The sequence below is a fragment of the Cynocephalus volans genome, chromosome 6, assembly GCF_027409185.1.
Source record: "Cynocephalus volans isolate mCynVol1 chromosome 6, mCynVol1.pri, whole genome shotgun sequence".
NCBI classification, from domain to species: Eukaryota; Metazoa; Chordata; class Mammalia; order Dermoptera; family Cynocephalidae; genus Cynocephalus; species Cynocephalus volans.
Genome location: NC_084465.1, coordinates 92,397,340 through 92,469,428, shown reverse-complemented (window position 1 = coordinate 92,469,428; position 72,089 = coordinate 92,397,340). Strand labels below are relative to the sequence as shown.

Below are 72,089 nucleotides of genomic sequence, written 5' to 3'. Positions count from 1 at the left end.
GATAATTCCTACATATTTGCCATATCTGAACCTGGTTCTGATGCTTGCTTTGTCTCTTCAAACTGTGATTTTTTTTTTCTTGTAGTGTGCCTTGTAATTTTTTGTGGAAAGCCAGACACAAAGTACTGGGGAAAAGGAACTCCAGAAAATAAACCTTCAGTGATAGGGTGGTAAGATGTGGGGGGAGGGGACGTGTTCTACGGTCTTATGTTTAGGTTCAACCTTTTAGTGAGCCTGTGCCCCCTGGCTGTGAACTTCGCAACTGCTTCTCAGTTTTTCACCCCCACCTTAGGTGGGAAAGAATGTCAGGAGGGGGCTGGAGTTGGGTATTTACCTTCCCCCAGGTTGTTTAGGCTCTGGCAAAACCCCAGTAGGTCAGACTCTGACCTATACTCTTCAGAATAGGCCTTGTTAAGAACAGAATGCTATGGCATATTTCAGAGTGACTGCTTTTCTTCCCCTGCTAAAAGCATGTGGGGATTTTTCTCTGATCTTCACTGTGAGAATCTGATAGAGCTCCAGGAGATAAAACTCACAAATGGATTGGGTACCCAAAGGTTTTTAACTCATGGACTTGTCCACACTGAGCCTCCAGGAATTCATTAGTTATAATTCAGGTTTTCCTACCCCAGTACTGGTTCCCATGGAGGTTTCTGGTGTTGGTTTTCTGCTCTGGTAAGTTGTGATTCTCTGTATCTACCTGTCTGTCCCTCCAATTTTTACAACAGTGATTTACCTTGTGACCTCACTTCTCTGATAGATCAAAGAAGAGTTGTTGATTTTTTAAGTTTGTTCAGCTTTTTACTTGTTGGTAGGATGGTGGCTACTTCCAAACTCCTTACACACTGGACTGGAAACCTGTGTCTTTTAATTTTTGAAAAAAATTGCCAAACTATCCACGCCATTCACATTCCTGCCAGCAATGTATAAGCATTCCAGTTGCATCACATCCTTATCAATACTTTGTAACATCAGCATTTCAATTTGAGCCATTTTCAGTTACAAAATGAATACATTCTGAGGATTTAATGTACCACATGGTGGCTATGAGTTAATAATACAATATTGTGTACTTGAAATTTGCCGAGAGTAATTAAGTATCCTTACCCATCCCCCCCAACACACACACACACACACACATACACACACACACACAAAATGGTAACTATGTGAGGTGGGTGTGTTAATTAATTTGACTGTATTTGCTGAGAGTTATCATGAAGAAAAATAATTTGATTGTGGGCATCACTTCACAATGTATGCATATGTGAAATCATACCTTGAATGTATAAAATTTCTACTTGTCAATTTTACCTCAATAAAGCTGGAAAAAGAATTTTAACCATTTCGAATTTCTAATTTTAGCTAATGACTAATAATGTTGAGCATTTTTCATGGGCTAATTGGCCAGTTATGTGTCTTTTGTCAAGTGTCTGTTCAAATCTTTACCCATTTAAAAAAAATTGGGCCGATTATCTTTTTTTTAATTGAGTTGCAATCATTGTTTCTATTTTCTGTTTACAAGTCTTTCATCAGGTATATGTATTATGAATATGTTCTCCATCAAAAATACAAAGGTAAATTTTGATAGTCTAATTTATCATTTTTTTCTTTGTGTGTGTGTGTGTGTGTGTGTGTGTTTTAAGAAATCTTTTCCTGCCTCAAGATCACAAAGATTTTTTTCCTATGTTTTCTCCCAGATGTTTTAGTTTTAGCTTTTACATTTATATCTGTGGTCTATTTTGAGTTAATTTTTGTGTATGGTATGAGGTAAGGGTAATCAATGAGCTCCTGTAAATTTGTATTAGTATGACTTTGTCCACATAAAGAAATGGTAATTTAAAAAGAAATGAAGGATTTAAACTCACAGAGACGGCAAGTAGAATTGTGGTTGCCAGGGACTGGATGGGAAATACAAAGTTATTGTTTAATGGATACAGAGTCTCTGTTTGCAATGATGAAAAAGTTCTGGAAGTGGATAGTGGTGACGGTTACACAAAAATGTGAATGCACCTAATGCCATTGAACCCTTAAAAATGGCTAAAGTGGTAAATTTTATGTTTATGTGTACTTCACCACCAATGAATAAACAAGTAAATAAGAAATGAAGGAAGAAATGGAGAGAGGGCAAGAGAGAGAAAGAAGAAGGAAGGGAAAAAAGAAAGAAGGCAAACATCTGGGGATGTTCCTACTTTCCAACCCAGCAGCAAAACATGGTTTTAAAAAATCTATTTAAAAAATAAATCAGCCAGCCTTCAGCCTTAGGATTGTGAATTCTCAACTGAATAAGAAAGTGTTTCATTTTGTTTAATTTGCATATTAGTGTAATGCAAATACTGGAATGGTAGGAAGTGAATGGGGTGGGGGGGGAGGGAAATTCCACCAGCAGTAAACACTTGGTTAAAAAGTTGAACACAGTACATCAGTGTGAAGGGCATGAAGATGACCGATGAAGAGACATAAGGTTTGATAAAATTCAGAGTCAGTTTATTCCAAAGATCTAAGGACAGACAAAACGTGACAACAGACAGATGGCAGCAGGCTAAGTGGGCATAATGACGAGACATGTCTTTGTGTAAAGTTGGTTTGAGATTGGTGTCAGTAGAACAGTAGGGATAGGAAAGGGAGAAAATGTTGGCAGGGAAAGCACTGATGTAGCCGTCTGCATGCTACACAGAAAAGAGAACGGGAGTAAACACAGGTTTTCATACTATGCCATGGGTGATCCTGCAGCAAATTAAAACACATCCTTAAAACTCACACTACACGAACACTTTGTTTCTGCAGACAGCTTTGTTGAAGATTCAAGTGCTGTTTAGATTTCTTTTTTCCTCAAAGGAAAAATAGTTTTGTTTTTAATGGGCGGGCCAAGCAAGAACAAAGACTTCACTATTGGATAATTATGGCATTGTCATTAAATGCTGTCTAGCAAGGTCTTCTGATTCAAATTTTGGACAGAAAGGGTATTAAATGCTGTACTTTTCCTGGTTGTTTTGGCCTTCCCCTCTCCTAGCAACCATCTCCCACTTCTGGGGCTCCCACTACTTGTCCATCTCTTAGCCATGCAAGTTTTCTAGTGGTTCAATCTACCTGGTACTCACTAAAAACCAACAAAAACCCCAAACAATAGTGCTGTGAAAAAAACAAAGAAATCTGAAGGGGTGCACACTGGGTCATAGCCTACTATGAACTGAGCCTCAAACAATGAAAAGGGCTGTCCTGGAGACATGATTTGTTTTACAAAGGGAAAGTTGACTTCTGTGTCCTATAGTTTTGTTTTTTTCCATTTATTTCTCAGCAGTGTCCAGGCCAGGGGCTAATCCTTTGATAATGACCAATATGATCCTGATTATTATTGTACCTTTGGGATTTAGAAATTGGACCCTACCCTAGATAATACTCGGTGACATCCTTTCATTCTGGTGGGTGATTTATGGACCTATACTCCTACCTTTCTCTGCCTCTGGTATTTATCTAAGACTGTTCAAATCAAATAAGCATAACATTTCACCTTACTCTTCTACCCCCTTTTATAAAGTAGTGTGAAAAAAAGTCAACAAATACTTTGAAGACCTTGACTTCGTTTTGCATTTTTATATCTGCCTTTCACGAGCAGCGTAGATGAACAGCCTGAACACAGAGACTCAGAAGCTAAAAGTGTGCGGTGTGTTTTCTGAGGGAGAAGGGTGGTGCTGTCGCTCTGCTCACTGGTTCAATGAAGGCCGGGAAGAAGTCTCAGAAACAAAGCTCTCAGAGTGGATGGACAATCCCAGAAACGGGGCTCTGTAAATGACAGTGGATCACAAGTCGAATGTCAATGAACATAACCCAATGGCTCAAAAGTCAAGTGGGCCACCAGTAGGAATCATCAGGCAGCTCTGCCATTGTTCCAGCTTTACCTCCAAAATCCTGACTGCAGCCCTTGAATGAAGTTTTTTCCCTGTTCCAGAAACAGTTCCTCAGTGCTCAACATTCTTATCTCAGTCGTTCTCAAACTGGGGCCCAAGGATTCCAGAGGGACCAAGAATTCACTAGGAGACTTTAAACATTTTGTATTTTCATTTCAATAATAATCTTAAAACACCCTCACAGAAGTAGATTGGCCAGGGCACACTATAACTGAGGATTGCTCATCATTTTGGCAACTGTTTGCACTTGGGTTTCTCACTTTTTGTTGGTGTCTGGAAGTGCTATCTTAATTGTCACTTGCTGGTGAAGAAAAAAACAGATGTATGGAAAAAAAACAAACCACAAACTTCTTTTCCTCTGCCCTCACAGCACAACCATCACACAGGACTGACTTCTGACTTCTGTGGCCAAATCTGTGAGTTTTTCCCTGCACATCAAACAAGCCAGCAACTCTCCAGTGGACACTTATTCAATGTCAACAGTATTGTATTAGTCCATTTCTGTTGCTTGTAACAAAATACACAGAACTGGGTGATTTATAAAGAAAACAAAATGTATTGCTTACAGTTTGGGAGGCTGGGAAGTCCAAAGTCCAGGGAACACATTTGGTGAGGGTCTTAGTGGTGGTGACAGTGACCCAGGGGTCTCACATTGTAAGATGATGGAAACAGAGAAAGAGCAAGAGAGAGAGACAGACTCTCTTCTCTCTTCTTTTAAAGCCCCCAGAACCACACCCCTGACCACCATTTTTAATCCATTCACTACTGCACAGTCCTACAATCCAATCACCTCTTCAAGGATCCACCCTTCAATCACCATAAGAGGATTTTCCACCCTCTTAACAGTCACAGTGGGGGCTAAGTTTCTAATACATAAAACTTGGGGGACACAATTCAAGCTTCAGTGAGTTTTGGGGGGACATAATTAATCCACTACAACTATCTACTTAGAGACAGTGTCTGATCCCACAGTGGGGCTCAGTCCCCAAGACTGCCCCCACTTCAGATGCCAGATGCAAACTCCATGTTATTTTGCCTATGCTTCTGACCGACTGGCTATATAAACTGGGGTTCCCATGACCCCCTCCTTGGGTTTGATTAATTTACTAGTGCAGCCCCCCTCTTCTCCCCAGAGGTTGAGGGGTGGGACAGCCTTGGTCTTTCCCACGACCCACCCCCATCCTGAGGTTACCTAGCAGTTGCCAACCATTAGCCAACTTATTAGCATACAAAAAGACAGCACTTTGGAGAGTCTAAGGATTTTAACAGTTGTATAGCAGAAAAAGGGGATGAAGACCAAATATATATTTCACAGTATCACAAGAGGGTATTTTTAAAAGATCATGGAAATATTCATATTATATTTTAATTCTGTTTTTTCACAAACTTTTTAAAGTACCCTTGTAGAAAAGGGATCACAAATCCAAATACTACAGGGGCTGGCAGTTCACATGAATGAGTACAGCTGGAGGCATGGAGTCAGGCTGGCAGGGCCACAGCTCAACTGCAGACAATGTGGCCTCTCTGGAAAGTGGGTTCCGTGGGGCTAGATTTTCTACCTTTTCAAGATAAGCTAGAAAGGCAGATTTCATGTGAAATTTCTTAGTTCTTCTATAGTGACAACTAGTTTTAAAAAATTAATACCATGAGGATCAAGTAAAACACATCCGTGGGCTACACACAGCCTACAGTCTTCCAATTTACAACCTCTACACTAGAGAAAGGTTGTAGGGGAGTCGTATCACCCTTCAGCATATGGTGGGATAGGGATGCCAAGCTCAAGGGAACCATGTCCCAGCAGCCACTGAAAACTAACACTTCAAGAAGATGAATTAATTTCAGCAAGATAAAATCATCCATCTCACTATTCAATTTCAATTTTGTTGTTTTTGGTTTTTACTTATTTGTAAGCTTGCCTTTGGTTTTATTAGTTGTCTAAGAGTATATCTGTCAACATTAGAAGTGTTCTAAGTTTTTTTATTGACAGATAAAAATTGTATATATTTATGGTATACAACATGATGTTATAAAGAATGTATATATTGTGGAATGGCTAAATCAAGCTAATTAATACATGCATTATTTCACAAATTTATCAGTTATTTGTGGCCTATTTTAAATAATTCAAATCAACAGTGGGCATCTGTAAGATATAGTCAATCTCAGATCTAAGAAATGATGTCTTATCTCATCTAATCTTCACATAAATCCTTAGGAATATGTATTATTATCCCCATTTCATAGATGAGAAAATTGAGACCCAAAGAGGTTAAGTGATCTGCCCAAAGACAGCTAATGAAAGGCAGGGCTGAAATTTGAACCCAGGTCAGGAATGACTCCAAAGCCCATGATTTCAACTGACTCCCAAATTAGCAGCACTGGGCTTGTGGATGGTACCATGCCTCTCCCACCTGAGTCCTCTCACCCTGCTTTTGACCTTTCACTGCCATCTACCTAGCCAAATGTACAGAATTTAGAGGGGCCCAAGACAAGGGCAAGGCATCCTGGACATGGGATTTGGGTCTCAGAGAGACCCAGAATTCAGAAGAACTTAGGAAGAACCCAGAATTCAGAACTGTTATCAACAATTTCTGGGGTTTGTTCCCTGTACCATCCAGCTCCCAAAAACAAATAGAAAAAAAAAAAAAAAAGAAATCTCCCAATGGTATAAGGCAGGAAAAAACAAAACAAAACTGGTCTCCAGGCTGGCTGGTTGGCTCACTTGGGAGAGCACGGTGCTGATGACACCAACATTAAGGGTTCAGATCCCCACACAGCGCAGTGATCAAAAAACAAACAAACAAACCACAAACAATTTTTTAAGTTCCATTGTTGGTTACCTTCATTTTTGTGAGATGGCCTGGGAATCTAAGGGCCATTTACAATCTGCTCTTTTTTAAAAAAATTTCTGTTTATTACTATTGAGGTTGTTCATTTTTCATAAGCTTACCTATTATTTGTATTCGTTTTGAGACTTTCTAACAATCCTGTTTTTATAGATAAATATTATATAAGTTCCAATAAACTTTTGGAACCAGTTCAATATTATCTAAACTTCCTGTATCAGGATTAGGTGTAGAGATTGTCTTAATCTGTTCTCTGTTGCTAAAACAGAATACCTGAGACTGGGTAAATTATAATGAACAGAAATGTATTTAGCTGTCATTCTGGAGGCTGGGCAGTCCAAGATCATGTGACTAGCATCAGACGAGGGCCTTTGTGGTCCATCATCCCCTAATGGAAGGCAGAAGGGCAAGAGAGCACATAAGAGAGAGAAGACACCAGGTGCTAGGCTCACTCTGTAACAATCCACTCCCGAGATAACTAACCTGCTCCCACGAAAACCACATTAATCTATTCATGAGGGCCGAGCCCCCATGACCCTCTCCCCTCTTACTGTATGACGAGTGCCCGCGGAACATGAAAAGTTTAATTCAGGTTCATCAGGACACCTGGGCCAGGGGGACCTGAAAGAGGAACCTGGCTGAAGACAGATAAAACAATGCACGGGGAACACTGGGAAGGAAATACACTAAAATATTAACAGCCATCGTCTCAGTGATTATAGCCTTACAGGGGATTTTAATTTCCTTTTCATATTTTTCTACATTATCAAAACAATACATTGCTTTTGATATAAAGAAAAATCATTTTGTGCTGAAAGAAAAAGGAGTTTTTAAAAAACCACCCTGCCTGTGGGGAAGGAGCACTATTGCCACACACAGCCATCTGTCGCTTTTTCTTAAGCGTCCCAGAGTGTGAAAGACAATAGAAGCCACAGATTGGATGCCGGGTAAAATATGTATAATGGGGAGAGCTGGGGAGGGTTCCAAGGCATTTATTAAAGGTGTGGGCAGTGGCGTCTTCTTTGTTTCTTCCAGTTGGCTCACATCCGACTCTGAACACTTACTCTTCCCTCTGCCTCTAAGCCCAGGCTCCCTCTCCTCATTCTGTGACTGGCACAAGAACAGGAAGCTTAGGTGGTTCTAAAAAATAAAGGTGGGGTCTGTTCCTCAGTCCATGGTGGTTGTCCTGGGTATGCTGGCTCTTTTGCCCCCTGCTGCTGCCACCGGTGTTGATTGGACACCCTTGGAGGGCATTTCTGCACGCTGGCTGACATAGTGTGCATGCATGGGGCACCTCCCTGCTGACCTTTGCTGCAGTCAGAGGCTCCTCCTCCTCCCAGGTATTATCATAACTCCCACTGGGGCCCCATAAAATCCACGAGCCCCCAACCCCTTCCTAGCACTGGGGCTGCAAACTCTGCCAGCCCTTCAAAGCCCCCATCTCAAATTCCTAGGCTCTACCTCCCTGCTCCAACCCCTCTTCCTTTTGGGCAACTCCTGACCCTCTCTAGAAGACCTGGGCGAATGGTTGTCTTTTCAGCGGCCTTTAAAACACTGAAAGGCTGGTTATTCTCCGTGGTACAAGAGAGCACAGAAATTAAGAACACAAAATCCTGGCTCTTTTCTGAGAAGTAAAAGGAGAAAATTACCATTTTATTCTTTTGCTCAGGCATCCAAAGCAGCAAAATAACTTGCTAAATGAGTGCTTATGTGCAAAGAAAATACGTAACTAAGTAAATGACTCCAATTGCAGACGTGTATCTGGGGGTCGGGGTGGAGCGAGGGAACCATTGCTTCTGCCCCAACACATTCTTCTAATGTTGTGCTTCTTGGACAAATTAAGTTGTGGTAAAATTCACACAACAAAGTTTATCATCAATCTTTTTTTTTTTTTTTTTTTTTTTTGGCGGCTGGCTAGTATGGGGATCTGAATCCTTGACCCTGGTGACCATCCACCATTTCTAAGTGTACAATTCAATGTACATTCACATCGTTGGGCTACCATCATCGCCACCTATGTCCCAAATGTTTTCATTTTCCCAAAATGAGACTCTGCACCCACTAAACAGTAGCCCCCAATTCCTTCTTTCCCCCAGCCCCTGGCAACCTCTGTTCTACTTTCTGTCTCTATGAATTTGACTACACTAAGTACCTCATATAAGTGGAATCATACATGGTGTAGCATGTGTCATTCTATCCTTTCTAAGGCCAAATAATATTCCATTGTATGTATATACCACATTTTGTTTATTCATTCATCTGTCAATGGACGTTTGGGTTGTTTCCACCTTTTGGCTATTGTTAATAATGCTGCTGTGAACATGGGTGTACAAATATCTCTCTGAGTCCCTGTTTTCAATTCTTTTGGGTGTCAACACTTTCCTGAAGGTACTATGTTGGCCTAATGGTCATTAAGTCTACGTCGGAGATCACAGGATAAAATTAAGGAAGCAGGATGAGGAGAAGCCATTCCAAGGGCAGATCCTTTCTTATGCTGGCTCCTTGGCTGGCGGCGGCAGTGCAGGGAGCTCACTCTGCTCCTGACAGTGAACTTCTCAGTGATTTGCCCAGATGCATCATTAAAGATATGCAAATAAGAACCCTGAGAAAAGATAAAGAGAACTAGGAGTTTTCAGCTGGGGGAGGAGCAGGCTTAGTACCTTCTCCCTGATCTAAAGGAATCTTGATGGATTCCTGTTGGAAGATCAAGGGTTGACTAGAGAACTCTCCAGGGTCCAGGCTGTGATTCTGGTTTGGTCTCACCCATCCAGGCAGTATGACTTCAGTCAGAGCTTGAGGTGTAAACAGAAGGCAGGAAAAAGACATAGCCATCGTCATACCTTGGCTGCCCCACCCCAAAAAGGACATGGCTTCAGTAAAAGTCTCTAGACTTTTTATTTCTTAATATGCTATCTCTTTCTATTTTTTTGGCCAAAGTTATTAAACATTTTAATAGTCTTGGCGTTAACAAAAAATGAGATCAAGGTTGTTTATATTTTTGTTTTAAAGGACTAACTTAGGAATTTGAAGTCTGAAGGGTGCTAACTCATTGAAACCTTGCATGAGTGACTTCCTGAAGCAGCTTTTATTTTTACCAGACAACTAGAGGTGTGGGGGGGTGATCTTTTGAGCCAAACTTTTATGTGGCTGTTACTTGGGAATGCCAAGGCAGAGGTTAAAAGTCAATTTAACCTGAGGGCTAAATATTTTATAAATATTATCTTTATATTAAAGCAAACAAACAAATATATTATAGAGAAGAAGACAAATTTTTCATTCAGGAGACTAAGTAGAAATTGAAACTAAAAGCAAGCCAGTTAGGCCATGAGCCCCGGTAGCTGGGGATATGCATTTACTCTTATATGCACTTTTGGAAACTTCAGTGGGAAACTTTTGAGAAAGAACTAGATAACCCTGGCCTTTCTCTATATCATGACTTTTCAGCTTCAGTTCTGTATTAGTCATATGGTAACCACTGTTAACAGCAAGCTCTAAATCTCAGTGGTTTAACACAACACATTTTTAATTTTTATTCACATCACAGTCCATTGAAGGTGGGGATGTGGTGTGGTATGAGAAAATGTTCCATGCAGTCACTCAGGGACCCAGACTCCTTCCATCTTGTGGCTCTGCTATTCCCTAGGGCTTTAGAATCCTCCCCTAGATCCTCTGCATCCAGACAGTAGACGAATGAAGAGAGAGAGAGAGTGGATGATCTCACAGAAGGTTTTAGGAGCCAGGCCTGGAAGTGGTGCCCAGTACTTCCACCCACATTTCACTGGCTAGGTTTTAGGAGCCAGGCCTGGAAGTGGTGCCCAGTACTTCCACCCACATTTCACTGGCTAGCACTAGTGGCATGGTCCCACCGAGATGCAAGGGGTTTGGGGAATGTCATCTAGCTGTGCCCTCCAAAGGAGTAGAGCACACAGATATTTGTGGGCACTAGCAGTCTCTGTCTCAAACTCCTAACTGGCTCATTACTTTCAATATTTTTAGTTCATTCTCCCCAGATAAAGTATATAATGGCCCACTCATAATGCCACACCAGGTTCCTGGCTAGCCTGTGGTTGATTCATCACAGGCTCCCATTCTTGAAGCTTCCAGGCCTCGTGGGGCCAGACAGAAGCTGAGTTTTCTGCAGCAGAAGGGAAAGTGGCCCCTCCCCATTTCTGCAGCACATTAACAGCAGGGGCGAGGGGTAGGGGACTAAGCAGCATTGTCTGGGCATCTCGCCTCTACCCTCCATCCTACAATCATACCCCAGCACCACAGATCACTTTAGAAAAAGAACTTTCTCCAGCTTTTGTTATTAACCCTTCTCTCTTAGAAGGGCTCCAAAACTGTCCATGGAACCAGAGAGAGGCACAGCCACCTGTACCCCCTCTCCTGATCTTGCACTCTCCAACTCTAAGCATGTCCTCTCCCTCTTGGCCAAAGCAAAAGATTCTGGGCCTTTCACAGGAATCAAACAGATATCTTTGGTCCTGTGTGCCTCAGCAGGTCACCAAACAAACCAGGACAAGTCTGAAGTTCCTTGTTCTTTGTCAGCAAGGATCATCTTACTAATTATCTGTCGTGTCCTCAGTTACAGGTGGAGAAAAAATTGAGCATGTGAGTGTGGAAAAATCAAATGAGGCAGCAGCACACAGAGCAGCCTGAGTAAGCGTCACCATGGTGGTTCCAGAACTAGGAGGCGAGAACAAGACCAGCTTTGGCATGAAGGACAAGAGGAAAGGGGGTTCCCGAGAAGGTGCAGTGAGCCTGCTGATTGATGGAATGTGCTGGCGTCTTAGGCAGAGGGACTTCTATTGAATCTGAGGTCTGGGCTCCTTTGAAAATACTGGTGTTAATCCAAATCTATTATTACCTCTGCATTTTCATTTCCTCTTTTATGTTTTTATTTCTTGTTGCCCACACCAGTCCCGAATGGCTTACCTGCCATTTTGCATACAAGCAACACAAATATTTTTAACCACAGTGAGGTCACATCCTAACTTTATTAAATAAACCTTTTGTTCATTTCAAGTAAGAGGAAAAACGCTCCAATTTTTCACATATATTTTAATTAGGCTTGAATGGAAAAATAATTTGATTTTCTTCTGTAATATTTATTAAACCTCATATCATGCGCACATTTCTCTGGGCACTCAAATGACTGTGATGGAGTAGAGGACGGAGGGAATCCCACTGCAGTGACCCCTCTTTTTACCCTTCGCCTTTTTTGTCCTCCTTCCACATCACTTCCCCCAGAGAAAGTCATCCCGCGCGCGAGACAGCCAGAATCCACAGGGAACTTCTGAAATGGCCACATGGAGTCTGCCCTCTGGCTTCACAGCAAATCTGTCATCCAGTAGTTGGTCCCTTTTCTTCACCTGTATAATGAAGCTTACGATTTATTACGAACGTGGTCCAGGGCCTAGTTTCTGTTCATAAAACTGTGTCAGCCTTGGATGACCTAGGCCGCTTAAGGGCCAAGATTATAATGAACACTGGTTTGACAGTCCCCAACAGTGGGAATTAGGAAATGTAAGATATGCTGTTTTCAGCAGTGAACAAAGCAGCTTAAAACACCCAGTGTCACCGCCTCTGAACTGCTGGTGCAGGTGGCCTCCTTTCGTCCTCTGTGCCAACATTTCCAAGACTGGATGCTCACACATTTATTGAACAGCTCATCTGGAGATTGGTACAATGCCCTTATTCCAGATCTTTGGAAATGCTACTTCTTTCAAGAAATTCATTGAAATTAGGTGGAAGTGAAGTAATGACCTTCCTTCCTTATCCTACTGCCTTGGAGCAGTTTCGCACCTTATAGCACCACAACTGGGGCAGCTACTTCCTTCATGCATCTCCAGATAGGCCCCTTTACCTGTAAATGCACGTTACTGTAACACTTTCTAGAACATCAATGGCTGAAGACATCGGACAGCTGGCACAGAAGATATTAAAGAGCAGGGACTTTGCTTTATTCAAATCTGTGCCCTGTAGGGGCCAGTACATAGTAGGTACTAAATAGTGGGTGAATGAATTAACTTAATTATGAATTGGCTACTGGTTTTTCACCTGAAAAGACAGTGAGGTGCTTCGTATGACCCCCACCATCTTTTAGGGTTTTGAACACTGTGCTTGTGTTTCAAAAAAGAAAGCATAAATAAAAGCAATAGCTTGGAACTTAGACCGACGGCAACAAGGCCAGAAAGCTCAGCTCTCAAGTGAGCAGTGGCCCTAATCCAGCCACTGATTTCTTACTACCTGAAAATTTACAGAAATGATGAGTTCCTGCCTCCGTAGTGATTCCAAATGGCTGCCTCTTAGTCACTCAGCTTTGATAAGCTATTATTTTCTATAACCCCTAAACCATAGTAGTCAGAACCACAGAACAATGCTCTGTAACAAGAGAGCTGTGCACTGCCACAATATTGCTGAAAATGTATTCCACCTGGTAACAGCCCCAGGAACTATCGGTGTCAGTGTTCGGTGGCCAGGTGAATTTAGTCAACATCGCGTATTGCAAATACCCCCATCTTGGGCATGTACGATGCACCATTGTATATTAAAGACTCTGAGAAGATGACCTGCTAAATATATTTGATTGCGGGACACTACTTTCATATAATGCCTATTACTTTTGCACAGAACTCACTTGAAGAAACACTGCTCTGTTCTGAGGCCACTGACAGCTTTTTCGTGCACATGCAGCAGGGGTTTGCAACCTACAGCATATTTGTGCCAAAAATGGCATGCAGGCCCCGGCCACCAATACATCTTTCCTTCTTCTCCTGAAAGGTGACCCTGACCATCTGCCACAGGAGTGTAGACCAGAAGGATCAGAAAGTGGGAAGCTGGACAAAGGCTGGCAATCCTGGGGTGGAGCCAGAAAGCCCCGGCTTGGGTTGAGTGTGCTCTCATTCCTAGAGTGACAGCAACGTTGTATTGGTCAGGGCTCAGACCCCTGGCCAGCCACAGGGATGGGAGACAGCCTGGAAGCACATCTGACACTTACATCCATCAGGGCAGATCAGAGAGTGGCAAATTTCCTGCAAATACTAGATTGGAGGGAATATTATGGTAGATGCTATTACTTTAAAATAGATCCACAACGTATCAGACTAGATGGGGAAATGTGCGCAGTTTTTGCTACAAAATTCAAATAGGTTTTTTGGCTTTTGAATCGGAGGTGGCCAAGGTGCAACTTTCTTCAGTAGTTCTGAATCTGGGTTCATCCGACACCAGCCCCTCCACCATGCCAGCTAAGTTTGACCCCAATGGCAAAGCCATACATCTGAAGAGCACCAATGATCAAGTCAGTGCTACGTCTGCCCTGGCCCCCAAGATCAGCCCCCTGGGTCTGTCTCCAGAAGTGGTTGGTGATGACATTGCCAAAGCAACCAGTGACTGGAAGGGCCTGAGGATTACAGTGAAACTGATCATTCAGAACAGACAGGCTCAGATTGAGGGGTACCTTCTGCCTCTGCCCTGATCACAAAAGCCCTCAAGGAAACTCCAAGAGACAGAAACAGAAAAACTTTAAACGCAGTGGAAATATCACTTTTGATGAGATTGTCAACACTGCCTGACATGTGGCACAGATCTTTAGTCAGAGAATTCTCTGGAACCCTTAAAGAGATCCTGGGGACTGGCCAGTCTGTGGGCTGCACTGTCAGTGACCACCACCCTCAGGACATCTTAGGTGACATCATCAGTGGCACAGTGGAATGCCCAGCTAGTGAAGAAGTACAGAGGAAAGTTTTTCAATAAAGGATCATTTGACAACCAGAAAAACCCAAACAAAACAAAATTCGAATAGCCTTGGGAGTTATGCAGGCTTCGTGGGCGAAAATATGCACCAGACACATGTGTGAAATGGGTCCCCGTTGTCATTGTAGGAAGTGATCACACCCTGTTCCGTGGCCGCATGAGGCTCTCCTGGTGTGGTCGGGAGCTAGCGATGTATTTTCTGACGTGTTTCTCCCCTGCCCTCTGTCCTTCCAGCCCCGGTCTTTTCCTCATCAGTCAGCTGGACACAGTGTCCTCGCCTCCGGGATGAGGAGGCGCTGCAGGATGCTGGGAAAACACATTTAAAAACTCAGGAGCAACACGAAAAACCCAGGGCATAGACAATAGATTTGGGAGAATACCTGATGAGAGGGCATGAAGGTTACCCCATCCCCACTTCCTCAACCAAACCGAAGTTTTCCCAGTGCAAGGGAAGGAGAGCAGAGAGGAAGGCGGGGCGGACAAGGGTGGCCATGGGAGGCACGCTGTGCCCTGTTCCTGATCCAGGCTGAGACGCGGGGGCGGGGAGGGAGGTGATGGAAGGACATGGAAGGTCTGAGGAACTGGCAAGACAGCAGAGCAGATGGCTGCAGACTTTACCAAGTGCTGCATGAGAACAGCTGGGTAACAGGTGCCCAGAAGTGGCACTAAACTAGCACAGAGAGAAAGCAGGGACGGAAGAGAATGAAGGGCCACTCAGCAATGAATCAACAACCAAAACAACCAACCAACCACAATCCAACAATCTGAAGGGGTAGCAGAGGCCCCACGTGGGGTCCCTGAGCTGATCAGCCACATCTATGTGATCTGCAGAGCAGTTGGACCCGAACGCCTTCCAGACCCCAGGCCCTGGAAATTGGTACCAGCCTCAAGTCCCCCACTGTCTACCAGCCCTGGTCCTGGTCAAGGCCGACACAGACAGATGCTCATGAAGATCAGATGTGACTCACATATTAGAACTACACAAGTCTCCAGGACTCAGACTATCTCAAAGCGAAGGGGCGATGGCACAGGACGGAATACCAAGTTCACTGAGATTTAACTTCTGTCCCATCCACACCCCAGAAGCAGAGGCTTATAATAGAAGTTAACTTCTGTTGAAGAAAAACAAAGTCTTATTTCATGCACACATATGTTCGTGGCTGAGATTTGTTCTTCATATCCTGGAATAGACAGGGATTTAATCCTAAAGTCATTCTTTACTCTAGTGAGTTATCATTTTTATCATGCCAAGTAGTGACAGAGCAAAGGATTTAGCTTCATGAAGCTCAGAGATAGATACACATACACACAACACACACAGACATACACACGGTTACACACCTAACCTCTACACGTATGTACAAACACATACTAGACACAGAGACACACAGACACATGTGGCATCTCATTCTCAAAGGCTCGTACACCACACAGATGCACATCACACCCATATACACATATGCACACACAGACACACCACATGCATACACATGCCACATGTACACACAGGCACATCACACAAACCACACAGATGCACACACAAACAGATGCACCACACACACACACCTCACACACACCCATGCACACAAAGACCTATCACATACAGACATATACCACACACATAGACACACCCTGAACATACAAAACCCACATATATACACCACAGATATATACTCATGCACACACATACGTTTCCTCCTTTAAACCTATTTAGCTTGTCTACACCACCCATGGCCTGATGATTTCCTCACTATTAGAAGTGTTGTGGACATCCGCCACAGGTGGTGAAATCCTGTCACATGTCTTTGATTAGCCAAATCAGATTTCACCTGTGCTGGAGTACAGACGTCAGTGGTCTCCACTAGTGGGACAGGGACTGACCTTGTTATCCCTCCGTCCATGCCTTGCATCCCTCCCTTTCAGTTCGACACATGGACACAGGCATGGCTGAGATCCCTTTAGGACCATCTCAGCACCCTAGGGATGACGAGATGACGGTATGGAAGGAACTTGAGTCCCTAATGTCACAGGGCCAGGCTGCCATATCAGCATGGACTGTCTCTTGTTTAAGCTACTGCTATTTAGGGTCTCTGTCAAAGCTGCTAATAATATATCCCAAACAATACAACACTCCCAGGGCTCGAATTTTAATGCCTTTTTGTGAAAAAGAGAGAAAGCTGTGGTCCCACATAAAATGGAGAGTTAGAATTAAACCCACCTCATAAAACTTCAGCCCTGCAGGGCTACACACTTAATTAAATGGTTAGGCAGGATAAAATCCACTCATCAGCAAAGCCAGACAACAAGGACACTTGTCTGTTTTTGTTCTGGCTCTGCATGGGGAAAATGGATTCCATGGTTATTCCTAACCACAGGCCTGCCTCCGTATATCTGGGCTTTAAATTTACACTGCTTGCATGGTATGTTAAAAGAGAAGACCACAAAACTTGGTCCTAAGCCTGTGATACCTCTGAGACATCAGGCAGAATCAAAGGCAGACCACCCTGGAGGGACATATCTTCAATCCAGACCATGCAGATAAAGCCCCCCAGAAGTGAGAATACGAAACATGTAAGAAAATGACCCCCCATGAGCAAGAGTCAGCAGATAGAGCAGAACCTTCAAGAAAGGGCTCGACAGTCTTTGGCTCACATGCTGTCAGATGTTACACTCTATGCCCAAGCTCACAAAGACTCCTGTGCCCATCCCGGGCACAGGGATCATTGCCAACTGGGAAGGCTGGTGTCTGGGCTCCAGCCTCTAAGTGCACCATGCACAGCCCCGCCAAGTCCTGCTGTTAATCCTAGGGACTCAAAGGGAACATAGTACGTCCCTTCTTGGGACTATAGGCTTCAGGCCCCTTTCCTATCTTGGAAGAAAACACACACACACACACAACCCCCATATGGAGAATTTAACTCTTACAGGACTCAAAGTCTTTCTTGCCATCCAGAGCAGGAGTTTGGAAGAGGAGAAAAATCCTTTCATTTATTCTCATTCTTTTGTAGTATATACAAAACAAAAACTGATATCTCAGTAAATTATCTTTTATCCAAAGAAAGCACTTTCAGATTCTTTCGAAATGATACAGTCTTCTGTAATTAGTAGTTCAGACAGAGAGGTGCGTTCCGAAGTCTCTCTTTCCCTCTGCTTCACGTGGCCTTCTCCTTCATCTCCCATGCTCCTGCTGGCCTTTACTATTTGTGTCGCCTCTTCCAAGGTTTCCCAGATGCTCTGATCATGATTAGGCAACATCCAATAAAAAGAAGAAGAAGAAGAAGAAAAAGAACAATAGCCAATATTTATGGAGCACTTATATTGCTGTGAGCACTTTGCCTGCAGTATCTCACTTAAGCCTCACAACAATTTTATGAGGTTGGTGAAATTATCATCTTCTTTTTACAGATGGGAACACTGAGGCATAAGAAAATTAAATAAGTTGTCCAAAGTCACACAGGAAGCATTGGCATTCAGATTCAAACCTATGTAGTCTGCTTTCAGAGCCCTTGTGTCCAAGTTTGGGTTTGCCAAAGGTAGACACTTGAGATAAGGATTTGGGTGCAAATGATCTGTTTGGTAGGCGATCCCAAGAAGCCCAGGTGAGAAGGTGGGGAATGAGAGAGAGGAAGGAGGAAAGCCGGCAAAGGGTGCCTTTGTGGAAAATAGTGCTGAACCTACCAGGGACTTCTGAAGGGCTGAGAAAAACACACCTTAGATTGTTCCAGCCAGGAGCGAGGGAGTGGGGCTGCTGATGCTCTAAATGCAGTCCCTCACTTGCTGAAGCTTGGTCCTCAGAGTCCTAAGCCCCAGCACTTCTAGCCTGTCCTATGCTTGGGCTGAGCACATGCCTACAGGTGCTTGAGGTAGGAAGCTGATGACATGTGTGAAGATGGTCCTCGGATGCCGCAGGAGACTTGTCCAGAGTAGATGGAGAGGATATGAGCCAGGCACTGACAGTGTCTGCTGTCCTAGCCACTCACCCATTTTGCTCTCCCGCCTGCCTGTATTCCTTCTATTATAATGGGACTTACCTCATGTGAGGGGGTGGGCTGCTTGCCTGCTATACTAATCAGAACTCTGGTAAGTGAAGAAAACCCCACCTTCAATGAATTTAAGAAGGTGAGTCTGTTGGTTCGTGTAACTACAAAGTGGGACATCCACCCCTGTAGTTGCTCAAGCTGGACGCAGAGCTCGCGTGACGTAAGCTCCCTCCTGCTGACTCTCCCTGTTTCTCAGATCTTCTTTCCTCTGTGTAGGCTGTAATTTCAGGCCAGCCTTTCCCATGAGGTTGTAAAGGAGGTTCCAGACTCACACTGACCTTGTCTCACTACCTCAGATGGCGAGAGTGCCTTCCTTCCTCTTTAGTTTCATCAAGTCTGGGTGGGGAAGGATTTAATGGTTGAACTCAGGTTGCACGTCCATTTCTGAACCAATCACCATGGTGAAGGGGATCTGATACTCACATTGGTTGTGCCTGGTCACGTGTCCATTCCCGGAGCCGGGGTAGGTGATGTTAGCTCAAGTAGAACCGTACCGACTGCGAGCAGTGTTGTCCCCAAAAGAACTAGTAGGCAGATGAAAGCACACATCCAGCATGCTTCTCTTTATAGCCATCTGTCACCTCCTTCAGTGTAAGCACCATGTCTGACTTCACTTTGGATGTCCAGCTCCTCACCAATACACAGCACCTAGAAAGTGCTTGCTGAACATTTGCTGAATGAATGAACGAGCCTCAGCTGCATTCTGAAGTGGAAACATCCACAGGGCACCCAAAAGGCTTTAGAAAGTTCTCATCCTGAGGTTAGGATTCTTCTAGTGTTTGTCATACCTGGCACAGGTGTCCTTCAAAGTCAGGCCAGCTCTACCTCCAGCCTCAACTCCTGCCAGCCCTCCCTCAGGCCCAGGCCCAGCCCCCCACTTCCTGGAGCTTTGTCGGGCCCTCTTTACCTGGCCTACTCCTTTATATCCTTTGAGTCTCACCTTGAATGTCTCTTCCTCAGGGACATCTTTTGCATCTCCTCAGTTAGAATAAGTCCCCCTGCTCTCGACTGCCAGGACACCTCATACTTTCCCCTCTTCAAACTCATGACCTTATTGGAATTACTTATTTAATGTAGGGTAAATGCTGGACATAGACCTATTCCCCCTCCCTGTGCATATGAGAGTCCCCCCTCCCCTCTGGGAAACTACCCAAGGAAAGGCACGTCTTCTTTAAGACAAATGTCCCCTTGAAGACAAACAGAAGACTGGAAGAAGCAGGGACCCTAAGTAGATTGGCACACTTGTGTGAAAGTGCTCTTAGTGAAGGGATTGACTTATCTACTTGGCCAGATCTCAGCTTTGGATCATGTGAACTGATGTCTCTACTGATTGGCCCGGGTGAATTTTTTGGAATAGGCAAACACTATGCGAGTGCCCTTTCAGGTTTGGGGCTTCCATGATACATTTAATTATGTACATTCCCTGCTATGCTGCAAGCTCATTGGGTGAGATAATTCTGAGATGCTTTTTGACACCGAACAATTCTCTGACACCAGCTGGGTGTCCTACAATTCAATTCAATTCAATTCTGACACTGACTACCCAGAGTTAGTGCAGACACCCCAGGTTGAGGGCTCAGTTCCACAAAACTGCCCCACTTCAGATGCCGATCGCAGTTCCTGGGCCACCCACTATTAATCTGTGACCAACCAGCTATTAATCAAGGGTTCGCACAACTCCCTCCTCCTGTCTGATGATTTGCTAGAATGACTCACAGGACTCATAAAAACACTTTACTTACATTTACTGGTTTATTATAAAGGATGCAAATGAACAACCACATGAAGAGGTACAAGGGCAAGGTCCAGAATGATCCCGAGCTCAGGAGCTTCTGTCCCTGTGGAATTGGGGTGCACCACTCTCTCAGCACATGGATGTGGTCACCAACCCAGAAGCTCTCCAAAACTCTTTGTCCAAGAGTATTTACAGAGCTCAATCTCCAGCCCCCACCTCCCCTTCTCCAGGGAGGTTGGTGGGTGGAGCTGGGGATTCTAACTCTCTAATTATTTGGTCTTTCTGGTGACCAGCCCTATCCCGAGGCTATCTAGGCTCCCCACCTCTTCCATAACCTCATTAGCATAAACTTGAGTGTGATGGAAAGGGACTTGTTATGAATAACAAGACACTCCTATCGGGAAATTTGAGGAGCCTTGTGTCAGGAGCCAGGGACAAAGACCAAATATATTTCTTAATATACCACAGGAACACACTAACCATGTTCACAGTCATGTCCCCATGCCCAGCAGAGTGCCTGGCACACAGTAAGCATATGGTGTATTTTTGTTAAATGAATGAATGAGCCAAGACTAATGTACTCATTATTTTCTTACAGTGTGGGGGAACCTCCCCCAAGCCTGGGTTGGCAGAGCTGAGGTCTCACCCTGGGGCCCACTTGGGTAACTAAAACCTCCTCAGGGGTGTCAGTTTCTTAGGATTTGGGTGGATTTCGATCAGTTTCTCTCTCCATGACAGGAGAAGTGGCTTTCTTTCAGTTCGCTCCCTGAATGGCTTTCCAAACGGCACCCCAGGGGAAGCAACTGTTTGTGGGATAAGGGCACAAAGCTTGCCTTGTCCCTGGACCCAGCAGTAACCCTCCCTCCCCTCCTGGGACGGGAGCCTCAGGTGGGACTTCAAGGAACCTCCTGAGAAGCAGCCTCCAAGTGAAGGAGTCACTAGAAACAGAGACCCAAACCCCCCTGGAAAGCAAAGGTAAATGGAACTATGTGGTCCCAAAACAGAAAAGAACTTGCCCCCACCCCTCCCCCAACCTTTCTTTCTTTCTTTCTTTCTTTTTTTTTTTTTTGAGAAACACATTCCCAGTGACATTGGGGTAGAATGGAATCAACGCAACTCCAACTAGAGTGTCCCTGTCAGGAGGCTGGGGAATGGGAGACAAATAACCACATTAATGACTGTGTTCAGTCACTTCCCCATCTGTTGTCTCAATTAGAAAAAATTAAAGATAGGCATATTATTTCTGTTATTGCCAAAACCAAAAAAGCATGACTGCCATCATAAATGAGAAACGTGGATTTTACTTCATTGACAGTAATGCTCAAAGGATTAAAAAATAAGACATAATGATATTCAAAGTACTGTATATAAAATTTGAATATATTTTCATCGAATAATATAAATTAAAATAAATGTAAAATATTCATAAATTAAAAACTTCCATGTTTTCGGATATGTCCTTTTCTTCTAAAAATCTTACATTAATCTTTAAAATTAAGAAGCAAAATTCAATTAAAATACATGAATGTCTGCTATGGTCTAAACGTGTCCATCCCAAATGTATACGTTGAAACCTAATCACCAAGGAGATGGTATTAGAAGGTGGGGACTTCGGGAGGTGATTAGGCCCTGAGGGCCCCACAATGGGATTAGTGATTGTAGGTCAGGCATGAGAAACCTGTTAGCCCGTTTTGCCTTTCTGCCACTTGAGAACACACTGAGGACATCATGTATGAGGAGAAGTCCTCATCAGACACCAAATCTGCTGGCACCTTGATCTTGGACTTCCCGGCTTACAGAACTGTGAGCAATAAATTTCTATTGTTTATAAATTACCCACTCTAAAGTATTTTGTTATAGCAGCTTGAACGGACAATGTCAAATGTTTAAATCAAAATTATTTAAATGAAATCATATTGGAAAAATAACACTACTCATGATTCTAGAGTTTAAGGTCCATCTAGTTGCCAGTATAAGAAATATGTCACAATGCATTGCATGTTATATCAAGATCTACATCCTTTTTTTTAGAGTAACATGAGTTGTTTAATATCGCAAAATGTTCCTCAGTTGCCACGTTCATCTGTGTAAACACTGACAATCTGTGGGCACCCCCAGACCAGAACCAGGAATTGAAACTCAAAGAGAAGCAAGGATGCCTGACACCACTGGAAACTGATACTTTGTTATGCAAGAATCTACTACATTTATTTTTTTATTTTTATTTTTATTTTTAGCAACTGGCCAGTACAGAGATCAAATTCTGGACCTTGGTGCTTTCTGCACCATGTCCTGACCGACAGAGCTAACGAGCCAGGCAGAATCTACTACATTTATGTTTTTGAGAGGAGAATTTGACAAAGTATTTGATTTGTCATTTCTGTTTTCTAAGTACTCATGTTGCTCAAATTCTCCTCGCACTCCAAAGCCATGCCTGCCCAAGCGAATGATGGCAGAAGTCCCAAACCTTCTTGGTGTCTGTAGGTAGCTCCTTTTGTTTCCAGAACATAAGGCAGATGTGGAGAGCTGAGGCCTGAGGCCTGAGGGGTACTGCTCCCAAAAGCTGCTATTTAGTGGTATGGCTCACACTCTTCCAGTGCTGATTGCCAGATCCTGAGGGACAGAACTGCCAAGTGTTCTTTAATATATTTATTTTTACGTGGTTTGTTATACTGGGGCCCTCAAAAGCATGAGTTGGCAAACTTTTTCTGTAAAGGGCCAGATAGTAAATATTTTTGGCTCTGGAGGCCATAGACAAATTGTCTACTGCAACTACTCAATTTTGCTTTGTAATGTGAAAGTAGCCAAAGACAATTTGTAAATGAATGAGTATGGCTGTGTTCTAATAAAACTTTATTTGCTAAGGCAGGCTGAATTTGGTCCAGTTTGCCAGCCCTTGCCTGCATCTAGAGGCAGTCCCAGCTGTTCCAGTTCTGTAGTCCCATGATTTTAAGTGTTTCTAATGCAAGGGATCCAAAAGAAATATAGAACCTTTGTGTACATCAGCTAAACTCCAGCAATTTTCCACAGCCGTGATGAGAATGCTGGTCCCCATGGCTGCGTGGCCTTGGGCAAACTGTTTAGCTCCTCTGAGCTTCAGCGTCCTCATCTGTAAAATGGTCAACTTGCTGTACCTAGCTCCCTCTGAGGGTTGTTGAGAAAGTCAAAATAACAATAATGATGATGATAACACTTTTCATTTGCAACCTGCTTTATGGTTTTCCATTTAACCCTTACACAAATCTGTGAGGGCATCAGTATCAGCGCCATTTTACACATGTGGAAACTGAGGCACAGAGGGTGTGAGTAACTTGCTGAAGGGTCCCAACTGGTAACCAGCAGCACCAGCTCTCAAAACCAGGTCTCTTCAGTTCCAGCGTAGGGCTACTTTTATTTCAACTATGCAATATCTCTATGTAAAATACTAATTACTATGTAAAACTAGTACTTTTTGAAACATTGTTTTCATCTTGGACCCTTGGCCCTCTAGATTATAATTTTCCTAATATTTAAACTTACCATAGACACCATTCTCTCACAATGCCTATGACGTTTTGGAGTTTTTAATGAACAAACACCATTTATACCTATAGCTTGAGTTGTGCCAGTAGGAAGAGACAACATGCCAACTTTATTAATTTCTCTCCGTATGGGCTTTTTCATTAGGCTGCCAATGAGCGAGCGCATTGCCAACTCAGCAGTGAGTTGCATAAACACTGCTTCCTCTATTATCTTTCCCCCAAAATGGCTCTCACCTGTGCAGGTTCCACATGTACCTTGAGGAGTACATTCAGGACACTCTCCTATGCTTGACGGGCTTGGTGATCAGATCCGATGCTGCCTTGTCTGTTTATCGTGGCTGTTTACCAAACAGTGTAAATTTTGCTATTATAAATTCCAAGTCAAAGTTCAATCTCTTTCATTTTCGTGCAGTTACAATTTGTCAAATAGCTCTTGGAACTGGACTGCTTGACTTCTAAGGTTTCTTTTATGCTGAAAGATGTAACAAGAATTCTGACCATCACTCATTAAAAATGTGATTCTTTCTGACTTGTTTGATCCTGCAAGCTCTATGCTTCTTTCTGTGCTTCTTTATACATTCCATTTAACTGTTCTCTCACAATGTTTGCCCGTTCTCACATAGATTTGGCAATTTTAATCTCATAAAGCTGTGCTGCCTAACATGATAGCCACAGATCACACATGGCTCTTTAAATTTAAACTAATTAAATTTGAAAAGTCACTCCCTCCAGCCAAGTTTGAAGTGCTGAAGAGCTACATGCAACAAGTGGCTACACTGCATTCGGCAGCACAGCTATAGAAATTTCTGTTTTCAAAGAATGTTCTATTTGTTAGCACTTTATAATGGATTTAGGAGCTAATTTGATAAACTTCATAATCTGGTACAAATTAATTTGAGGACTGCTCTTGACCCACCTACTTTCCTCTTTCAAACAGAGATAGGAAGTGCTCAGTCTTCCTGGGTTTGAGTTTCAAGACACACCTCTGGGTTTCAAGCTGCTCCCCGAACTCTCAGGCCCTCATGTAGGCCTAGAGGAGAGTTACTGTTGTTTATTGGACTGCTTTTCAGCACCAATATGGGGAAATTGAGATATTGGGGGCAGACTTATGCAAGTCCAGTGGCTGGGCATTCTCAGCAGAAACAGGTTATATAACCCTAACAGCTGAGCATGCTCACTGAAGTGGAATTTACCCTTTGAATAACCTTCCACTAGAGGTGCTAAAGAGCACAGAATATTCTTGAAGATGTCTGACACATGTGATAGGATTTGACCAATAAACATGCCCTAAAAGGAAACCAACTGAGCATGTGCAAGACTATGTTACATAACTGGGAGCCACCCCTTTAGCTGAAATATACATCAGAGAACATGAATATGTATTAGAGAAACTATGAAAGTAGAATCCCAGCAGACAGTGGAGCTGTTGCTCACTTTCCTGGGGCCACTCCATACTCTGCCTGTGAATGTGTCTTTCTTTTTGTATCAAACTTGCCTTGAGCAGGCTGCTGTTCACTCTAGAGCCAGCCTACACTTCGTGAATGTGTATTTCTTACTTTTGGGTTAAACTTGGTGCAGGCCCTGCTCAGTCTCTTGGAGCTACGCTGCACTTTCTCTGTAAAGTCTGTATCCCTTATTTGTTACATGAAACCTGTTCTCACTCTCTACTATGACTCTGCTCTTGAATTGTTCCCTGTGGTAGAGTCAAGAACCTGGCCAGAGCACGGGGTGGGTTGAGGCCAGCCATCAGGCCTCCCCAGACCCTCTCCTCTGGTATCAAAACCACCACACTAAGTCTAAAAGACCAATACTAAGACCAAGCCTGTCAATAACAACAGGTACCATTTTCTGATTACATGTGTGTGCTGTTTCACTGAATCTTCATAATAAGCTCATGTTATTATTAAGACTTATTTAGAACATGAGGCTCAGTAAGAGGAAGATTTGAAATGCGAACCCAGGTCTTTCTGGCTCCAGATCCTAAGTTCTTAAACACTCAGCTATACCAACTCCTCCACTGCCTTCACTGCCCACTCTGATGTGGGCCTGGCCAGGCAACCTGGGGATAAGCCAAGGCTCAATGCCATGCTGTTGGGGTATCCTGCCAAAAGCAAGGGCAGAGCTGGGCATGAGTGGGCAGCAGGAGTTATCTCGGTGGGGGTAATTCAGCCCCATCTAATTCTGTGCCGAAATGAAAGCTGTGTCCTTCATAACAAACCACTGAGTCTTTTCACAAACTGGATACTGTTCCACTGGAAATACCCAAATAAGAGTAATCACTAGTGGGTCTGTTAGGATTGGTGAGTAAAATCTGACATTAACCAAAAGGACAGAACGTGTGGGCTTATTATTACTATCATTATTATTATTATTGTTATTCCCTTTTCATTTTTTTCCTTTTGAAAGCAGATTTCATTCCACACATCCCATGTGCCAGCTATCATTACAGTCTGTGTTTCAAAAATTTTCTCTGGGCCAACTCTGGGAAAAGACTGGCTGCTGCCACTCATTCAGAGCAAACAGCCCATAAGTCTGCCTGGATGTTGAGTTTTTACTTTGCAGCTTAAATTTAGTTTTGCTTTTAATGTAAACAAATCTGCAGATTAGGTAGCAGAAATTTATGTCTCTCAGAGAGTGGCTATAGCTTTTCTTTAGCTCATTATGAAAACATCCTGTTTTACATCAATCGTGTATTTTTTACTACTGTCTTTCTATTCCTTTCTTCCCTTTTTCTTTCCTTCATATGGTTCCTTGAAACTTAGCTTTTGAGTTGTCAAGACTTAACATACCTATATTATTCCTTTTTTAATGGGTCATAACTTTGCCAGAGTAAGTAAATCTAACTTGGAAGAAGTAAGACAGAGTTTTCCCCAAAGTGAGTTTTTACAGAACAACTCCTGCTAAGCCCAGGATTCTGGGAAAATTTCCTTGGAATCAAAAAGTGCCATATGATCTTCAGGATCTAATTTGGACTCCCTGAACCTTCTCTAAAAGCAAAGGTGCTGGATGGCAGAATGGAGAACTGTGTGACCTCCCTCCCTCCCAGGACCGTGGTTCTCTTGAACCTGAATAGGGTGTTTCAGATCCAGTCAGTAGATCACTCATTAAAAATCCGTCTGGAATCTCAGACACATTGGGTAGTTAGCAGTAATGAGTAAGAAAACAAGAGCAAACCAATTAAAAAACCTTTACTTATTAGTCATATTTGCAAGTTACCAGTTATCAAACACCAGCCAAATCTTGTCCATAGTCAAGAATATAAAAACATCTATTGAGAAGACAGGCTTTTGAGATCATGATGTCAGAATTGGGTTGATCTGCATGAGTCAGAATGGAAATTCATTAGGCCAACAGACAGAGTGAATACAAGATAAGACTTGTAAGAGACCAAAAGGGCTGGGGCATAAGAGAAGCATGTGCCTGAAGCTGAGTTTCAAGATTTCATGACAGGCAAAAAATTGTTACTGGACTTAATAATGTTGAGAAAGCTTCAAGGGCCATGGACCATGTCTATTTTTACTCCCCATTGTATCTCCAGCACCAAACAACACCCGGCTTGGGTAAGTGTTCAGTAAGTATTTTGTAATTAGTGAGATAATAAATAGAGGCATAAAGGGAAAATTAATAAAGTGAAATTTGTCCTCTTGACCAACTTTTCTATCCTTTGTCACAAGTGCTGTCTGTCTTGGTCGAGGATCTCCAAGGTATCCTAAGATATCTTGCTGACCATGACGAGCAAGCCTGTTGTTCAGGCACTCCTGTCCTGATTTTCTGCTCTCCACCAAACCTCGACTATCTCAGAACGCTTTCTCTCAGAGCCAGTTTATCACATGAACATATTTGTACTAGGTCAGTGAGTGCAAATGTGTATCTATCCCTTATCATATGTTTTCATTTTAATATTTTAACATCATGGTTTAAGAATGAGGACTTTGGAGTCAGGCATGGATCAGAATCTGCCACTTAGTAGGTATAAGACCCTGAGCAAGTTACTTAGAGTCGATTTGTTTCCTTATCTGTAAATAAGGGATGTAAACAGTACAATACCTACCTCACAGTGTAGTTGTGAGCATTAAATAAAACTATCCAGAGTGCTTAGCACAGTGCCTATCATATAGAAAGCTCACCGTAAATCAGCAGTCCGGAGTGTGTTACCAAACTCCAGCATCAGCATCACTAGTAATGGGTTAGAAATACAAATTCTTGGCCCCACCCCAGACCTATTGAATCGGAAACTCTGGGGGTGGGGCCCAACAATCTGTGTTTTAACAAGATTTCCAGATGATTCAGATGCAAGCTAAAGTTTGAGAACCATCGCAATAAATGTTAGCTGTAATAATAGTAATAATAATAAATTATAATAGCTAGCGTTTATATTTTAATACCTTGTTGATATTATTATTTGACAGGGACCATCTAGAATACTACTTAAGTTCAAGTAGTTTTCCAACCAAGTTCCGGGAAGCTTCAGGGCTCAGGGAGACACATGGGAGGCCACTGCCAAATATTGAGGAATAGATCACAGAAAGATCTAGGCTGTCCTCCAGCTCTGCTGTGAGAAGTGAGTTCAACTTTACCAGTTTCATATACTTTGGTTCCTTTCTATGTTAAGCTTGCTAGACAAGGGAGTTCTGCTCTGAGATAAATCTTGAAAATCACTGCCTTGCTCAAAGGGCCAATGGGAATTGGGCCAGACTACGGGGAAGAAACAGGGGACTAGGGGATTTTCTCGGGTCTGTCACCACATAGAGTGATTAACACTGGCCCTGCATTCAGATCCAAACCCCACGAACATTCTTTGGGAACTGTGCTGGGTACCTTTTGTCATACATCGTATCATTAAGTCCTTACAAGATGTTATTTTCCTTCCTTTGCAGATAAGAAAATGAAAGTGCAAAGAAGCCAGATCACCTGATTCTGAGATTTATTCTCATTCTTCAAGAAAAGTTGCTGGTCATCCTGAGTGGCTAACATGGCCAGGCAGGGAAACCCCCCGGGATGCTGGATGAACTCTGCTGGGATGTCAGATTATCCTCTTGGACTGAGAAGCAGCAGGCAGCTGGCTTTTGCTCCACCATATGATCAACACCAAGGCCTGTGACAACTGATTGGTTTCTTCCCAAATGAGTTATGGTCACAAGGAATTAGAAAGTCCTGAGATTCTGGAGTTCGAAGGGGCTTTTCCCTACTTGCTAAATTAGTTGGGCTAGAAAGATGATCTCAACATACTGGACGTGTAGGAGTAGTGAGCTGTGAGTCCAAGAAACTGAATGCCAACCCTATCACCAGATTTATTGCATGGTCTTAGGCAAGTCTACTCTAGCCCTTTAGGCCTTGGTCAAATGCCTAACCAAATGGTCACACGTGTTACTTATCATCCAAGGTGAACTTTGAAACTGAATTAGATAATATTATATCTTTGAGCTCCTTGGGAAGTTGCACCAGATAAATATTTTTGTCATTAACTGTGGTATTACTTATTCATTTATTAGCCCACAACATTCTACAAACGTTCATTAAGCAGGTGCTACGTGCCAGCACTGTGCCAGGACATACCCATCGAGGCTCCAGGCATGCACAGAAGGAAGAGCCCAAGCATTGGAGGCTGACAGACCCTGAAGCAGAGGATCCAGCTAAGACACGCCCAGACTCCTGATGCACAGAAACTGTGAGATGATAAAAGTGCATTGTTTTAAGTTGCTGAGTTTGTGGTAATTTGTCACCCCACAATAGAGTATAAGACACTTCCCATGTTAACCTTCAAAGTTCTCATCTGTAAAGAGGGCAGGGATAATACTAAAAGTGATAATAATAACATACCTGCCTTTTGGGAATTAAATGAAAAATTGTGCAAAAAGTGTACAAATGTTGACATCTCTTTACCGAGTAAGGGGTCTGTGCTCTGCCTCGGCTGGAGCAGGAAGGACGGGGGTCGGGGGGGGGATGGCTCAGGAGCAGCGGGGCTTCTCTGCAGCCACAAAGTTGGCAGCAGAGGGCATCTAAAGACAGGATGTCAAGTGAAAGCAAAGTTGGGAACCCCAGAGACCATCAAGAGTTCAGCCAGAGCTGTAGATTTGAAGGAAAAGCAGGGAGTAGTGCTAAGAATAGACAGAGGAGTCTTTGATAAGGTGCCAGCAAGGCCAATAAGTGGGAAGAATCAATTAGGACACTAAATTTGTTTAGATATGCAGCAGAAATCAATTCGTGTGGAGGGTACTGGAATCCAGGGCTCAGGTGCCCACCACACTGGGCTCTGCGCCCCCACCCTATCTTATTAGTGGAACCCTTCTCCCCACTGCCCATAAATCCTAGGGGACTGTCTTCAGATGTGATTCTCCAGCCCAGACCTCTTGCCCAAACTGCAGACTCCTCCACCTGCTGCCTGCTCGGCATCTCCACTTAGACTCTAGCGGGCGTCCACATCTGGACTCCTGATATTTCCTCCACACTCTGCTCCAGCTGCAGTCTTCTCCATTTCAGTCCTGCTCTGACAGCTCTATAGGGAACTGGGATGACAGAAGACCAGAACAACCTTACAATGCATATTGTACAAGATGCAAAAATACAGATTTAAGTCTACAGAGTAAGAAGCATACTTAATATACTCGCACTTATTGCTCCCTCTCGCTGTTCTCACTCCCCTTCCGAGAAGTAACTACAGTGAATGGTTGAACGTGCAGCCTCATGGGTTTTTTACCATGCCCTTACCTATTGAAATAAAAACGTACATTTCTTTTTATGTAAATGCTCTCGCCTTATGTGTATTGTTCCCTGATTTGTTTTCAGGCAACCATGTATATGAGAATTGTTTCCACATTAGAGCTTACAGCTCTACCTGCAATCACATGCCCATGTCTTGTTAACCTGTCTGCTACTGATGAAGTTAGACGGTTTCCTTTTCTTTCCTTTCTTCCTTCCTTCCTTCCTTCTCTCTTTCTTTCTTTCTCATTCCCTCCCTCCCTCCTTCTTTCTCTTTTTCTCTTTCTTTAAAAAATATTACATGCAATACTACAATGACCACTTATATCCATAATGAGCAATTATTTCTTCACAATAGATTCTTAGAAGTGGGATTTTAAAGTCAAAGAATTTGCACATAAAGTTTATAGAGACTGACAAATGATCTTTTCATGTGGCTGAACCAACTTACCTTCCCACCAACATCGTGTGGCAGTGCCTCTGTGCCAATGCTGGACATAATCAATCTTAAATCTGCCAAGAATGAGGTTTTGTTTTAATTTGCAATTCCCTGATAGCAGAGAGCTTGAACACACCCTCATATATTTATTGGCCATTTGTATTTTTTATTTTATGAATTGTTTTTCTGTATCCTTGGTTTGTTTTTCTAGTGGGTGATTTATTTCAAATTACTAGTGGAAAATCCGAGAATTGGAGAAATTAAGTTAACAGGCTTGGAGTCCCACAACTAGGAAGTGGCTGAGCTGGGATTGGAGCTTGGCTGTGTGTTTCTCTGAAGTGCATGCTCAACCACCAGGTTGGTTATTCTGCCTTCTCAGGTCAGGGTTAACTAATGAATGGAAACCTGTAGGCTACATAGGTAAACTAGCATCACTCACTTGCAGAGGTGTGGCCCTTCCTGTTTTTACCTGAAACAGCCCAGCTGTATGCTGCAGCTCCTCTGTGAGGTTTGGGTGTCCCCGGTTAGGCCTTGGGAGGTTCGGGGAGTTCAGAGAGAGTTGGGCCTGTGGAAAGGGCCTTCCTGTCAGGCTGCCTGGCCAATCGCTACGACTATGGCCCTGCACTAGCCCTGGCTGCCCATTCTACTGCCGCGAGCAATTATATCTTCCCTGAAGACACAGGCAGCCAGAACTAAATAACAGCCTATGGCTTGTGGCCATTTCTGTACAAGGCCAAGTACGGCTAGACAGTTGCTGCCTTTTGGTGCAGTTTATTTTCCAAAAGACTCCAGACCGCTCCCTGGATTTGGCAGTGCTCAGCTGTAAATGTGGAGAGGGAATGCACAGGCAGCTGCTCCTGTCAACTCATCTGACAGCATGCCAGGGCCGCCCTGCCATTGCTTGTGACAGAACAATGCCCTTCTCTGCCAGACGAGGTTTGCAGCCCCACCCTTTGGTGTCTGTCAGGGACTCAGCTGACTTCTCAGTAGGCAAGAGCGCTGTGCACGCCCGAGGAATGCCTTCCCTATAAATAGAAGTCATTTGCAGGGCTTCCACTGGGCTGCAGCCTCAACAGCATCCGTACCATGTTGTACATGCTGCACAGAACCAGCTGCGGGCGTGACGGAGGAAGATGACCCCGGGAGGGGAGCTGTGCTGCTGGGGGGCAGCTGTTCAAATCTGCCAGCCTGGGGCCATCACAGACCAGCACTGGCAGCTGCAGTTTCAGGGATTTTGTTTGGCTGGCAAGAAAATAAATCCGATTTTTTTCCTCACTGACCCATCTTGTACACTGATTCCAGTTGTGTCTTTGCAAACACGTTACAATGACTTTGGGCTCCCTGAGGTCAACAGAGACTCAGCAGGAAGAAGGTGCTACAGGTGAAACCTGGTCCTAATCAGGACCCAGTTCTGCCACCCAGTGGCCCAACTCCAGGAAGGTGTCCAAGCTCTAACACAGTGCTCTCAAATCCAAAATCCCATTCTCATCTTTGGAAATAGCAGGGACACTCAATCTTCTATGGGGTCTGAAATGAAAGTGTCAAGTCTGTGGTTGGGGTGACCATACCTGGTAATCAAGGCCTGCCTGAATAAGTCACCAGGTAGAAGGGCAGGCCTGTCCATTGGTAATGGGAAAGCATGTCAGATCAGTAAGGAGAAGGGAGGTGTGGCACTCTGGCTAAGGCCTGGAATCCTGTCGACAGTGCCAATTGTCTAGCTCTTAATCCTGTTTGTGATGCCAATTGTAAAGCTACTCGACCATGCCAGTTGTTGGGCTCTTTTACCTGCTGGTAATCCTGCACCGACTGGGCTGATTGTCAAGCTAAGGCTGGGTCTGGAGCCCACGGACACCTCAAGCCCCTTCACAGACTGGGTCACAAACCTTTCACATGCCAGGCTGGGTCTCCAGACCCCTCACATGCCAGGCTGGGTCACCAGACCCCTTACACACAGGCCTATGAGCTAGGTAACCGGCCAAAAGTGTAGAGTATGCATAAAGCAAATGTACTTCACAGGGCCTGGTTTTCCAAAGCCTTGCAGTTTCAAATATTGACCTTGCAAAGGACAGGAAATTTTCCCCAGGCTATATAGTCTCTGTTGTAAGATAAAGAATTGTAACACATCAAGGTTGCTGGCTCAAAGACAGACAGGTTACTGATCGATATGTAAAGATACTGGGAAATTGCTGTAAGAAGAGAATGTTTGCTAAAATCAAGCTTTTAATTAGTGGATCGACTTAATTGCATGTTACCAGCTGCTATTGTTAAACTTGTTAAACTGTAGTTAGCAAAAAGTCCACCTATGTTCTCTTCCTGGAACTTCCTGGTCTGGAGAAAAAATGCTGGATGAGAACCCCAATTCATAGTTAATTTCCCAGATGTAAGGAAGGCCTCTATCTTAAGGATTCCAGGAGATTAATCCCTTTTCAGGGCTTCTCACTGCTCAGAAGAGATGGGCTTTGAGTAATCTTTGGTGACTCCATCACCCAGGGGAAAAGGGGTGATAAATCCATGAGAGGCAAAGCAACACAAAAGGTCCTTGGAACCTTAGGTTGGAAAGCATGGCTGCGCCAGGTGGATGCCTGAGGCTGATGCCTACCCGTGTGCTTCACCAAACTCTCTCTCTCCCCTCTCTCAGTCTGAAGAACACAAGAATAGCAACAAAACTAAAAAGACACATTGGCGCGTATGTGCACTAACTATACACACACACACACACACACACACACACACACACACACACACAATTTGCTTACAAAGAATGCTGAACCACACCCAACTGGACCTGAGGTGAGGTCCCTGACCAAACTATTCTATTTTCCCAACAATCCACCCCTTCAGGGTCCTTGCCGTACAATCTACGCGTTCAGAATCTTCCATGATGTACCCTTAGTGAGGATAAATGACCCTTACATTCACATATTACACATTCCATCCCAGTCCCAAAAGTCTTTATCTTGTTGCAGCACCAACTCAAAAATCCAAAGTCCAAAGTCTCCTCTGAGACCAAAAGCAAAAGTTCTTCCAGCCATGAACCTCTAAAGAGTCAAAAACAAGTTTATCTACTTCCAAGATACAATGGGACAGACACTGGGTACACATTCCCATTCCAGAAGGGAAAAATAGAAAAGAAAAACAGTCCCCAAACAAATCCAAAACTCAAACAGGGCAAACATTAAGCACAATGTGGCACCTGGACCCCTTAAGTGTTGGGCAGCCTCGTTGCTACAGCTCCGCCAGGTGCAGCCCATTGAGTGGCCCAGTGACTGTGGCTTTTCCAGGCCATCGTTGCATGTTGCCAGCAGCCCCATGGTCTGGGCTCCTGTGGCAGTCCTGCCATCCTGGCTCCACTAGACATTTCCTCAGTGGGGGTTCTCTATGGGGGCTCTGACCCCATTTTTATGCTCCACGTTGCTCTGTAGATGACCTCCACAGCGGCTCCACTCCTGCAGCAGTCTCAACCTTAGTCCCTGGCTTTTTCATACATCTTCCAAAATCTAGGTGGAGGTTGCCATGCCTCCACTGCTCTCACATACTGCCTGCCTGCAAACTTGACACAACATGAACACCACCAAGGTTTTCGGCTTTTTTCTTCAGAGGTGCTGAGGCAGGATTGCTCCAGCCAGAGTGGCTGGGATGCAGGGAGCAGTTTGCCGAGGGCAGTGACACCTCAGGTCTGTCCTCTGGGACAACTCAGTCCTGCTAGGATGGGAGGGGCACTGTCCCAAACCTCTCAAACACCCTCAGGGCCTGTGATGGGTGGGGCACCCATCCAGACTTCTCAAATACCTTTGGGGCCTTTTTTCCCCATTGTCCTGGTTTTTAGCATCTCGCTGCCTCACCACCAGGATAATGTCTTTAGCAAACAGTTTATCTGCTTCACCCTTGTGTTTTTCTCCGGCTTTCAGCTTTTTTACCTCATGGCCAGGCTGCAAATTTTCTAAATCTTTATGCTCTACTTCCCTTTTAAGTTTTCGCTTTTGATTTACTTCAATCAGCTCGGCTTACACCAGCTACTCACTCAGTCTCAGGCAGTTCAGCAGCATTCACCCACAGTTCAAACAGCTGCATTTTCCCAGTCCATCAAGGAGTGGCTGCTCTAACTCTGTGCATATCTGCAGCTCTCCTGTAACTGCTGCCACCAAGACAGGCGCATAGTAACGGAGACTAACCTTTCCACCTTTTCACCAGGTGAAAACATACTTGAAATTTTGCAGGGGCACCCATCCTCGGGTCATCTACCCATCTGCATGTGGCACTCTTTTTCTCAGGTTTTACAGCACCTGGCTGGTCATCGGGTTTAAGTGGAACCCTTCAAGCCATTTGCCTTCAGACAAATGCAACATGCATTTACTACATAGTCTCTAAAGCATGTTACACCATCTACCCCTAGATCTCATAGTTGCAGCTGCCAGGGGCTCTCCCTGTTTCTGCTGCTTTACTGTCTCAATTTCTCATGCACAACAGGTTGTGCCTGGAGATGCACAGTTTTCCCAACTCACCACTGGGTTGGTCGTCTTTCCTGGTGTGAGAGGCAGGAGTGGCCAGTTGCTGCATGTCTTCCTCCAGGACATTAATCCGTGCTTCCAAGGACTCTGCTTTCTGCCACAAATATCAATCAGTTTGCAGTGTAGTGAGCAAGGGGCTCCAGTCAGTAGAAAAGTGGCCACTGGGCACCACATGCTCAAAGATAGCCATCTTTCCTCCCCCTCCCAAGGGGTTTTGTGTTGTAGTACGTGGTCTATGCTGCCTTGCAGTGCAGTGAGCAGCAACCAGATCCCAGTCAACAGGAAGGTGGCCACAGGGCACAGCATATTCACAAGTAGCCACATTTCCTTCTTCCAAGGGCTTTCGGCTCCTGTACTGTACCTGCTCAGAATCCTGTCACAGACTATGCCAATTACAGTGGTCTGCTGTGGCTAATGGCAATACCCTGCCAACTACGCTTATTGTCATGCCAGGCTAGGGGCTAATGTCTGGAATTCTGCCCACATCACCAATTGTCTAGCTCTTAATCCTGTTCATGACGCCAATTGTAAAGCTACTGGACCACACCAGTTGTTGGGATCTTTTACCTGCTGGTAATCCTGCACCAACTGGGTCGATTGTCGAGCTAAGGCTGGGTCTGGAGCCCACAGACCCCTCAAACGCCAGGCTGGGTCACCAGACTCCTTACACGCAGGTCTATGAGCTAGGTAACGGGCCAAAAGGCCCTTAGAGCTGTAGGTTGGAACGCATGGCTGCGCTGGGCGGACGCCTGAGGCTGACACCTGCCCACCTGCTTCACCAAACTCTCTCTCTCTCTCCTTTCTCTCTCTGAAGAACTCAAAAATAGCAACAAAACTAAAAAGACACATTGGCACACATGTGCACTAACTACACACACACACACACAAGTTGCTTACAAAGAATGCTGAACCACACCCCACCAGACCTGAGGCAAGGGCCCTGGCCAAACTATTCTATTTTCCCGACAGGAGGTATGAACCCAGGAGTAGGAAATGAACACCAGTTAGAATGAAATAACAGGAAAAGGTAGATAGAAGTGAGAAACAGACAGGGTTCTGAAGACACACAGTCTCAAAGGCCAGCTGTGCCGGCAATGCCCACGGTGACAGTGGCCCAGCACTGGTGGACTGGCCTCAAGAGGTCTTCAGGAACCCATCCCACCCCCTTGTAGGGACTGATGGCAGATGGTGAGGATTCATGGAAGATTCTTGTGAAGAGGGAGTATCTGAAAGAGGACTTGTGGTTCCAGGGTTCCTGTGGCTCTGCGAACAGGCAACTGGGAGGCTGGATGAGGAAACCTAGGTGACTTCATGAGAGCAACGCCACTCTGACCACCTCCCCCCCTGCCTGGGAGGCACATGGGGCATTTTTCAGCCCAAGGCTGTCCCTCTGGAATGGAGCAGTTTCTGAGCCTCCCCAGAGGCGGTGTGTACGCAGGCAGCCTGGGAGAGCTGCACCAGCCGCCAGGAAGTGTTCCCATTCCCAGGCAGACTCTCCTCTAGGTCAGAAACTTCCAGAAAGCAGGAGGGGCTGCAGCACGTGTTCTTGCCCTCCCACCAGGATGGGTCTAGGGCTGTGTCTGCTTCATGACCTTCCTACCTGCTGACACTCCCTGGGAGGTCAGCCAGGATCACAGGTAGGGGACAGAGACTGGGACAGTCCATCTGCTTCTGGTCCTATTCTCCGATTATCCAAGAATCTCAGAGACTTACCAACAATATTCCCGACTCTTAGAGCCACAAAGACAAAGTCTGGGTCATGGGAGCCTATGTCTTAGGTGTTCTGACACCCCGTGCTTGCTACTCAACATGTGACTGAATGAGGGCAGGCCCATCTGAAAGCAAAGCAGTTTCCCACATTGCAGGGGAGAAAGAATAGCACAGCCTTTCTTCTCCCCACACCCCATTCTTCCATCCATTCATTCATTGATACATTCATTCATTTATTCATTCCACAAAGGCTTCTTGAAAGCCAGCACTGTGGTAAGCAGTGGGGATACGTGGCGAACAGGACAATCTTTGCCCTCATGCATCTTATGATCCAGGGGGGTGGGGAAGCAGTAAACATGTAAACAAAGAAATGAGTACAGGATGACATATTTAGATAATGAAGTCTGCCCTCTGTCCTCTTCTGGTAAGTGTAACCTTCAAACGGCCAACCTGATATTACAATTACAGTTGACCCTCAATCAACGTGGGTTTGAACTGTGCAGGTCCACTTATATGCAGCTTAAATATATATATATATATATACACACAGTTGGGCCTCTGTATTAGCATCTGTGGAATCAGACGACTGTGGATCGAAAATACAGAATTCACAGGATGCAGATCCTGCGGATACGGAGTGCTGAGTTTTCCTATCCATGGATTCCACAAGGCCAACTGCAGGACTTGAGCATCCACACTTCTTGGGATCTGCAGGGCATCCTGGAACCAATCCCCCATGGATAGTGAGGGATGCCTGTATATCCTAGAAAGTATAGTAAATTTCAGGGAGTCGTCTGATTCAATCTTAGGCTTGCTGGTCCCTTTGCAAAACTTTCATTTCTTTCCAGTTGGGGCTTATAGACGTACTCAGGGTAGCATCATAGTTTTTAAACATACTAAAGCATTGCTGCCAAATGCAACCTGGCCTTGGTCGTTATTGTTCCCAAATGCCACAGAAGCCATGTGACATCCTGTGACGAGAGACCAGGCCGTGGAATCAGGAAGAACTAGCTTCTACTCCCAGCCCTGGCACCGTGTGAGCTCAGAGGGATGACTATTTTTCTTCCAAGTTCTGAGATGTTAATGGAGAATATTGTGGCATCTCTGCAAGAGAAATAAGACGTATTAGGATCATGAAGGCATTTTGCCCAGAACCTGGCACCCAGGAACCTTGTGATGGACCTCGGTGAATGGCGTGGTGAGCCTGGAGGCTGGCTCAACCCCATGGTTTCTCAAAATGTGGGCCAGGGACCACCTGCATCCAGGTAGTCACTTGGACTATTTGTAAACATGCAGCCTGCTGTATCTAGCCGGCCCTTGGGTGGGGCTCAAAATCTGCACATTTCACAGGCTTCCCAGCTGGTTGAGATCCTTAAAGTTTGAGATTTGCTGGCTCACAGCCTCAATAAGTAGCCCAGGCTTTTGTTTTTCTTAGGGCCAAGAAATTGCTCTTTAAAGGTCAACTTTAAACATAATAGCTTTTACAGGTGTGGACAGTCACCTGACCCACAACATCTTCACCAAAGTACTTCCTGTATGGGAAGAGATTTAAAACAGTTGAGACCTTAACCTTCCTCTGCCCTGACTCCACTCAGTGCCTTGGGGTCACCCAAAGGAATTACCACTCCAGTTCAGGAAGACAGCAATTCTTCTGAATTATGTCATTTCTGGACATGTTGGTAGGGCAGGAAGGTGGACCTGCCAGGAGCCTGCTTATAGGAGGGGCTGAGGAGCCTACCGGCAGAATTCATCTTAAAAGAAACATGGCAGGCTCGAGAACTGTTCACAGTGATGATGGCAAGGCTGGAGAAAAAGGTGACTCTGAGTCTGTCACTCAGGGCAATGTTCAACTCTTTGGACTCATGTCCCTTTGGTGAGTGGCTGGAATTAAAGATGAGTAAAACTGAGTGGCTGGAATTAAAGATGAGTAAAACTGAAAGAGCTGTCACCAGGGTATTGCCCTCGCTGGTGCTGGCACCCTCTGTGGTCACTGGCAGGAGCACACTGGGCAGGAGCACACTGGCAGGAGCACACTGGCAGGAGCACACTGGGCCATGCCCAGGTCCTCACCGCCTTGCACTGGCAGGTGGCGGTCACAAAGTAGGCTCCTCTGGTGAATAACAACTGTGCCCGTAGGTGGGCACTGGCAATCCTGCTGCCATCCTGGGGTTCTGCAGCATTAGCAGAGATGACTGTGAGTTAAAGCCAGAAAGGAGAACACCATGTGCCAGGTGCCACAGAAGACGAGCTTGTGAGACATTCATGACTCAGACCCTGAGGACCACAGAATATGTGGGAGGAATCTAAGGGGGGACTGGGAATTCCCAAAGTAAGTGTGAGAGTCAGAGAAATGTCAATGTGTGACACATTGATGTGATTCTCTTCTTACCCCCAGGCTGCTGTGGTTTCAGGAAGATGAGTGACATCAGTAAATGCTCAGGGAAACAGAATTAGTCACCCTGCCCAAGAGGATGAATTCCCTAGTTTCTGCCTCCTTGGTGACATCACTGCTCCAAAGCATAGCACACTGGCGCCAGATGAAAAGTTCTATTTCTAGAGGATTCGCAAAAGTGCCATTATTTTGACGATGGAGTAATGGCCCGAGGTCACCGTGTTTGCCAGCAGCAGCTCTGTTCTACTCCACATCTGCAATGCCTGTCCTCAGCTGTGCACACGGCTGTCCCCAGGGAGATGACCTGGAGGCAGCAAGCAGCACACCCGACTGGTGTTTGTTTTGTCAAAATTCTACCTGTAGTCACTTACGCTAGCTTCCAAATTGAATTTTTCAAGAGCATGTGGCCAATTTTGCTGTGCTCTTCAAGTTTAAGAGTGGGGGTCAGAGCGGGGTTTGGAACGTACCCCAGGGAGCACTCTCTCACGCATAAGCGGAGGGTTGGCCCGAGTTCTGAAGACATTAGGCTCTGCAGATAGACTTGATGAGTTCATTAGCATTGGGCTAGATGACATTTTTGGCTTGCTTCTGGATAACAGAATTTTTTCAAAAGCTTGCAGGATGTATCCAGAGAACAGGCTTCCCACACGCCATGAGAAGGGCACTGGTTTGTGCTTCCAGAATCAAACCACTCCTGAGTCACTTAGCCCTTCTCATAACCACTTACAGGAGTTATACGGGAGCAGGCCAGGGTCAGAAATGGAGCCTGTGAAGGAAGGGGAAATCAAAAGAGATCAGGAGAATTCAGCTCTGCCACCAAGCATAACCCACTCCTCAGCCAACACCAGTTTTCACCTGGGGACAAGGGACAGGCAGGAGGGAGAGCCAGCGAGGGAGGATGCGGCATGGGAGAAAGCAAGCAGAGCCGGTCACAGCCCTCATCGGGGTTTTGGTCGACCTCATTTATGCTTGGCCAAAAGCAGGAGCAGCAAAGAGTGGCTCCCACCTTCCACTCAGAAAACCTGGCCAGCTAAGCTCCAGGTGCTTCCACCTACTTAAACTGTTTGGCCCAAGGCCCTGCAGCTGAAATCTCCATAAAACACCAAGAAACAATTAATGTGAGTTGATAGATGACTTCATTCATCCCCTTCCCACTTTTTCAACACCCTCTTCCTCACTCTCCCACACATTCTTTTCGGGGAGGAAAGGAAGGGAAGGGACTACCATCGTTAGTGAGCAGCATTCCCTCCAGCCACTGCTGGGAGCTGTCACCTCCACGCCAGCTGGCAAGTGCACGGGTTAAATAACGGTCACTTTTCATACAAGGATTTTTCTCTGAGTACAATTTGAAAACTAAGACCACTTGCAAATATGTAGGACCTGCTTCTGAAGTAATAGTGTTGTAGTAAAGGATGTGATGATATCTCACATTAAATTTAGATGATGAACTTTGAATTATAACATGCTCCCTGTCGGGCAAGATAGGAGCAGAGAAAATGAAGGGTGGGGTCTGGTGGGACAGACCCGGGCCAGCACTCGACAAGGACGTACCTGGTGAAGTGAGGCACCCAACCCCAAACCCTACTGCAGAGTGAGATTTGAGGGGAGACTATATTTTATGTCCTGATCAGTTATTAGATTTCCATTTCTGATAACAGGGAATGCTGAAGTCAGAAATTTTTAAATTCTGACTTTCCAGAACCATCCTAAAGTTGATTCTCCACAACAGTTCATATTTTTACAGCCCCTTGCAGCCCCAGGCTCAAAGTGCCCCATATCATTTTTGAGTAGAAGAAACTAAAGATCTGAAAGACCAAACTCATATGGAAAGCGAGAGTCAGATCCTGAAAACCAACCTTGCTTTATGACCACGTGTTCCCTCCTCTTTCCAAACCTATGCAGCTTTATATTTCCGAAGGTCTGCTTTTGACTCATGTTTCCTGCGTGCCTTCCTATCATCCGTAGGTCATGTGGGAAACAGATGTGTTTGGCACTCTCTCCCTGCAGCCTCTCACCTGGGCCCAGGCTCACATGGCAGGACTCGGAGGGCCCTAATCATAAGGAATCTATGTGATGACACTCAGAACCCTAGAAGCAAGAAAAGCAGATTTGGGGCACCAATGTTTCTTATGAGACACCTATCTGGCCAGCTTTTCTTTCATTAACAGAGTCAACAATGGATGAGACATCCAAAGCAGTGGATGAGCTCGAAAGTGAATTGAATGTGCTTTGAAATGTGCTCATCTCCAATTTCCACTCATTCTCTCTGGGCCATCTTGTCCTAAGATAAGCACGACAATTATGCAGCAGTGGTGATGGCACTGAGGGGTGGGTGAGTGTAAAGGCTGCAAGTAAAGGCTGCAAGGTAGGCTGGAAATGTGTTTGGATGATTCAGGGATGCATTGAGACCAAAATCCTCGGCACGTGATGGTGACTCGATTGCACTTTACCGGGTATCAGTGGCCGAGAGCTTTCCTCTCACGCTCAGGCCTTGTCTTCATAGAGAGTGAATTTCTGCGGCTGGTTGTTTCAGGGGAAGTTTAAGTAAAAGCCCCTTTGTTATGAGGAGGGAGGCACTTAGAAGAGTCTGCAATGCCCCTGTCAAGGGCTGCTCAGTGGACAAGACCTAGAAAGCCAGGCACAGAAAGGAAGGCAAGCCGGCCATTCCCTCAGCCTCGTCCCTGCCGAGCATCCTCTTATTTTACAAACCTGTGGCCCCAGTTCTTCCAGCCACTTTCACATCTTTGCAAGTTCACAGATACTGGGGGAAAAGGCATGTTATCATCCTAACCCACCCAGCACGGCCAACCTGATCATGGGCAAAGCAAAGAGCAGAAGAACTGTTCTCTTCGTTCCATCCTGTGCTTGGGCAACCACGTAGACGAGCAGCATTCACTGTGTGAAGCTGAAGGGTAAGGCCTCCATAGTGTTGTGTGAAAAGAACCAGAGATTTCATTAAAAGAGAGACCAACTCCCATGACACTGTTCAGAGCATAGTAGGTAAGAGTGCTCTGAAGCTGAACTGCCTAGGTTTGAATCCCAGCTCTGGCACTTATTAGCTGTGTGATCTTGTGAAAGGTACTCAACTTCTCTGTGCCTGTTTCCTCATCTGTAAAAGGAGGATATTAGTCATAATATCTACCTTATAGGGCTGTTTGGAGGATTAAATGAGTTAAAAGAGCTTAGAGCAGTGCCTGGTACTTAGCAAGGATCACATAAAAGTTGTTTAAAAAGTTTTGTGTGCAATAGCATATACAGCGGGGGTATATTCACTCAGCACTGTTTGCTTCATGTCAAAACGACTGAAAAGTCACCAGGCTGTTCTATACTTGCAAAGAATACAGTCCACACTCAGTAGGATCAAAAAGCATCATTTTGAAATCTAATGGTACTAGTGAAACTGCTGTTAAGCCACTTAGCGTTAAGCTGTTTTTCCAGGGAGACCGGGCTTCCATTGTGCTTGTGACATGTTTGCTGTCCTTTCCAATATCCCTTCTCATTGAGTGGGTTCTAGGCTCATCCAAATCACCCAGCAAAGGACAATCCTCAGTAATGTTTGGTGTGTGGGTTAAGCCTTTTCCTAGACAGGAGCAATAAAAACAATGGAAAGAACAATAGAAACAGAGGGGAGCAAAGCCACTGCCTTGTTTCCCTTCCTGTTCCTTGTTGGGCTAAAAAGAAATCCTGGGGCAACTCTGGGAGCTTTTGTGGACTCCAGGGCTGCTCTGTCTGGACTTGGACTCAGGTGGTCTGTGACGCCCATGGTCATCGCAACAAGGTGCTCCTGTACCCTAGAGGCCCCAGGAGTGCCCACCCAACTATCTCAACCCTGGCCAGACTTCCCAAAGATGCTCAAATCCTTCACCATCTCTCCCCTGATCTGTGCAGGCCTCAGGGCGCTGGATTTGGGTTCTAAATAGAAACCCATGGCCTCCATCCTGCCCAGGGCACACTAGCAAAGCCTGCGGGCCACCAAACAGACAGGCCCCCAGGACGCAGAGCAGCCTCTCACCTTGCTCACAGCAAAGCGCAATGAGCCTTCCACCACGTCTCCGGCACTTCCCCAGCCATTCTCAGCTGAGCTGAATGCTACATCTCACCAATTGGTCAATATGTCCTGTCTATAGAATTGACTGCGTGTGATTCGGGGGTGTGGAAGCTGCAGAGAAAGACGGGTGGGAAGGGGAAAACAACTTGAGTCAAACATCAGGGATTTATGTATAAAGGACATGACGCCCTTCTCTTCTATGCACCGTGGGGCTTCTTGCTCCTCTTGCCCAAAGGCTCCAGGAACAAATGGGCACCGCGACTACACAGCACTAGAAAGGCCTTTCTTTATGTAGTGCTGACCTCTACAGGATCCCAATTAAAAAGCATCCCTGAGAACCAACTTCATTTTACTTGCTGGTTCTACCCCCACATTGTTGCTGTTACTTCCCTAGAAAATAAGGAGAAAATATCTCTGCTACTTTAAATGCTCCCTAATAGGAAATGCCCACCTTGTTCTTTGGCTGCCCAATTATGACTTGTCCAAATATTTATAAATGTCATTGTTTTCTACTCCAAAAAGGGGGAAAGATGAGTCAGAGATAGCAAAAGTATTTCAGACTTTTGCCTACTGCGGGACTAAAAAGAGAAGCCCAGCACCAGCTACTTCAGGACGCATTTCTTGAGTTTCCAAAGCACCAGATGGCCAGGGCTGCCAATTAGGGGATGGAATGTTCGTTCACCCCAATTCATCAGTGCACTGGGCAAAACTATCTGCCAGACACTCCTGCACACACACAGCAAGTCCACTGGGTACAGTCTGGTGCGGGGTCCAGACACTTGGCAGTCAGTTTTGCTTTGTTTATTCCATTGCACTTTGACCCATACATGTGCACACAAACACTGGAGACAATGTGGTATCCTACCTGGCCCGACTTTATTACAGAAATGAGGCTTATTTCTAATGGAAAACAAAACCATTTATTACGTCCTTAAGCAAAACCCCCAAATCCTCCTATTCTGTTGTAGCTTCTGATTCCTTATTTTTGATCACAAAAAAGGGAAGTATAGGAAGGCAAGAAAAAGCACTCAGGGATGTTGGCATTTAAGCTAATATACATCCACGATATCAGCTGTGGTCTTCATTTCTAAACGGGATCCTATGGGAGATGGGTTCGAAATCAGAGAAGTCCAGTTTTGCTCATGCCGCTTGTGCAGCCCTGGTCTTGTTCTGTGCTTCCCACCCTCCTACCAACTCCAGTAGCCAAGACAAGCTCGTGCCCAAAGAGAACTCGAAAATGAGTCCCCCACTCTTATTTCTACAGATGAGAAAACAAAGACTGGGGGGAGGGAGCAGAGGGGACATGTTTAGGGTCACTCAGTTGGTCAGGGACAAGTTGGGGCTAGAACCTTTTCCCCTTGGCAAACTGATTTCAGAATGACTAACTGCAAAGGGGAAATGTGGGTATTCCTAACCCCAATCCCCGCACTTAGATAAAGGGGCCAATCTGCATCTTATAAAACACGTCTGTGCCAGCGATCAAATAACAGCAGCAAAGGAATTCCCCCTAAGCAAGGCCCTGTGTGCACCGCGCTGCCCCTGCAGTCAGTCTCAGAGCAGTGAGGTCTGGAATGCTTCCACACAGCCCAGCACTTGAGTAGTCTCGGACAACATCCTCGTTAAAAACTAAGAGCCACGAATTAAGTTATCTAAAACACTCGCACAAGTCTCTGGGCTGTGCCCATGAAGCCAATTTCCAACCTAATTTAACAATCTTATGGAGACCTATTCAGTTGGAGAAAGAAACTTGCTATTAATCAAATAATGGAACTTACCACCAGCTTCCAGATCTATTATTTAAAAGATTTCTAATTGGTGCCAAGAGGCTAGGGAAAAAAAGAGGTTCTCACATACACACTATTAATTCAAAGGAAGAGTGGGAAATTGCTAAATACCAGCTACAGCATCAGAGTAGATATGTTAATGTCCCCAAACACACAAATTATTAACCTTTGACTTGCTCTCAGTGTTTTATGTCACTACCTCCTCCTCCTCTTCCCCCCAGCCATGGCGCCACCCGCTCACCCTCCCCACAAAGCCAGCTGATGGTCCTTATTCCCTGTTCCTTGTGTATAAATCACATTAGGTGTCCCCTGTGACCAAGCACTGTGGAGGGAGTAAAAAAGAGAGGTAGACACCACCAGGGTCTGGAAGGCTCTTTAATAGCAAGCGACTGGTAATTACATTGTGGGAGGAGCCCCTTGCTCTCAGGGGAGGAGGGAGCTGTGGACAGGGTTCCACACAGGGTTTACACTGTTTGAAGCATCTAACGAAGGGCAACAATTTTTGGCAACCCATGTCACAGTTTTGTAATTTACAAGAGATTTCTTTGAAAGGAAATATGAAGGCAAAGAAAGTACGTATACTCTACATGAAACATTTCTTGCCTTAAAAAAACCCCAAGAACCGTGGCTTGCTTTTGCTAAATTTTGCTCTCATACACAAATTAAGACTGGACCTCAGCTAGTTCAGACTCATCCTGGAACTGAAGCTTTCTTTCCTCGTCTTCCAAGCTGACAGATGTCTGCTCTGCATCTTCACCTGCCGAGATTAGACATCGGAAGGAGCCTACTAACAAGCGAATCTTGAGAAAAAAACAAAAGAAAAAAACAGGAAAAAGCAGTTTACAAAGAACAGATTGTCACCTTTCTCTCTGGTACCAAACAACTTGCATACAGTTCCAAGCAAATTCAAGGTTTATTTTTATGTGGCTGGGCACATGCTTTTAACTGCTTGTGCCTAGTCAGCCTTACAGTGCTTTACGTGGGGTTTCTAATGTGAAATGCTCATAGGTACCGGGTTTTTGTAATCCAAATCTAAATAAAAACATAAAGGACAACACATCATTTAACAATGTGCCCAATGAGCAGGAGCTATAGATAGTTTACCACAGACACCACGTTGCCATGGACACCACAGGCTACTGGTATTCTGGCAAGTTTTAGAATGACTCTGTATAAAATCTAAAAGACTTCAGCTTTTTATATCATACCATATCTATTACCACAAAACCAGGATAACTGATTGGGTCTTTATGAAAGAGGATTACTTTTTAATTCAAAAAAATGTTAGGCTTCTCTGAAGACTAAGCAATCAGCAATGGTATTTCTTTGGAGTGAACACTCATGATACGGAAGAGGGATCTGTGATCCACGTGTTTTAATTGTGCTCTTTCTACAACCCTGAAGCAGGTGGAGTTAAGAGGGCCTGCCCTGTGGCCTGTGCCGCCAGCAAGACCCACATGTGGTTCACGTTCTGCCTGCCAGGTGATTGGGGCCCCTCTCGAATTTGTTAGCACTAGAGAAGGACAGGCTTCTCTGGCTGGTGGCTGGTTTTCTCGAGGAAAAGAACACCAGATTTGCAGCACACTTGTTGTGTCCTTGGCTGGGGGGCATTTTTAAAGTGGCAAAGCCATCACCAACACAAGGCCTTGCCTCTCAACACAAAGTCGGCCTCTTTTAGAAAAGCAGGCCCCTAGTGAGAGCCATGAAAAGTTTTCCTGTGCCTCATGAGATTGGCTTTATTTTTTTTTTTTAAAGACTCAGACCCTAACTGTCCTATTCTCCCTTATTCATCTCCTCCCACCCCAAATTGAGTCCTGCCTATTCCTATATGCCTCTTACTGTGGGCAATCAGATTCGCTCATACCATAGTTTCCCAACTTGTGAATTTTAACATGCAAAGCACATTTCTAAAATAGAAATTCCAATGGCGCTCTGAGATCACAGCTCCCCTAGGTCCACACACTTTGTGCTTTTACGAAACAGAAATAATATTCAGAGGTGTATTGTGCTAAAAAATGGTTTGTTTATACACGAAAAATGAACAGTACAGAACTTTTCACTCAAGTACATGGGATACTAATTCTTGCACCAGGACGCAAGGAGAATCCCTACGTAACAGACTTTCCTGTCCTGGTTGGGGAAAACCAAAATGTTTTGCTGTGGGCTGCTATGGGCCTGGCAGACATGAGTGGACACCTAGTGTAACTGTCCATGGTGGTGACAGGCACTGTGTGGGGTTTCACCTCCCTCCCTAGCCCTGAAATTCAGTCTGATTCTCTGAAGCCTGCTTGGTATGATTATCAGGCAGAGGAAAGTCACCAGGTAGCCATAGGAAAAATGTCTGCACAATTCACTCAAACCCAGGATCACTTTGGTAACATTACCACAGGTGTGCTTTCAGATGTCACAGCTGGAGTGCAGTGATCAACAAGCAATCGATGCCCTTCACACACGCACGCACGCACGCACGCACGCATGCACACACACTCATGCACGTGCACACACTCTCACCCACTCTTTACTTTCACTGTCACTCTCTCTGCTGAATGACACGGCAAAAAAGTAAAAGTCCTCATCTTTCACTCTCTTCCAGCTCTTCTTGCAAATCTCCCCCTCTCCATTAAGTTAAACATATGCCACTTCCAAAGCCCCAGCCTGTCAGGGCACGACAAAAAGCTGTGCCTTCCACGGGCAGAGCATGCACAGATGAGACAAGCACATGTTTTGGGGCCTCTCCTCTGTGGATCAGAATTTCCCCAGCTCCACAGGGTCGGGCCCTAGTGGGTTTGGACACTCACAGACCAACATGTTCTAAGGTAGTCCTGAGGACCGCCCCCTAAGGACAGCATCTTGGCAAGACTCCAAATGTATCTCCTTCTCATGTGCCTAAGAGTCTCCCCGACTGCTGCTCCTTGTACACACACATCACAAGGCAGGTGGAGGGGACAGTGTCCAAAGCTGGAAGGACAAATACCCCTTGTTTCATAGACTAGTTAAGTGACTTGTCAAGGTCACACATCAATGGCAGAGTCAGGACTTGTCTCCCCTAATTCCCAGGCTGATGCTCCTCCCAGCACACGACCTCTGCCTCCCTGTGTGCGCATATGCTTGTGAAAGGTCAGGAACTTGTTTCACAACGAACCATTTCCATAACAAAGACCACAGGCTGCCTGACCTCCCCAACCAACCAGGTGAAGCTCCACACCGTGCCAGCTCTGAGGCCAGAGAGCCCTGTAAGAGCACCCACAGTGCAGGTAGGTGAGTGCATGTGTGTGTGTGTCTCTGTGTGTGCGTGTGTGTGAGCACTGGGAGGGATGTGCACACATCGGAGAAAAGGAAGCCTAGGAGGAAACAATCTGATTTGCTAATGCCTTTTGGGGTTTTGCCATGGAAATTAAGTAACATACAGCAATGTCCTCTATCCCCTACTCCTGGGGCAGAACAGAAATCAGAATTCTCATCAGCCTACTGAATGGCCGAGTCTAACTCAGTTCAATTTTTACAGAGAACATTAACTTGATAATATTGGAATGTATTTGGTCAAAGTCTAAACACCTGATAAAATACATTTCATATTAATGTCCATTCCATTTCCAAACATATATAAATTTAGATGTTAGCCCGTATGTTTGAAATTCCAGTTAATCTTGGAATGGAGCAAGCTAGTCAAGCTTCTTCATTTCAGCTGCAATTGTTATTCTTGCAGCCTGTTGTGTTAAAACGGAGGTTACCAAGCCTGGGCGGTATCTACATACTGTACCGTTCCCGACCACCCTTGCTTGTGAACAGCCAGTTCCAACACAGACAGGGCCGCAAACGGCGCAGTGTGCTGACCACAATGAATGAAATGCTAAGCTTTGTTTTGCTAATAGGCTACTCGGAAGGATATTCATTTTACTTGAAATTAACCTTTAATATGTTTTTCCAAGAACAGAAAAAAACGTGGGTACTGAAGCACAGATGGAAACCGCTGTATTATTTCACCCGATGACTTAAAACCGTAGTACACTGTTTTACCACGAGCAGCCGTACTCCTCACAGCAACAATCAAGTAACAGAAAATGCTGAGACAATCAGGTTTACACCAACATGCCTGGAAGATATACAAGACTCCCATAAGTTCTGTGGCTTCTTCTGCTGTTTTTTTTAAATTCAAAACTTTGTCAACCTAACAGGCACATGTGTGCATGTTTAAAACATTCCCACCCAAGATGTTTGCAAAGTGTTGTAAAGGAGGCATTCTGCAGCCTAAGTTATTAGAACCAGAGGTGTGGAAGGGTCCAAGAAAATGAATGTTTCCAATAATTCTATGTTAGCATTACAAAGGATTTCCCCAGTAAGTATGTGTTGGCTAAATGATGACAGCAGTATTTCTTGTTGTTACAGAAGTTGTTTCCGTGAGTTGTCTGAGTATCTTGATCATTAATACATCCCCTTTTTAAGTAAGCTAACCCACGATTAAAAGATTCCTACTTCCATGTCATTTTAAAAATTCACTGCAATTAAGTCCCTTGAAGTACTTGATTACAATTTTTAATAAATTACATAATGGCATCTTTTTCTTGACTTTTTTTTTTAAAGAATAGAAGATTAAGAAAGTAAAGAAGGATTCTATTATATTTTTAAAAAACATTTTATACTGGTTTATTTTCCTATCAAATTTATCTATGGCTTCAAAGTTCAAGTGGCACTTGGATTCTGGATATTTTCATGATTTAACAAGTTGCCATTTCATTCTAAAGAGAGAAGGTAAATGTTTCATTTCATATGTGGGACGGTTTATAAACATTTTAAAGAAATCAATAATTTATGCCTTTTACCCCATTTATATTTTTCACCATTAGACTTTAAAGTGGCTTTGGAATCAGCATGTTTTGAAACAACTGAACAAGCAAGTAACATTCCCACCTGACCATGAGCACTGGTCATGAGCACAGGCGCTACATGCCCAGCTAACTTAGAAAGGGCAAAACACTTACAGGCTTCTCAGCCTCTCTGACCCTCTTAATCCAAAGCTGAGTGATTATCCTTTTCTGCCCTTGTATTTGCAACTGTGCAGGTGAATGACTAGATATTAAAACTCATGCTTTATAAGCAAAACTTTCACTTGCGGATACTCAAAAGGTAGACGACAAGAGCAGACTGCGTTTCTTCTCTGCCATGTTTTCCCTCATAAGGTCACCTGTGAGGACTCAAAACATATCCTTAAGACATTCAGAGTTCCCTACATTCGAGTCAGCGAATGTTAATTCTCCAATAGAAACTCAAGAGAGAACAGTCAGCCACAAAATGGACTCTAAATTCAAAATGGCACAGGCTACCAAGACAACTCCATAGAAACCCCATTGATACAGGACTGAAAGTCAGGTCACTTCTGAGCAAGGCTCATCACAGGTATCTTGTAATCATTAAAAGGGTATTTCATTTTAATTTCGATGCTTGGGAACCAGACATCCTGTTTCGAAGTGCTAATGCGACATGCTAACCCAGGAGCAGGCCACCCCCCTGCTGGGGTACTGTGGAGCTCACTCTTCTCCGGCTGGAGCCCTGGAGGTTCACTGCTGACTGACCCCCATTTGGGGGTGGTCTGCCTCCGGCTCCTCCTCTTCCACGTCCGCACTGTACTCTTCAAATGCATCGTCGTCTGCATCCGGAAGCCCGAGCAGCTGCAAGGAGAGAGCAAGAGAGAATCAGCTGCAAGTGCCAAACGCACCCAAGGTGTCCGATCCAAATTAAACAGCACTTAGGACTCAACACAGCAGCTATGGATTTGCTATGAGTCAACTACCCCTACAATTATTTTTTATAAACTTACTAGACAGAAATGTCAATGGATTAGTGTCCAAAGGTCTACATGTTATTGAGGAGTCCAGAGAGTCTCTATTTTTAAGTACTAAAACATGGCCCACCTGCCACATATGCAGAGGTATAGTACCTAGGCGCATGCGCGCACGTGAGACGTGAACAGTAGTACAAGATGAACAGTGCTGACTGTCCCATCAAGATGTCACAAATCTATTTCCTATTCTATTTTCTCCCCTAAAGACACATGCTGCTATTATTTATAACACATTTGCAAAAATGTGGAGACAGTGAAAATGTGGAGACAGCAAAATGGTTAAAAAAATTATGGTGCATCAGTAAGATGGAATCTCATTATCCACTTAAAATGGCATTTTTTGGAATAATTTAATGATATACAAAATATGCACATAAGTGTAAAAAGAGCATGATAAAACTGCATTTTAATTACAATACAGATTTTCTTAAAATGTATACATACAGGCATAGAAAAAAGACTTCAGTGAAATACATCTAAATTTTAAGGTTTTTTTTAGACTGTGGGATTATGGGTCATTTTTTCCTTTTTATCTTTCTGTATGTTACAAATGTGCTTTAATTATTAGCAGGGAAATTCATGGTAAATTCACAATAAACATTTTTTTTTTAAAGCTCTGGCTGTTCTTTGGTCAGAGACTGAGTGCCATTTGCTAGGCCCAAGCACTATGGACGACAAGCTCTTGGGCTGGCAGCAAAGCGCAGCTTTGGCGCTCCTGGGCTGCTGTGATACCTGGGCTTCCATCAGCTCCTCAATGACAGCTCCAGTCTGTGTGTGGCCATAGGGCTATTTTTATATAGGGACCCTTGCATTAACCACATTCAGGCAACTTCACTGAGTAGCCCTAATGACCCAAACACTAATTGCATTTAGACACTAAAAATAAGACTGACCACTCTGTCTACTTGGAACCCTAGCATCCTGCCACCCCTTCCGCCTACTTACACAGAGAAAGGATAAGCAGACTCCTGATCAAAATGACACCTCTACCCTGAAGTTCTCAACCCGTGACTCTCACAGGTCTCACCAAACCCTATGACCACACTCAGGACAGAGCCATCTGCCAGGCATTACTGGTGACATAATGCATGTGGCCTGCCAAGTGTATACAGCCGACTGCTTCCCCTCAGAGCTTGGTAGGTGGCAGCTGTCTCAAGACCCGTTGCTGACTTGGAGGGGAGGGGCAGGGAGCATGCGTCCCACTTGTTGAGATATGGTGCACCAATCTTGTGTGCCCTTCCAGATTTTAGTGAATGGAGTGAAAGAAAAGTTTGCCACTGGAGTGAGAGAAAAGATGGCTGGTCACAGAGCACACAGAGCGTGCTACCTGGTGGTCAATTTTTATTTGAAGGGCTGCTCAATGGCATAGCAAGGCGAAAGTGTCACATCAATGGTAACATTTAAATATCTGGCAAAATATAAATATAGTTGCCACCACCAGGAACTCCAAGATCACCTAGACACCAAAAGAAGATGCAGAAATTCCAGTGAGTGTAACTGTTCATTGCACTGGTGGGATACTGCTAAAAGAGGAATGGCCTACGGGTTCCCTCTCACTTAACGGATGTGACTGGTAGTGGCTGCCTGGAGTCCCAGGTTCAGGAGGATTCTCAGGCCCAGTGGGAAATATCCGAGTCAATTAGCAATGGCTGTCATGGATAATGAGGATGCGGCTGAGGCACGTTTCGACACATCACCATCCTTGTCCTGAAGAGGCGTGCCACAAACGACTCTTCTTCAAAATCCACCTAGGTGATCCACACTGACCCAAACCATGGGTAGCACTCAGCACCCTCCCGCTCCCTTCAGCTTAGGGTGTCTTGTTGAAGGCGGGCATGAAGCCATCACACCTTCTCCGCTCTCCTCTTCCTCGCTCCCTGCCATCCCTCAGAGGTGAATCCACCGCACACACCGGGGCTCCAGTCAGTGGTTCTGCCAAGCCACTGCCTCTGCGGGCCTCGGCTTCCTTCTCTGTGCAGGAGGAGCCGCAACCCTGCTCACCTCACAGAGGAACTACGGAGACCAACTGAGAAAGTGAAGGTGGCCACAGTCTGCAAACTGCCGGCCTCACGTGCGCGTGTCTAGTCACGGGGTCCTGCTTCTCGTCCTCACTCAGCGGAGTCACTGCTGCCGCAGGACACTGCCCCAGCCCACCCGCCCCGCCCGCCCCACTGGGAGACAGCAGTGGATGAAGTAAGAAGAGGAAAAACTCAATCTGTTGGTCTCTGCCTGTGATTCCCAGGCTTGCATTCAGTATTCCATGGAACCAAACAATTTCATACCTCAGACTTAATAATAATAGTTAATAATATCAACTTACTATCTGCTAGGCACTGACTTCAGCAGCTGTACAAATACAAACTCCTTTGGTCCTCATAATAACCCTCTGGAGTAAGTACTATTATTATCCCCTTTTACAGATGAGACCTAAAGAGGCTGAGTAACTTGCCCTGAGTTACCCAGTGAGCGGCAGAGCCAGGATTCAAACCCAGGTGATCTGACTGAGGTCTTCCCATGCTAACCCCCAGCCTACCCAGGATGGACATTCCCATCCAGCTGTCAGTGCTGCTACTTTTAACTGGAGGTTCCAGTGTTTTCTAGTGGAGAATACTCCTTTTAAAAAACACAATATGTAATGTTAATGTCTACATTTATGAGTGTTGGGGAGGCATGTACAGGAAGCACCAGAACTAGAACTTGCCTAGAATTCCAAGGAACATCATACAGATATGTAATAATCTAGCTTTCCCACCTCTATCCCCCCTCCCACTTATGGTGGGTAAGTCTAAATCTAACCTCTGGATCCAAATTTTCAACAGTCATGAAGATATGTCAGAGACAGGAGTACAGACTGGGAAGAATTCTGGCTCTTCCTACACCCACACAGTCTCATATGGAAAAAGAGATGGGCAAAAAACCTGAAGCAACTGGTATAGTTAAATTATTCCTGACAGTTACAATCATTCATTCCTACTTTAGTGAAATTTCTTCAGTTGGCTGGGGGAATAAGGTTATGCTCACCCTGGACAAGAGTTGACATTTCCAGGGTCTTGCTGTTCAGAACTTCCTCAGAGTAATCTACAACCACCTAGAACTGCTGGGCCCATCCATCCAGACAGGGCTCTACTAGAAAGGGAGAGCTGTCAACGCTGGAGAACTAAAGCTCTTCGGACCCAGGAGAGTGTCAGTTATTTGTATGACTAGCTCCTGGTTGTTCGGACAGTGGTGTAAACTACGTGAAGCCATATTCAGCTGGTATTTAGCATCTGCTTTCTCTGAAGGGGGCATTCACTTGGCACAGTGGGCTAGTGTCTTTTCTTTTCTTGGTGGCTAGCCAGTAAGGGGATCCAAACTATTGAACTTGGTGTTATCAGCACCATGCTACGAGCAAGCTAAGCAGCAGCCCCTCAATTTTTTTGTTTGTTTTTTGCTTTTGTAGTTTTTTTTTTTTTTTTTGGGTGGTTGGCCTTTACAGGAATCCAAACCCATGACTTGGTGTTATAAGGCTGTGCTCTAACCAACTGAGAAACCAGCCAGCCCTACAGCGTCTTTATAAAGGGAGGAGAGGAGGTGTCTCGGCCCTGGAGAGCACAATCAGCTATGGCTTTGGTGCATCCAGTAAGTGCCCTGTGGCTTCAGAGGTCCCTGCACATGCCTTCCAGAGACTCCCTTGAAGCAATGTTTTTCATACCTCACTATACGTATGACTCACCCAGAGATCTACCTAAAATGCAGATTCTGATTCAGTGGGCCACACAGGTGGGACCTGATTCTGCATTTCTAACAAGGTCCCAGGTGATAAGGATACTGCTAGTCCAGGAGCCACACTCTGAGTAATGAGACAGTCAAGCATCTGGGAAATCTAACACCATTTATCTTAACAATCTATGCTGCTGGTGGTACCAAGAACCCCATCACGGGACCCTGGCAGGTCAGTCTGTCTTCTTGACACTAGGGAAAAAGAGGTAGGTGGCAAGATGAATGTGGGACCTAGATGGGCAAGAGTAGCAGGTGTTCTCTTACTTTCAGGGGCCATTGTACTGTACTTCCTAAAAAAGACAAGAGTTTGAATGTCCATAACTGAGCAAAAAGTAAAAGAAAAAAACCCTTAAATCATCAACATTCAATATCTATTATTAAAACCCACATGTGTACCTGATCTCTTCTCATCAGACTTGCCAACCAACTGGGGCAGCTTTGCAAGGTAGATTCTTTCTCTTTGTCCAGGCTCTTGACCAGACTACGAACACAGAAGCAAGATTTGGACTTTTTCTGGGCCACAGAGAATTTTCCCGTGGGGTTTAATCTCTGGCTCTCCAGACATTAGTAGCAAACCAAAAATATCAAACCTTGTTCATGCCAAGCAAGCTAGAATTAGGAGAATTTTTCTGGCAGAAGTGTCTCTACTTCTTGAGAAAAGAAATGCAGAGACACTCCAGGGTTAGGACCAGGGTCACTCAGAGTGAGAAACCACGGGGAACCAGAGAACCAACTCCAGGTTGGACCCTCAAAGCAACATCACCCAAAACAGCATCTCAAATGGTAATAGCAACAGGTGCCTCCTGACCCTAAAGTCCACAGTGCTAGTAAGGGGAGGACAGAGAATTCTCTAGGAAAGCAGTAATTCCTTGTTATGCTCATAAAACTCTGAGAATCGGAAGGGTAAAGGTTTAGTTTTGTAGCTAAATTGAAGATAGTAGGCTACCTCTTCTCTCGTAAACTGTTTTTTAACCAGGGGTAAGTCTGTCGGCCACTACTAAGTGAAAAAACACAAAAATATTGAGGGGAAAATGAATGGCATGATCACCATTATTTAGATCCATAACTGTTTTACTATCTAGCTCAATCACGTGATGACCAGCAGCTGTCAACTGACGGTCACTTCCATAAGAGAGATGTAGGACTCCAATGACTGTCCGGTTCACGTTTGCCACAGCTACTGATGGGTGTCTCTGAATCCTGTATTGGTAGCAGAGCCTGCTCCCGGATAGCAACGATGGCCTGCCTGGCACTGTCACATGCACACATGTGCCATCTGCACACGACGTGCCAGTGACAAGCAAAAATAACTGGGTAAAATCATACCTCTCTGAGTGATCACTGTTAGCAAGACAGGAGCCACTGCAGAGGGGCAGCATGTGAGTCACTCTAGGAGGCAGAGGATCAGCTGCACCCCGGGTCCTTTACTCATCCAGTCAACACTGCCTAACACCACTTACGAGCTGGAAATGGAGACTAGCCTCAGCATGGTGGCTGGACTTTGACAGTCCTTTGTGTTCACAGTCTGATTTCAAAGCTCCCCGTGAATCCACAAAACAGTAAAGCAGGTACTGCCTCCATTTTGAAGACAGGGACCCAGGGGCTGAGCGGCTTGCTGGAGGCCACATGGCACAGGAGCCAGATAGGGGAGGGCTGACCCACCTTCCCCCACCTGGGGACATTTCTAAGGAATCTGAGTTGAGGCAGCCAAGACAGGCCCTCCCTGAACTCTCTCCATGACCGCCCTCCTCCTGGCTCTGAGCATGTTGAGGGCCTGCCATTCTGCAAGTGCCACCTCATGAAGCCACTTCATGACACTGTTCCTCAACGGGCTGCTCACTCTGCTATTCCTGGCACTTCTAATACACCACAAACAATATAGCTTCTTTAAAAAACATAATGTATTTTCTGATTATGTGATCCTAATAGAAAACTTTAAAATATATTAAAGAAGAAAATAAAAATCATCCCTAACCTTTGGGAGTGTCTCTGGTCATATGCTCCTCTGGGGAGATAGAAGCAGCCCTGTGTCGTCCTTGCAGCCCCAGCATCTAACACAGGGAGCTGTATGAATTAGGTACGCAATGAATGTTTACTATTTTGCCAAAACCAATATTGATAAGCTTTTGACTTATCCCTCTAATACCTTTTAAAAATCCCTTACCTTTAGTCAGATGCTTCTGTTCCCCATGTGTTGAAATCATTTAGCATATTGTTCATTCACCACCAAAAATCTACGGTTCCTACAGAAGCTTTCACTAAGTCCTGCTCACTTTTCAACAGCATTCTGCCTAGTCTCCTCATCCTGTCTACATCAGCATAAACATTTATTTGGTATTTACCATGTATAACACACTGTACTGAGTATCCAACAAAAACTGCATTGTTTAATCTTCATGGCAACCCTTAGGTAACCAGCATCATTAATTTCCTAATCTGACAAATGTAGAAACTGGGAAACAGAGAAGTTAAGTAACTTGTTTAAAGTCACACAGCCAGCAAGTGGCAGAACTGGGATTTGAACCCAGGCAGCCTGCCCATAGATCTTCATCCCTGTAGTATCCTGATCCTACATGCTCTGTGGGTTGAGAGACCACAAGCAACACCCTGTAGTCCACACTCACAAATGCTTTCAGAAATATTTCCCCAAAGAACCAGCAAAGTAGAATAAGCAGAGCGGGGAATAGCACCCCTTCACTCGCCCTGCACAGCACCGAGCAGTCTCCAGACCAAAATAAATGCTCTGTCCTGTAACATGGGTCTCTCTGTACATTTATGGGGCTGTCTCTCCTACGCAAAGTCAGCTCCTTGAGGGCAAGAACTGGGCATTCTGTGCCTCGTCCCTCACCCGCCCCAGAGCAGTGTTCTGGTAAAAGTAGAAGACAGATACATTTTGTTGAAAACATATTGAAGAAGTAGAGGAAAAATAAGAGGAGATGGTGATATAGAAAAAAGAATAGCCTTTTTTTCTTTCCAAATCCAACAACAGGGGATTTTGGGGGAGGAGAGAGAACTTTGTGATATTGTTTCAGCAGGGGAAGGCAAGCAAGAGAACGAGGGGAAAGGGCACAGTCTACAGAGTCTGTACATGGAGAGACACAGAGCGCCGAGTGGCACGGCCTTGGCCTTGCAGGCAAGGCAGCACCACTGAGGAAGGCCAGGTGACTCCGCTCTCTGGCCCACAGACGCAGGCGTGCCCAAGCTCCTGCAAAGTTAATTGACTCTGCTTGACTGATGCCCAAAGGCAGGAGAAAGCTGTCAACAGACAGGTTCTTATCTCTCTGCAGAGACTGCACAGGGCAGAGCTGCAGATGGGGTAGCCAAGGGAAAACAGGATTCAAAGCCAAGGATGGGCTGTTCTAAGACAAAGGCGAAAATATTCCTCCTGCAGTTGCTCCACTATAAGTAAAATTTACAGAGAAATGATGTGCTGGTTTTACCCCCTTGATAACCTTGTAGCATCTGGGTAAGTGTTTCTTCAGTAAAAACTTTCAACTATGACAACAGCAACAAAACCCTTCCCTATGTCTTATTTCTAAACCCAAAGCTCCCTTACATAAAATAAACAGATAAATAGCACCATCAGGAAGAAACCACTATTCAGCGGCGACAGAGAGAGGAAGTTTCCCCACTGACCTCCACATCCCATGTTCGGGTGTGTGACACTCCCTCTCATCCAGTCTGGGCACCCCGACTGGGAGAAACCCACAGCCCGTGCACCCGGCACTTGCGCTAACCCTGAGAAGGCTCTGCCCGAGGGGCACAGGGGCCCCAGCAGAGGGAGCCCAGCGCAGGAGGGAAGATTCCCCACCATGGGGCCAAAAGCCTCACCTCGGGAGCAACAGCGCTGCCCACGATGTAAGCTCCACTTCAGAAACGACACTGGGAAGCCAGCAACATCACATCAAGTCTCTGTGTCTCCATGACACACAACAGCTCGCTCTGAGAGGAGACGCTCCAGGGCCGCTGCTGTCAGTGTGTGTCTGCATTTTTCTGGACTGCATTTTCTCCCAGTTACAAGTGGCTGCCTGGGTGCTGAAACACAACCTCAGACTTGGTAAAGAAAAACAGCAAAGCCAGTTCTGGCTGGAGCTTGCCTTCTCCGGTAAGCCAATCCTGCAGGTACTGTGCTGGCCAGCCACCACAAACAACATCCACAGAGAACCGATGGCAGGCAAGTCATTGGAGCCCTCTGAGGAAACCCCCACAAGGCAAAATCATTTGCTCTGCATATTTTTTCTAGTCAAGATTTGGGGGAACAAATTTTTTAAAAATTTTGCCTAACTATATACCTCTACTTGGATGTCTGACAGGCATTTTGAACCCTGCCATGTGCAAAACTGAGCTCCAATAGTATCATCCCCCAACTGTGGCTGCGGCAGCCTCACCGTCTGAGAAAATGACTCCACCATTCCCTGCACTGCTCAGGCCACAGGCTTCGGCGTCATCCTCTCCTCTCCTCCCCATATCCCACTTCTGATGCGCCAGCAAGACCAGCGGGGTCTGCTTTCAGGGCATGTCCGGAACCCAGCCTCCGCACACCACATCTCTATGACTGTCCCAGTCCAAGCCACCATTGTCTCTCTCCTGGATGACAGCAATGGTCTCCCCGCTGGTCCCTGCTCCTACCCTTCCCCTTACAGTTGTCAGAGGGAAGCTTTCAAATTGTGAAGCCAGATCACGTCCCTTTCTGCTCTCACTCCTCCAGTGGCTCCCGTCACCTTGGGGTAGAAGCCCAAGCCCTCTGTGGCTGCAAGACCCCTCCGATCCCTCAGCCTCATCTTTCCCCATGCCTCGCCCAGAGCACCAGCCCCTCCTGGCACCTGGCACAGGTGTCCTCCCTCCCCATGGCTGCCACACCTGCTCTCCCCTCTACCCAGAACCCAAATTTCCTCACTGCCTGCTCCTGCCTTCATGTTTTCACTCATGATACCTTCTCTGTGAAGCCTTCCCCGTCCCCTACTCAGACACTTCTTACCCCCTTTCCCTGATCTGCTTCTTTCCCCCGGCGCTCACCACTGCACACTGCATGCCACGCTTGTCTGTCCTGCCCCGCTAGAGTGGGAACTCTGTGACACTGAGGGTTTTCATCTGCGTGGCTCAAGCGGGAACAGAGCAGTCACCTAGTGACAGTGTCCAGTGGGCACTCAATAAACACTGAATGAATGAAAGTGGGACAGACCAGCACTTTTAAGTCAAATGTCTATTTTGAATGAGCTAAACTGGCTCAGAAAATTAACAAACGAAAAATGAATGGGTTGGATGAACGACACAAATCAGAGTGACAAAAGCCACTGAAACCCTATTTCTTATAATGGTGGCCTAAGTATTGGGACCAACTCTTCCACTGAAAACAACCAGAAAAGCTGCATTAATGAAAAAACCTTCTTAAATACACTGAAGAATGAGAACCTGGAGAGGTAAGCCTGTCACAAAAAGCTGCTTTTGTCCTGGAGGCACGTGCTGACCTGGAAAGAACACCTAGAAAATTCACTGCCTTCTTGGCCTACCCTAAGAGCTAGGGAACCAAAGTAAAGCCCAGGGTCTACCAAAGGAGGAGATGATGATACACTGTCCCCACCTTAAGCTGGGACCCCAGACGCCCACACCTCAGGACAAGGATAAACAGAAGAGACCAAGCCTGCAGCGTGGCTTTCCACCACCTGCAGCGCCGGGTAACTCACAAGCCCTCCCTGTCTGAAGGTGGATTCAGACTGGCAGGGTACCCACGCAGAAGCAAACAAAAATCCTCTCTGGAGGAAGGTACTGTCCTCGTAGGCCTCAATTTATTCCTATATCTAAACTTTTCAATATAATAACTTGCATATAGAGATAATCCAATACACAAAGAAACAAGACACCAAGAGTGAGAGCCAGCAGAAACAGGATGACAGAACAGACTTATAAACCTTGGAGTATTGGAGCATCAGATGCAGGCTATACACGCAGCCAAGCTTACTGTATTCAAAGAAAAAAAAAAGACAAGCTTAAGAATTTCAGCAGAGAAGTAGATAGCATTGAAAAAGATCTAAAAAATAATTAAACAGAATTCTAGAGCAAATACCATAGAATATGTGGAGTATTTACAGTGGACAGGGAGTTGAACTTGGGGGAAATGTTGTGACACGGGAAATGTGACTTTATCTTTCAGTGAAGATAGAAAGAAACAGATAACCTTCAAAATAGGGTTGGGTACTCATTTTACATGTTCATCAGCTAGAATGAAAACTGTCAGCTAGCTACAGGAACACAGATTCCTACAGCCCGAGAGAAGGAGGGTTTTAAGCAAGCTCTCTTCAAGAGACTTCATAAAAAGAGAAAAGAACAGAATTGGTATCCGATTTCATCCTTCTCTATACCCACCAACACGGAGGTATAACCTTCATACAGCTTTCTGGCAATCCCCCAAATATAGGCACCACTATGAAAAAGAACCTTCAAACCATTTCCAAGCATTAGGGTTTTCAGTCTACTGGACTAGAACAGGAATAATCAGTTGTCTCTTAAAGGATCTGTTTGCTTCACACCCTATCAGGGATTCTCAAGTCAACTCAAGTGATGCTAGAAATAACTGTCATCCCTGCAACAAACAGCTGTGTCACCTCCCGTCCCCTCCTCCAGTCTCCTTGCCCTGGCTGCTATCTTTCAGCCACAGGGCAGACAAGAGAAAAACAATTAGTCATCCCAGGCTTTGCCCACTTTCCCCACCATCCATGTTATTCAAAACACAATCGCTGCAGAAAACAAGCTATGTTTAGAAGCCAAGCAGGCACCTACAGGTCTGAAAGACTTGAAGACTTTTTCCAAGACTTCATGGAGCGTCTTCTTGCCGCAGGAGGAGATGTAATCCTGTGCTAGCTGCAAGAAAGGCAGGCAGTCCTCGCTCTCACTCCACACGTGCTACGTGCCCACGGCGAGGGGAAGGAGAAAACAAAGACACACAAGTCATTACACTCAGTGCGAATAGAGAAAGCCAAGCAGATTTTTAAAAAATTATATGAATTAGAAGGCCCCATTCCAGAGTAAAATCCATACATTCATTCTTGATTTGTTTGCATTAAAGGGGATCCGAATGTCCAATTTATAGACCTCCCAGCGCCCCCCCCCCCCAAGCCTTTGGTCCATAATTTCACCAGCTCCACTCACCATCAGACCTGCTCAGAGGAGTGAGGGCAGTGGGATGGATATTCCTCACCCATGATTTCTGCCGCTCATCTTCTCCTGCAGGCTCAGAGTGGTTTTAAGACAGGAGAGAGGAAAAACCAAGAGCCTTGCCTTCAAAATCCTTAATTTTGCCTTTAGCTATGGCTGAAGGATTAATTAAGCATAGTTTGTAACCATTAACTTGGAACAAGACATTCTTTACCCAGATCAACCTGTGAGTGGGGGTAGTGGTAAATTTACTTCAAAATGAAATTAACGTAGGAGAGCACATAGTTGTCACTAAGTCACTGGGAAACAAATGCTTTCTAAAAACTTTCCTTCCCTTAAAATGCTTTAAGACGTCATCTAACCCAAGCACTGCTTCACAATATAACACGTACTGAGAGGAGATTGGTTTTAGGTTTTCTTTTCTCTTAAAGCCGGGTAAGGTTTTTTTCCACGTAAGGGTAGCTGCTTTAGCACATCTTTAAGGCTAGGCAAGTCTCTTCCCATAAATATTCAAAGATTTGGAACAAGCCCAAGAAATAGGCTTGAGAAATCTCAATGCAGAAGCTCCCCGCTCTGCATAGCTGAGGTAGGGGTTCTGGGCTACCAGGATAAGAACAGGGTATCTGTCAGGTACCAAAAACTGCTGTTTAGAGAAGATGGATCGACGACAGCTCTACACTGGTGAAAAAGTGTTGAGGCCTGGAAGAGAGGAAGACATTTGGAAGACCAGAGCAAGAGGCAGATGCTAGGCAGTAGGAGACGAGATGCATCTGCAGAAATGGTCCATGTCAAGCACACGCTTATCCCCTTCTACTAATATGATATATTAGGGCATTGCCCCAGAAAGTTCCATGCCTCTCACTCCATAAACACATTTCACCTCCTTCTTTCTCATTGCAGGATTTCTGAGAACCAGATGTAGACTTAAAATACTGCTCAGATCCAAGCAAGAATAACTAGGTGCTAATGTGCCATCTTTATACACAATTATCTCTGCTCCACAGTTGTAAAGGTCCATTTCTGACACATGCTGCTTGAATTCCAACAGACTTCTCCAGTGGCTTCCTCCATGATCTAATACAGACAACGTCTAGGCTCTCTAGCTTCAGAGAACAGCTCAAACGCTCTTTCCTATTAATTAGAACCTTAAAGCTGTTGAGCCACTGAAATGTCATTTATGTAATAGTCTCTTACATTGTACAGAAGTATAACAGTACAAAGTAGTTTTATATCCATTATCTCACTTGATTCTTAATCAATCAGTGGAGATTCAGCAAGAGCAACAAAGTGCTACTTTAGTAAGTTCTGCTCAACATCCATTTTCATACGCAAATTTGTAAAAGTTCCAGCTTATTTCAAATTTCTATCCAAGTTAAAGATGGCATTAACATCTATCACCACATAACAGAAAACTTTAAGCCCGCCCTCCCTAGACTTGCTGTGAAGATTAGAGAAAGAGTTAAGAGTTTATTAAGTGCCTGGCTGGTGTGTGGTGGACAGTCAGTAAAGGTGGGCATCGGTACCACCTTCTTTCCCCTTCTGCATCTGTAGGAGGCTGGGGGGAAGAAGGGGGATAGCGCTTTCCACCTTCTACCTGCCACAAGGATAAGGTCACACAATGAGTAAATCAGACACCCAATGTTACCTCACTGAGAACATCATCCAAAGCAACTTGGGTTGAGGTTAATTCGAAGTAGGTACAACTATGAAAAACTTTCATACCTACTTTTTTAAAAAAAGTGCATTTGGACTTTAAATTACAAAGTAAACTGAGAAAAGCGTATCACTCAAACAATAACAACTGCAATGTATCCACCACCTCTCCATAATCTGTTTATTTAGCTAAGTGTTTCTCAGGCACCTCTGACCTCATGAAGAGACTGCTGATGGCACAGTTCCCATCACTCCACTTCTAGAGCTGTTCACTTACGCATATGGTTGGAGAAGGAAGACTTAGCACCCACCGAAGGAAATTCTGTCTAAATTTCCTTCATTTGGCTATCTCTCACCCTACATTCCCAGTTTTGTTGGTTTTGTGTGTTTAAAAAAATTTTTAGCTGAATCCCTGTTCACATGACAAAGAGAGGGATCATGGGGTTTGGAGGTCCACAGACCCAGGTGTGCAGGGCCACTTAGAAGACATCATTCACTAACTGCCAATTGTCTTACACATTGTATTTCATAACAAAAAAGCATTCAATTTTATTTTAACTGCTTCCTTCCAAAATTAATCAAGGCAAAATTAAACGAGATGAGATGAACTAAAAAATAAGTCTGCAGTTGGAAGAAAAGGACAAAAGGAAAATAACGGAAAGAAAGTCAGATAAAACCAAGACAGAATAGGACAAACAGAGCAAAGGGACTGGCTACTTGAGACAGGCAGGACACAGATTTTGCGCTAAAGCTTTCTGAGCAGCCTATGCAAAACAACAGCACAGTCACTCCCACGAGGCAGTGTCCACGGATAAAACAGGAGAACTAATTTGCAAGGGACTGGGGCTAGGATGGTGATTCTCTTAGGTAAACCGAGGGGCCCATTCCAAAACCAAGGTGGGCAGAGAGAACATTTGGGGCAGGCCTAATGCTCCTGAAAACAGGATTTGGGGTCTGGCCTTGTGCAAAGACAAATGGTCAACTGAAGACCCAGAGTCCTGCACCACAAGGTGTGATTACAATAACCTCAACCTGGAAAATATTTTAGCATGTGCAACCACACACCCACTGTGGCCAGGGAATAACTAGAGCAGGAATCAGAGAACCTCTAGCTTTGAACAATGCAGAGCCCTGGCAAATACGAATCTAGGTACAGAAGATATTGACTTACCAATAGGATAGTCAGAGGAAAGGCAGACTGCAGGCCGTCCTGGGATAGCAGGTGGAATGTCAAGGACAAGCCCCATGAAGGAGAGGAAAGCAGGGGTTCTCAAGCTTCAGCGTGCGTCAAAAGCATCGCAGGCTTGTTAAGACAGACTGCTGGGCCTCACCACCAGAGCCGCTGATGCATATGCTGGGAATTCCCAGGTGCTGCTGTGGTGCTGGTTCTGGGACCACGCTTTGAGAACATGGCACAGCAGAACATTGGCTAACGATATATTTTGGGGGAGGGGGAACATCACATTTAAAAATCTTTCTGGAAGAACTTAAGCAATGTCACTACTGACTACAACCAACTTCAGATCTGAGGAAGGCATGGTCTGCAGTGACATGGCCTTTGCTGTACCCACCTTGAGCAACCTACTCTTTCCTGTAGAAAAACCCTCATGTGAATTTGAGTACAGGCTACCTGTGGCCCTTCTTTCTGTAAGTTGGGCCAAAGTTTATTATAAAAGTAATAACAGTGTAAGACAATATAACCATGTCATCTGCAAATAGGAAAATGAGCATTTTTCTGTTTTCTATAGTGTAGATGAGAGTACCCAGGTTATCAAAAAGTGGTAGATCGCTGAGGTAATTCAATCCTGCAAAAATTGTTGGGGCACGATCTGTGTGCTGTTCTAAGTCCTGGTGGGTACACTGCAGCACTTCCTGGTGCTTAGGAGGGTTGGGGGTGGCAGGGAAGTTAAGAACACACTCCTGCTTCTCCTCTCTAGACACAGTTTCTTGAGTCAAAGGGCCCTTGCTGTGGGCCTTACTCTCTCACTGTAGGACTCAAGTGTGGGCTTTCTCCACTCTCCCTAAGGGGGAGGGGAGGGGAGAAGGTCCATTTTGAATTGGTGAGGCTTAATCCAAAATGAACTCCTGTCCACAGGAGAGTAGAAGAAATTAAAAGCCACAAGCCACTTCACGCCACCCAACATATCTCTGCACAGGGTGGGAAGAGCATGGCTGGCCGGCCATACCTACGAACAGCCTGCTCTGTGTTTCAACCACTGACCTGTTTTGCCAGGGAGGTAACTGAGTCTCAGAAAGGCTAAGTAACTGGCCTGTAGTCACACAGGGAGCAAGAGGCTGAGCCAGAATGTCAACAGACGTGTGCATGCTGTCAACCACACTCTGCACATGACATCTCACCCAAGCCTTGGTGTGTTCATTTGTAAGTCATGGAAACTAATGCTACTCACAGGGTGGTTCTGAAGGCTGCAGCAGGAGATGACCCACAGACTGCCTCTCATTTAGCAGGGCCTGACCAGTGCTCAGCCCCATTTGTCTGCACTCATGTTAACATGATGTTACTCTCCTCAGGATTACCATGCCATGAACACACAAAGCACGTATCTTTTTCCCTGAAATAATCTCTCTACACGAACACTGCACAGCCACCGTGGAATGCGTGACAGTCTACCAAGCACACAGCATACACGACTCCTCATTCAACCCTCACAATAATAACGTAAGCTAGGTATGATTATCCTCCCCGAAAGACAAAAAACTGAGGGGAGGGTTGAAACTAGAAAGGGCATTCTCTCCACTCTACCACCATATAAACATGATTCAGTCGCATTAAATAAGCTATATCTTCTTTATCGAAAATGAAGAGGTTGTTATGTGACCACATAGCTAAGAACAGAGACATGCTTAGATCACAAATGGAGAAAATATATATACACACACATGTACACATAAAATTAAGTCACATGATCTTTCCATAATAAAGCCTTTTTCCTTAATAATACAACAATTGCTATCTTCATTTTTGTACTGAGGAGGGGTTAAACAAAACCTTGGCTCCAAACATGCCTGATGGGTGGATAGAAAAGGTAGGACACTACGGGAACTGCATCCCTCTGTCCCGCCATCACTGGTACCCAGGCGGGCAGGACAGCGCTCTCTGCATTCCTCCTGGCGCTCCTATGCCCAGGAGTGCCCCCTCTGTCCATCTGTCAGTGAGTGGCTGCGACACCCCCCTCCTCAAGCCTGATGGAGCCCTGAGGACCTTCTGAGCTGGCAGACAGGGGCACTCCCGGTGCCCTCCAGTTGTCACAGCTGCAGGGCCGGGCAGGGCATCCCCACCACTGTCTCCCTCTGGACGGGCACGAGTGGCGGGCGGTGTCACTCGGCCGGCAGCATCACAGAGAGGCCCCCAGTCAGGGGGGCAGTTTGGAAAGGGGTGGCCTGTGAAGCAAGAAGGGGAGAGAGTGTGCAAGGACCCAGGAGCTCCCAAAGTGGAGGGAAAATAAAGTCATTGCTCCTGGGCCTCTGGAGTTACTGGCCTGGTCCTGCCGGTGGCCATTCTCTATGGTGGAGAGGACAGGCCTCTGGGCTTGGGCTCAAGTCCTGGCTCTGCTGCTTCTTAGTGGGCAGTTCAGTCCTGGATGAGTCCCTTCAACTCAGTGAGGCTCTGTTTCCTCGCCTATAAAATGGGGATAATAATACCTACCTCATAGATTTTTGTGAGCCCCAATAAGAAGCTACCTTGAACTCGGTCTGGATGGGTCCCCTGTTGTCACTCATGTGATGCTATGTATTCAATATTAACAGGCTAGCCAGTTAGCTCACTTGGTTAGCACTTAGCCTTGTAACACCAAGGTCACAGGTTCCGTTCCCGGTACCTGACAGCCACCAAAAAAACCAAACTAGAAACTAGATATTCAACATAGGGCTATAGATGAAGTTGCTCTACCACTTGTTAATTAGGGGAAAGTTAGTAAACCCTGCTCTGCCTGAGTTTCCTCATCTGTAAAATAGGGATAACTATAGAGAGCACCTTCTGAGATTACTAAGATTAAATGCATCTGTATATGCAAAGTGCTTAGAACAGTCTCTGATATAAACATATGTGGTAGTTATTATTCTTTGAAGCTGAATTCTTGAAATTTATATCTGTCTTCTATACTAGACTGTAATTCATTCATTCATTCATTCATTTTTACAAATATGTATTGAGCACCTATCACATTCCGACACTGTTCTAAGTGCTGGGATACAGTGATAACACCAACAAGGTTTCTACTTTCATGGAATTTATAGTCTAGTGAGGGGCAGGAGAAGAAAACAAAAATGGATTATTAAGTACTAAGATAAGAATAAAAGACATGAGGGAGCACGTGGTCAGGAAGGTTTCTCCCAGGCCTACATGGTACAAAGGAGCCATCCATGTAAAGATCTTGGGTAAGAGTGCTCTGGGTAGACAGAACAGAAAGTGCAAAGGCCCTGAGGCAGGAATGAGCTTGGCATGTCTGAGGACCAGAAAGGCTAGTGTGGCAAGAAGACAGATCATGTGAGGGCTTGAGCCCAGAGCAAGGGCTTGGGTTTTATTTTAAAAGAGATGGGAAGTCAGTATAAGTGAAATGAGAAGTAGTGGTGGCATGACTTGGACTACATTCTAAATAGACCCAGAGTGACTGCTGGGTGGAGACTGGCTTGAGAAAGGGTGGGGCTTATAAGCAAGGAGACAAGTTAGGAGATAAGATGAAAAATGATAATGGCTTAGACTGGCATGACAGCATGGGGGTAGGGGACAACAGATGGACTGCATATATTTTGGAGGTAACATCGGCAGAATTTTGATGAATTGGATGCAGGAAGCAGTAAAGGGTGGAGTTAAGGATGTACCTTAGATTTCTGGCTTGAGCAACCAGAACGATGGTGGTGCCATTTACAGAGATAAAAGTAATAGGTCAGGCTAACATTTATCCAACACATAGTACAAGCTAGGCACTGTCCTCGAACAGCCCTGCAAGGAGGTACTAATACCATCATCCCTGTTTTACATATGTGGAAACCATGGCAGAGGGATTACATAACTTCCCCAAGGCATGCAGTTAGATGTGGGGTGCTGGGGTGCAAACCCAAATAGTCTGACCCGATCCTGTGCTCCTAATCACTATGCCACACTGCCTCCTAGGTAAAAGGGCCTCAGGATCATGAGGGCAGAAACCTATTTGTATTCTACATATCCCCGGCCTGGTACAAAGTAAATCGTCAATAAATGTTTGTTGAACAAATAAATGATGTGAAAACACTTTGTAAATTTAGAAATGCTATGTAAATACTCTTATTCTTAACAAATCCTTCAAACAACAGTGATTCCACCCATCTCAAATTTCTTCTAAGACTTAACAGATTTTCCTGGGAAAGGGAAACAACTGAGGTAGGACACTTATTAGAGGCAACCAGCAGCCTGACAAACCTGGCCTGGACATTTAGGAAGGGGCATCTCATCCATTACGACCTCCAGGAACTCTGAGAAAGTTCCACTCTACACAAAGAATTGTTTCCCCCATCTTCCATCCTATTTCTTTTAAACTGTCAGTGAATGAAAACTTTCAAGCATTTTCCTCATAGATGAGAAAGTATTTACCAGTGGCCCCGAAAAAGGTCTGATATAAATAACGTTTCTGAATGACAGTTTATACACATACTCAAGGCAGGAGAACAGCATGTGTCTTCCACCGCCCACTTATTCTCTTTGGAGTCATTTCTTTGGGTATGTCCCCTGCAGTCTCAGTAGGAAGGTTGCGTGGGACTCTTATGCCAAAAATCCAGAACGATGAGTGACACAGTAAGGAGGGGGGAAAGACACCGGCAGACTAAGGAAGCCTAGAGCTGGAACGGACACTGATCAAACCCTAACATTTCAGTTAGTTGGATTCTAGTGCACTTTCCACTATACCCCCGGGGTTTTCTCACGCTTTTCCAATGGAGTGAATCCCTTTTTAATGATCCCCCATTCCTACGGATAACAAACAGCAAACAGCATTCATTTGCTTGTTTTAAGTACAGTTAAATTGTGCTTACATATATTAATAGTTTATTTGCTCTTCACAAGCACCCTGTGATAGAGGCATTCTGATTAAAGCCATTTTACAAGTGAGAAAACTGAGGCTCTTAAAAAAAAAAAAAGACAAGGTCTAAACTCTGGGGAACCCCAGGTCTCTGATCCCAAATTTGTGGGACTGTTAGGTGCTTTATGTACACGGTCACCTAGGTGCTGATAATATACCCATTTTTTGAATGTGAAAACTGAACTCAAAGGAAGGCATTTGACTAGAGTCAGAGCCAGAACCCAAATCTGGCTGTCACCCAAGGCTACCCTCCCTCTCCTAGAGCGCAGATGGGCCCAGGTCACCTCTCACCTCGCGGGGTGGTGGGAGTGGCGTGCTTTATTGGCTACAAGCCTCCACCTCTCCGGGACCAAGAAAGTTGGCCTTGCTGCCTGTCTAACGCCTTCGCGAACTTCCCATGGGTGGCTGGGGCGCGCGGCCGCCAGGACCACGGCCCAGCTTTGTCTCACGCCACCTGCGGAGCCTACGCCAGGCCGCGCCCCCGCGCCGCCCCACCTCCGCCCGCACGGGCGGCAGCAGCAGCGCCGGCTCCAGACTCAGGCCGGCGACCACACGGTACCCGCGCCTACGGCCGCCTCCATCTTATATTGGGGGACTATTATTTAATCCCCGTCCTTACAAGCACTTCAAGGAGCGCCATCCTCGCCCCGACCCAGCATCTCCCACCCCAACTCCCCTGCCCTCAGCATCCCCCTCCTAAACCACCAGCGCCAAGTGCGCGTAGGATGCAAAGTCGAAGGTTTGGACACCGCAGTTCCAGGTCCGGGTCCCGCCGAGCCCAGGGTGTATGTGGGGGGGAGGGGGATTCCCCCGCATCTGGACAAGCCGATGGGCTTCGACAGGGCTGCAGCCGCCGCCCTGGCCGGACAGCACCCGCCCGGGCCACACACGCCTCCCGGGCAGCTCGGAAAGGAAAACTGGGAGCACGGGCTGAAGTGGCGAGGCGTGCCCGTGTGTGAGCCGGGATGTATGCGCAGAGCACGCGTGCGTTTTATTTAAGATCCAAGGCGTAAATGCGCAAAGGTCCAGTAGATCCGGCATCGCTAGTGTGGACGGAGGCTTTGTGTCCAAACAAGCAGCGCAGGAAATAGCAGGGGAAGGGAGGAAGGTTCTCCAGGGTGGGGCAACTCGCAGAGTGTGTCTGCGCATTGGGAGGGGAAGGGGATTCCTCACCCGGACGGGACGCCTGGGTGTAGGAAGCTCCGGACTTCGGATCCCGCAGGAGGGTCGGTGCGCCGGGCTGGTGCGACACGGGGGGCACCCCCGCCCCCAGCCAGGCACCGCGCACGGGCCGCGAGGTTGCGTTCCAGAAAACAGCGCCCGCAGGGCGTGAGGGGTAGACTCCAGGGGACGCCACATCTCCCGGCCCGGCCCGCTTCCCCGGATCCGCAGGGCCGCTGCCCGCCGCCCACCCGGCCCCACCCCGGGCGCTGACATCACGGCGCCCGGACGGGGGCTTCCCCGCGGAGCGAGGAGCAGCGGGGTGCGCGGCGGACGGAGAGCCGGTGACGCCCCCCCTCCCCGAGCTCCCCGGCGCGCGGGCGCTGGGGCGCAGGGGGGCGTCCGCGCTCCCGCCCGCCCCGGCGGTCCCTCCCCCAGGCACTCACAAAATTGTCGCCGCACCCGTTGTCCGGACACAGCACGTAGAAGGAGACGCCAGGGTCGGCGTAGAAATCCATCCTGCGCTCGGTCTCCTCGGTGGCGATGAGCTCGAAGGGCGTGTTGGAGCACCATTTCTCCGCAACCTCGGCCAGCTGCTGGAAATCCATCGCGGCCGCCGCGCCCTCCGCCTCCCGCCCGCCCGCCCTCCTCGCTTCCCGGCGCCCTCCTCCGGGGCAGGCCGGCGGCTCGGCTCCCTCCGGTCCCTGGGCGCGTGCCGGCGGGGACTGTTTACATGCGGTGTGGAACGCGGCGGGCGGCGGCCGGGGATGGCGCGGCGCCCTCGGCTCCTCCTCCGCCCCGCCCCCACGGGCGGCCCGCGAGGCTGGTGCGGCCCGGCCGGGCGCGGGCGGCGGGAGGGGCGGCAGCGCCTCCGCGGGCTCTTCGATGTCCCCTCCGCCCCCCCACCTTTATTTTTAAACGAACCCGGAGCATCCCCCTGCCCTTAGGAGCTCGGGGCCGCCCCGGCCCGTGACGTCATGGGCTCCAGCCAATCACGGAGCCTGAGACTCGCGCTGCGGCCTGCGAGCCCGGTGACGTCACGGAGCGGGCCTGGAATTACCGGGAAGCG

The 72,089-nt window shown here is 45.7% G+C and overlaps 1 protein-coding gene and 1 pseudogene across 3 annotated transcripts; one reads left to right on the top strand and one right to left on the bottom strand.

The window, feature by feature from the left end:
* Window positions 1-13,994: 13,994 nt before the first annotated feature.
* On the top strand, window positions 13,995-14,509 carry LOC134380957 (large ribosomal subunit protein uL11-like; annotated as a pseudogene).
* Window positions 14,510-40,261: 25,752 nt separating this feature from the next.
* On the bottom strand, window positions 40,262-71,871 carry MTURN (maturin, neural progenitor differentiation regulator homolog). 3 transcript variants are annotated; one of them, XM_063100509.1, is made up of 4 exons: window positions 71,467-71,871; window positions 61,761-61,883; window positions 50,915-51,051; window positions 40,262-40,319 (listed from the first exon to the last, which is right to left on the bottom strand). In XM_063100509.1, the coding sequence occupies exons 1-3, from the start codon at window positions 71,626-71,628 to the stop codon at window positions 50,941-50,943; spliced, it is 396 nt and encodes a 131-aa protein (XP_062956579.1). In that variant the 5' UTR covers window positions 71,629-71,871; the 3' UTR covers window positions 40,262-40,319; window positions 50,915-50,940. The 3 variants fall into 3 exon arrangements, with proteins under 3 accessions (XP_062956579.1, XP_062956577.1, XP_062956578.1); XM_063100507.1 differs by lacking the exon at window positions 40,262-40,319 and adding an exon at window positions 45,720-46,185 and having other exon boundaries at window positions 71,467-71,869; XM_063100508.1 differs by lacking the exon at window positions 40,262-40,319 and adding an exon at window positions 49,333-49,478 and having other exon boundaries at window positions 71,467-71,870.
* Between the last annotated feature and the right edge of the window lie 218 nt (window positions 71,872-72,089).

Bases quoted from the DNA above. Each gene is read 5' to 3' on its own strand.
- MTURN (XM_063100509.1), bottom strand. From the start codon at position 71,628: ATGGATTTCCAGCAGCTGGCCGAGGTTGCGGAGAAATGGTGCTCCAAC. The intron at 61,884-71,466 runs GTGAGTGCCTGG...GTGGGCACGTAG, and splicing joins ACGGGTGCGGCGACAATTTT to CACGTGTGGAGTGAGAGCGA. The intron at 51,052-61,760 runs GTAGGTGCCTGC...CTCTCCTTGCAG, and splicing joins TCTTCAAGTCTTTCAGACCT to CTGCTCGGGCTTCCGGATGC.